The 60948-nt window shown below is 43.8% G+C and overlaps 2 protein-coding genes and 2 long non-coding RNA genes across 7 annotated transcripts; 3 read left to right on the forward strand and 1 right to left on the reverse strand.

Moving 5' to 3' along the window:
• Positions 1 to 20406: 20406 nt before the first annotated feature.
• Positions 20407 to 39640, forward strand: LOC127925938 (uncharacterized). Its single transcript, XM_052511240.1, has 3 exons — positions 20407 to 21129; positions 30140 to 30282; positions 38691 to 39640. The coding sequence occupies exons 1-2, from the start codon at positions 20739 to 20741 to the stop codon at positions 30160 to 30162; spliced, it is 414 nt and encodes a 137-aa protein (XP_052367200.1). The 5' UTR covers positions 20407 to 20738; the 3' UTR covers positions 30163 to 30282; positions 38691 to 39640.
• Positions 39641 to 44564: 4924 nt separating this feature from the next.
• Positions 44565 to 45894, reverse strand: LOC127925942 (uncharacterized). 2 transcript variants are annotated; one of them, XR_008122958.1, is made up of 4 exons: positions 45673 to 45894; positions 45392 to 45529; positions 45111 to 45156; positions 44565 to 44671 (listed from the first exon to the last, which is right to left on the reverse strand). It is a non-coding gene; the product is annotated as an uncharacterized LOC127925942 (long non-coding RNA). The 2 variants fall into 2 exon arrangements; XR_008122957.1 differs by lacking the exon at positions 44565 to 44671 and having other exon boundaries at positions 45037 to 45156.
• Positions 45895 to 51200: 5306 nt separating this feature from the next.
• Positions 51201 to 59791, forward strand: LOC118382284 (gastrula zinc finger protein XlCGF57.1-like). 2 transcript variants are annotated; one of them, XM_052511234.1, is made up of 2 exons: positions 51201 to 51921; positions 57919 to 59791. In XM_052511234.1, the coding sequence occupies exons 1-2, from the start codon at positions 51477 to 51479 to the stop codon at positions 59244 to 59246; spliced, it is 1773 nt and encodes a 590-aa protein (XP_052367194.1). In that variant the 5' UTR covers positions 51201 to 51476; the 3' UTR covers positions 59247 to 59791. The 2 variants fall into 2 exon arrangements, with proteins under 2 accessions (XP_052367194.1, XP_052367195.1); XM_052511235.1 differs by lacking the exon at positions 57919 to 59791 and adding an exon at positions 54712 to 55428.
• On the forward strand, positions 52686 to 54151 carry LOC127925943 (uncharacterized). 2 transcript variants are annotated; one of them, XR_008122960.1, is made up of 4 exons: positions 52686 to 52714; positions 53173 to 53224; positions 53453 to 53556; positions 53916 to 54151. It is a non-coding gene; the product is annotated as an uncharacterized LOC127925943 (long non-coding RNA). The 2 variants fall into 2 exon arrangements; XR_008122959.1 differs by lacking the exon at positions 52686 to 52714 and having other exon boundaries at positions 52984 to 53224; positions 53453 to 53504; positions 53864 to 54151.
• Positions 59792 to 60948: the final 1157 nt, after the last annotated feature.

The raw sequence follows: 60948 nt of genomic DNA on the forward strand, positions 1-60948 counted from the left end.
CGGCACACATTTCAGCAAATTAACGCCTGTTTCAAATTAACGCCTGTTTCAAATTAACGCCAAGTCTAAATGATGTGTTTGGGGTTACCATCAATTACCATGACTACCTTGATTAGTAGACTTGTTTACGAGATGTAATGTTTGATTTGTTACATTGACATAATGAATGAATAACTCTGGGGAAACATGATGGAAGTCATCCCTAGTTACCACAGTCAGAAAGCCCGCCTCCTCCACCAATCAGATGAGGGAGTGTGATGACTCGTAATGCCGACCTGTTTGCACGGGCCAGATGAGAAACATGCATTTATTGAGTCATTAATGATTTGGTTGTTTATTAAATGTAGGATAACCAGCCGTTTTAAAATGCTACGTGTTAATCGGATGTCTTATTCAAACTCAGTTTACAGGCTTATATCATGATGTTTGCCCTTTTACTCATAGTTACTGCGTTGTTTTGAGAATGGCCTGTAGACTAACAAATTAACACACCTTGATTTTAGATTAAAATGTATTATTATAAAACAGCTAAACAGAAATGTTCACTGAATTTTTTTGTTGTTGAAATTGTCCGAATTTATTATTATTATTATTATTTTGTGTGTCTGATTTCAGATGAACTTCAGCCCTGTTACGTTCTAATTTATTTAATTTAACATGGCCTTGCAGTCCAATTTTTTGGGGGGATTTTGTACCTGTTTCTGTCTCTGTACAAAGGCATCGTCTTCAAGCTATGGAAGAGGACAAAATATTTAATAATAATTGACTTACATGGCACTTCTCTAGTCCCCCTTTACAGTGTAAAGGGGAAACTCCCCTCCCTAATTCCACTTACATACTCTTTATTTACATATATTTACATATATTTAATTGGCTCCACCCCCTCTTCTGAGGACAGAAGGAAGTTTTGTTTTGTTACAGATTTTGTTACATACATTATTCATGGGACTTAATTAATTATTCATACATGGTACTTTCATACACGGGATTACAGTGCCTTCGGAAAGTATTCACATCCCATTACTTTTTCCACATTTTGATGAGTCACAGCCTGAATTTAAAACTGATGAAATGATGATGAGTCACAGTCTGAATTTAAAACTGATGAAATGATGATGTGTCACAGCCTGAATTTAAAATAGATGAAATGATGATGTGTCACAGCCTGAATTTAAAATAGATGAAATGATGATGTGTCACAGCCTGAATTTAAAATAGATGAAATGATGATGTGTCAAAATTTAAAACAGATGAAATGATGATGTGTCACAGCCTGAATTTAAAATAGATGAAATGACGATGTGTCACAGCCTGAATTTAAAATAGATGAAATGATGATGAGTCAGTCTGAATTTAAAACTGATGAAATGATGATGAGTCACAGTCTGAATTTAAAACTGATGAAATGATGATGTGTCACAGCCTGAATTTAAAATAGATGAAATGATGATGTGTCACAGCCTGAATTTAAAATAGATGAAATGATGATGTGTCACAGCCTGAATTTAAAACTGATGAAATGATGATGTGTCACAGTCTGAAACGCAAATCATCAAGGAACCCACCAGGTACAACCCTAACTCTGTAAACAAGGGCACCCTCATAGACGTCATCCTGACCAACTGGCCCTCCAAATATACCTCCGCTGTCTTCAACCAGGATCTCAGCGATCACTGCCTCATCGCCTGTATCCGCCACGGAGCCGCAGTCAAACGACCACCCCTCATCACTGTCAAACGCTCCCCGAAACACTTCTGTGAGCAGGCCTTTCTAATCGACCTGGCCCGTGTATCCTGGAAGGACATTGACCTCATCCCGTCAGTTGAGGATGCCTGGTCATTCTTTAAAAGTAACTTCCTCACCATTTTGGATAAGCATGCTCCGTTCAAAAAATGCAGAACCAAGAACAGATACAGCCCTTGGTTCACTCCAGACCTGACTGCCCTCGACCAGCACAAAAACATCCTGTGGCGGACTGCAATAGCATCGAATAGCCCCCGTGATATGCAACTGTTCAGGGAAGTCAGGAACCAATACACGCAGTCAGTCAGGAAAGCTAAGGCCAGCTTCTTCAGGCAGAAGTTTGCATCCTGTAGCTCCAACTCCAAAAAGTTCTGGGACACTGTGAAGTCCATGGAGAACAAGAGCACCTCCTCCCAGCTGCCCACTGCACTGAGGCTAGGAAACACGGTCTCCACCGATAAATCCATGATTATCGAAAACTTCAATAAGCACTTCTCAACGGCTGGCCATGCCTTCCGCCTGGCTACTCCAACCTCGGCCAACAGCTCCGCCCCCCGTAGTTCCTCACCCAAGCCTCTCCAGGTTCTCCTTTACCCAAATCCAGATAGCAGATGTTCTGAAAGAGCTGCAAAACCTGGACCCGTACAAATCAGCTGGGCTTGACAATCTGGACCCGCTATTTCTGAAACTATCTGCCGCCATTGTCGCAACCCCTATTACCAGCCTGTTCAACCTCTTTTTCATATCGTCTGAGATCCCCAAGGATTGAAAGCTGCCGCAGTCATCCCCCTATTCAAAGGGGAGACACCCTGGACCCAAACTGCTATAGGCAGGGCAGGATGGATATAGGTCTATCTAAGGTCTTCGAAAGCCAAGTCAACAAACAGGTCACTGACCATCTCGAATCCCACCGTACCTTCTCCGCTGTGCAATCTGGTTTCCGAGCCGGTCACGGGTGCACCTCAGCCACACTCAAGGTACTAAATGATATCATAACCGCCATCGATAAAAGACAGTACTGTGCAGCCGTCTTCATCGACCTCGCCAAGGCTTTCGACTCTGTCAATCACCAAATTCTTATCGGCAGACTCAACAGCCTCGGTTTTTCGGATGACTGCCTTGCCTGGTTCACCAATTACTTTGCAGACAGAGTTCAGTGTGTCAAATCAGAGGGCATGCTGTCCGGTCCTCTGGCAGTCTCTATGGGGGTGCCACAGGGTTCAATTCTCGGGCCGACTCTTTTCTCTGTATATATCAATGATGTTGCTCTTGCTGCGGGCGATTCCCTGATCCACCTCTACGCAGACGACACCATTCTATATACTTTCGGCCCGTCATTGGACACTGTGCTATCAAACCTCCAAACGAGCTTCAATGCCATACAGCACTCCTTCCGTGGCCTCCAACTGCTCTTAAACGCGAGTAAAACCAAATGCATGCTTTTCAACCGATCGCTGCCTGCACCCGCATGCCCGACTAGCATCACCACCCTGGATGGTTCCAACCTTGAATATGTGGACATCTATAAGTACCTAGGTGTCTGGCTAGACTGCAAACTCTCCTTCCAGACTCACATCAAACATCTCCAATCAAAAATCAAATCCAGAGTCGGCTTTCTATTCCGCAACAAAGCCTCCTTCACTCACGCTGCCAAGCTTACCCTAGTAAAACTGACTATCCTACCGATCCTCGACTTCGGCGATGTCATCTACAAAATGGCTTCCAACACTCTACTCAGCAAACTGGATGCAGTCTATCACAGTGCCATCCGTTTTGTCACTAAAGCACCTTATACCACCCACCACTGCGACTTGTATGCTCTAGTCGGCTGGCCCTCACTACATATTCGTCGCCAGACCCACTGGCTCCAGGTCATCTACAAGTCCATGCTAGGTAAAGCTCCGCCTTATCTCAGTTCACTGGTCACGATGGCAACACCCATCCGTAGCACGCGCTCCAGCAGGTGTATCTCACTGATCATCCCTAAAGCCAACACCTCATTTGGCCGCCTTTCGTTCCAGTACTCTGCTGCCTGTGACTGGAACGAATTGCAAAAATCGCTGAAGTTGGAGACTTTTATCTCCCTCACCAACTTCAAACACCAGCTATCCGAGCAGCTAACCGATCGCTGCAGCTGTACATAGTCTATAGGTAAATAGCTCACCCTTTTCACCTACCTCATTCCCATACTGTTTTTATACTGTTTTTATTTATTTACTTTTCTGCTCTTTTGCACACCAATATCTCTACCTGTACATGCCCATCTGATCATTTATCACTCCAGTGTTAATCTGCAAAATTGTATTATTCGCCTACCTCCTCATGCCTTTTGCACACATTGTATATAGACTGCCCATTTTTTTCTACTGTGTTATTGACTTGCTAATTGTTTACTCCATGTGTAACTCTGTGTTGTCTGTTCACACTGCTATGCTTTATCTTGGCCAGGTCGCAGTTGCAAATGAGAACTTGTTCTCAACTAGCCTATCTGGTTAAATAAAGGTGAAATAAAAAAATAAAATAAAAAATAAATAAATTTAAAATAGATGAAATGATGATGAGTCACAGTCTGAATTTAAAATAGATGAAATGTATAAAAGACATTCCCACTGGCCTACCAACAATACCCCATAATGTCAAAGTGGTATTGTGTTTATCAACAATAATAATAATAATAATATATAATATATGCCATTTAGCAGACGCTTTTATCCAAAGCGACTTACAGTCATGTGTGCATACATTCTACGTATCAACACTTCTCTAGGATAGAGGGGGCAGCATTCGGGAATTTTGGATGAAAAGCGTGCCCCAAATTAAACCGCCTGCTACTCATGACCAGAAGCTAAGATATGCATATTATTAGTAGATTTGGATAGAAAACACTCTGAAGTTTCTAAAACTGTTTGAATCATGTCTGTGACTATAACAGAACTTATTTGGCAGGTGAAAACCAGAGGACAAACCATTCAGATTATAATTTTTTATTTTTTTAAGATCACTGTCTTTTCAATGGTTTTTCATTGGGAATCCAGATTTCTTGTAGTTCCTATCACTTCCACTGGATGTCAACAGTCTTTAGAAATTGGTTGAGGTTTTTCCTTTGAGAAATGAAGAAGTAACACTGTTCAGAATGAGGCTTGAGGGATGTGTACTCTTTTGTTAGAGGCGCGTGACCTGAAAGCTCACGACACTTTGTTTTCCTCCGGTATTGAACACAGATCATCCCGTCTTCAATTTGATCGATTATTGACGTTAAAAAATACCTAAAGTAGTTTGAAATGTTTGGACAAAGCTTACAGATAACTCTTATAGTCATGCTGCACGAGTTGGAACCTGTGTCTTTCTGGATCAAACACGCCAAATAAATGGACATTTTGGATATATATCGACGGAATTAACGGAACAAAAGGACCATTTGTGATGTTTATGGGACATATTGGAGTGCCAACAGAAGAAGCTCGTCAAAAGTAAGGCATGAATTATCTTTATTTCTGCGTTTTGTGTCGTGCCTGGAGGGTTGAAATATGATGGTCTGTGTTTGTTTGCTTGGTGTGCTATCCTCAGATAATAGCATCGTTTGCTTTCGCCATAAAGCATTTTTGAAATCTGACACATTGGCTGGATTCCCAACAAGTGTAGCTTTAATTTGGTATACTGAATGTGTGATTTCATGGAAGTTAAATTTTGATAGTAATTGATTTGAATTTGGCGCTCTGCATTTTCACTGGATGTCGGCCAGCTGGGACGCTACCGTCCCACATATCCCAGAGAGGGTTTAACAAATGAATGAAAAGCGGAACTGTGTTCAGTTTAAGTATTCAACCCCTTTGTAATGGCAAGCCTAACTAAGTTCAGGATTAAAAATGTGCTTAACATAAGTTGCATGGATTCACTCTGTGTGCAGTAAGAGTGTTTGACATGAGTTTTGAATGACTACCTCATCTCTGTACCCCACACATACAATTATCTGTAAGGTCCCTCATCTCTGTACCCCACACATACAATTATCTGTAAGGTCCCTCATCTCTGTACACATACAATTATCTGTAAGGTCCCTCATCTCTGTACCCCACACATACAATTATCTGTAAGGTCCCTCATCTCTGTACCCCACACATACAATTATCTGTAAGGTCCCTCAGTCGAGCAGTGAATTTCAAGCAGACTCAAGCACAGAGACCAGGGAGGTTTTCCAATGCCTCACAAATAAGGGAACCTATTGGTATATGGGGACATCTAAACACATTGACGATCCCTTTGAACATGGTGAGGTTATTAATTACACTTTGGATGATATAGCAATACACCCAACCACTACAAAAGTACAGGCGTCCTTCCTAACTTAGTTGCCGGAGAGGAAGGAAACCGCACAGTTTTTTTCACCATGAGACCAATGGTGACTTTAAAACAGAGTTTAATGGCTGTGATAGAAGAAAAGTGAGGATGGATCAACAACATTGTAGTTACTCCACAATACTAACGTAATTGACAGTGTGAAAAGAAAGAAGCCTGTACAGAAAAAAATGTGTGTATATATATATATATATCCAAGCTGTAGTCGCTGCCTGTGGATTCTAACATGTATTGATGTGTATATTCATGTCAATGGGATCTGAATGGGTCTGAAAAAAAATCTATCTAATCCGTTTTGATTTCAGTCTGAATGTGGATTAAGTGAAGGGGAATGAATACTTTCTGAAGGCACTGATTGGAATACAGTTTGATATACAGTCAGACCAATCAGATGACCGGCTTCATCAGTGCCATGGGATCTTTAGAGACCACAGAGTCAGAAGGCCCGCCTCCTCAACCAATCAGATGACCAGCTTCATCAGTGCCACGGGATCTTTAGAGACCACAGAGTCAGAAGGCCCGCCTCCTCGACCAATCAGATGACCAGCTTCATCAGTGCCATGGGATCTTTAGAGACCACAGAGTCAGAAGGCCCGCCTCCTCAACCAATCAGATGACCAGCTTCATCAGTGCCACGGGATCTTTAGAGACCACAGAGTCAGAAGGCCCGCCTCCTCAACCAATCAGATGACCAGCTTCATCAGTGCCACGGGATCTTTAGAGACCACAGAGTCAGAAGGCCCGCCTCCTCGACCAATCAGATGACCGGCTCCTCTAATATATATATAAATATATGCCATTTAGCAGACGCTTTTATCCAAAGCGACTTACAGTCATGTGTGCATACATTCTACGTATGGGTGGTCCCGGGAATCGAACCCACTACCCTGGCGTTACAAGCGCCATGCTCTACCAACTGAGCTACAGAAGGACCACCATCCTCTGTTCTCGGAACGGAAACCCTTATACTAGATGAGAGTAGCAACAGTTAGCTACTTGGCATCTAAAAGAGAGTCCACAACTTTACCCATTTGCCGAAAATGTTTGACCTTTCTCGATGTTGTGAATTTTTAGTGACGTTGCCAACTCTTGTTCCTGAATGTATTTAGTTATTTGGTCCACAAACTTGAAAATAGAGGCATGCAATTTTGGATAATGAGGTGTTTCTCCTACGAACCAGAATACTCGCCATCCCATTCCTCATCTGATTGGTTGAGTAGGCCGGTCTTCTGACTTTGTGGCTGTGGTAACTAGTGACCACAATTTTTATAGCCAGTAAGAAACGGCTAGCCATTGACTGCTAACAGCTGAGAACTGCTAGCTAACTGGCAACACAAAACCATTCAACTTCGGGAGAAATCGGTTGATCGCCCTCTTGTGGGGAAAAGTAAGAACTGCCTGAACATGCACAGTCAGAGTATACTAAGACAAAATAAATAAAATTAAGAAATGCATTAAAATGCTGAAATTAAACAATTTACTATGCAAATTAGCAAAAGTTGTGTGCATTAAGGAAATGGATACCTGGCTCAAATAGAAGCCTGTCTCCTATAAGAGCCTGTCTCCTATAAGAGCCTGTCTCCTATAAGAGCCTGTCTCCTATAAGAGCCTGTCTCCTATAAGAGCCTGTCTCCTATAAGAGCCTGTCTCCTATAAGAGCCTGTCTCCTATAAGAGCCTGTCTCCTATAAGAGCCTGTCTCCTATAAGAGCCTGTCTCCAATAAGAGCCTGTCTCCTATAAGAGCCTGTCTCCTATAAGAGCCTGTCTCCTATAAGAGCCTGTCTCCTATAAGAGCCTGTCTCCAATAAGAGCCCGTCTCCTATAAGAGCCCGTCTCCTATAAGAGCCCGTCTCCTATAAGAGCCCGTCTCCTATAAGAGCCTTTATTAGTCTACAAAGCACTACAGCCACTTTGATTACACACTATTTTATTGAGGGAACTAGTCTAGATTAAACCTTGTAGGAATCCAGTCTGGAGTAAACCTCCTAGGAAGACAGTCCCATGGCACTTATCGCAAGATCGCAGGTTGTTAATGCTGGTGTCCTGGCAAAATGTCCATTCATCCCCTCCTCCTTTAACTATTCCCCAGGTTGTTTCTGTAAATGAGAATATGTTCTCAGTCAACTTACCTGGTAAAATAAATCGTTTTTTAAAATTCAGATTTCTCTGTTTAACCAATAGTGTTTTTGTTTATCTTTGACAGGAGAGAAACCAGACTCTCACTCTGACAGCGGGAAGAGTCCTTCAGAGGATCCAGATCCAGAGACGTCCAAACCAGCAAGACGACACCACTACTGCCATTGTGGAAAGAGTTTTTGGTGGTTAGGGCACTTTAGAGACCATAAGAGAATGCACATAGGGGAGAAGCCTTACCAATGCTCCCAGTGTGAAAAAAGTTTTTGCCACTTATGGAGCCTGAAATTGCATAATAGAATACACACAGGAGAGAAGCCTTTCCACTGCTCCCTGTGTGGAAACAGTTTTACCCACTTAAGGGCCCTGAAAAGACATGAAAGGACACACACAGAAGATAAGGCTCATCACTGCTCCCAGTGCGGAAAGAGTTTTACCCTGTTAGGGAGCCTGAAAAGACACGAGAGAATACACTCTGGAGAAAAGCCTCACCACTGCTCTCAGTGTGGAAAGAGTTTCAGCTGGTTAACAAGCCTGAAAATACATGAGAGAACACATACAGGGGAGAAGCCTTTCCACTGCTCTCAGTGTGGGAAAAGATTTTCCCAGTTAGGGGATCTAAAAGAACATAAGAGAACGCACACTGGAGAAAAGCCTTATCACTGTTCCCAGTGTGGGAAGGGATTCACCCGGTCAGGAAACCTGAAAAATCATGAGCTAACACACTCTGTATATAAGCCTTATCACTGTTCCCAGTGTGAAAAAACATTTTTTTCATCAAATGCCCTGAAACAACACGAGTTAACACATGCTGAAGAGAAACCTTTCCACTGTTCCCAGTGTGGAAAGAGATTTTTCTTATCAGGGCACCTGAAAAGACATGAGCTAATACACTCTGCGGAGAAGCCTTTCCACTGTTCTTATTGTGAAAAGGGTTTTAAGAGTTTATGGAACATGAAAGTGCATCAAAAAACACACAGAAAGGAGAAGCCTTCCACTGCTCCCACTGTGGGATGAAATGTACACGGTTTCAACAATTCAAAGAGCATGAAAGAATCAACAGCGGAGAGAAGTTATTAGTGGTCCCAGACTGGGAAGGGATCTAGAACAGAGTATGTGTTAAAAAGATGAACACATTTTTAAAAGGGAACAAGTCTTCATTTTAACTGTGAATATTCAGTCTACAATATTTTAGAAATAATAATATACAACTTTAGAATATTACAACACATGGGATTAGAGCCATTTGTGAAAGATAATCTATTGAAGATAGTTTGGTTTATTTATTGTGTATAAAAATGTTGTGAAAGATATTATTCACGTGGAATATCCCTTTACCATGTTCCTAGAATCGTATTTAATTAAAATGTTGTGAAAGATATTGTTCACGTGGAATATCCCTTTACCATGTTCCTAGAAAGGTATTATTCACGTGGAATTAGAATGTTGTGAAAGATATTATTCACGTGGAATATCCCTTTACCATGTTCCTAGAATCGTAGTTAAAGGGTTACATCTAAGATGACGTGACATTTATTTGAACAGTTTTTTGGGGGGAAATCTGTACTTTACTTTCTTTTAATTGACTACATTCCTAAAGAAAATAATGTACTTTTTAAATAGGATTCTAGGAACATGGTAAAGGGATATTCCACATGAATAATACGCTTCACAACATTCTAGGAACATGGTAAAGGGATATTCCACGTTAATAATATCTATCTAAGATGACATGAGGGAACATTTATTTGAACAGTTTTTTTTGGGGGTATCTGTACTTTACTTTTTTTTGACTACATTCCTAAAGAAAGTAATGTACTTTTTTTACTCCGTACATTTTCCCTGACACCCAAGAGTACTCATTACATCTTGAATGCTTAACAGGACAGGAAAATGGTCCAATTCACACACGTATCAAGAGAACATCCCTACTGCGTCTGATCTGGCGGACTCACTAAACACAAACGCTTCATTCGTAACTGAGTCAGGGGCTCCAACCCTCAGACATATCTGTGAATTTAAAAAAGAAAAAGAACATTGTGCTGTCTGGTTTGCCTCGTATAAGGAATTTGAAATGATTTATACTTTATACTTTTAAATCAAATGCTTTTAGACTTTTACTCTAGTATTTTACTGGGTGACTTTCACTTTTAGTTTAGTCATTTTCTGTTAAGGCATCTTTACTTTTACTACAGTATGATAGTGTATGTATGATTTATCAAGTATGATGTATGTATGATTTATCAAGTATGATGTATGTATGATTTATCAAGTATGATGTATGTATGATTTATCAAGTATGATGTATGTATGATTTATCAAGTATGTATGTATGATTGATCAAGTATGATGTTGTATGTATGATTTATCAAGTATGTATGTATGATTTATCAAGTATGTATGTATGTATGTATGATTTATCAAGTGTGATGTATGTATGATTTATCAAGTATGTATGTATGTATGATTTATCAAGTATGATGTATGTATGATTTATCAAGTATGTATGTATGATTTATCAAGTATGATTGGGTTCTTTCCCCACCGCTGTTCATCAACAAACTGTTTGACAAACCTGAACTTTCTTTTTGTGAGCCTACAATAAATATGATTTTTTAGGACAATGTTGGGCCATTGCACATGTCCACTAGGGTACACATGTCCACTAGGGTACACATGTCCACTAGGGTACACATGTCCACTAGGGTACACATGTCCACTAGGGTACACATGTCCACTAGGGGACACATGTCCACTAGGGCACACATGTCCACTAGGGGACACATGTCCACTAGGGTACACATGTCCACATGTCCACTAGGGTACACATGTCCACTAGGGTACACATGTCCACTAGGGCACACATGTCCACTAGGGTACACATGTCCACTAGGGTACACATGTCCACTAGGGCACACATGTCCACTAGGGTACACATGTCCACTAGGGCACACATGTCCACTAGGGGACACATGTCCACTAGGGCACACATGTCCACTAGGGCACACATGACCACTAGGGCACACATGACCACTAGGGCACACATGACCACTAGGGCACACATGACCACTAGGGGACACATGACCACTAGGGCACACATGTCCACTGGGGCACACATGACCACTGGGGCACACATGTCCACTGGGGCACACATGACCACTGGGGCACACATGACCACTGGGGCACACATGTCCACTGGGGACACATGTCCACTAGGGCACACATGTCCACTAGGGGACACATGTCCACTAGGGTACACATGTCCACTAGGGCACACATGTCCACTAGGGTACACATGTCCACTAGGGTACACATGTCCACTAGGGCACACATGTCCACTAGGGTACACATGTCCACTAGGGCACACATGTCCACTAGGGCACACATGTCCACTAGGGCACACATGTCCACTAGGGTACACATGTCCACTAGGGTACACATGTCCACTAGGGCACACATGTCCACTAGGGCACACATGTCCACTAGGGCACACATGTCCACTAGGGCACACATGTCCACTAGGGCACACATGTCCACTAGGGTACACATGTCCACTAGGGTACACATGTCCACTAGGGTACACATGTCCACTAGGGCACACATGTCCACTAGGGCACACATGTCCACTAGGGGACACATGTCCACTAGGGTACACAAGTCCACAAGGGCACACATGTCCACTAGGGTACACATGTCCACTAGGGTACACACGACCACTAGGGCACACACGTCCACTAGGGCACACACGACCACTAGGGCACACACGTCCACTAGGGGACACACGTCCACTAGGGCACACATGTCCACTAGGGCACACATGTCCACTAGGGGACACATGTCCACTAGGGCACACATGTCCACTAGGGTACACATGTCCACTAGGGTACACATGTCCACTAGGGCACACATGTCCACTAGGGCACACATGTCCACTAGGGCACACATGTCCACTAGGGGACACATGTCCACTAGGGCACACATGACCACATGTCCACTAGGGTACACATGTCCACTAGGGTACACATGTCCACTAGGGGACACATGTCCACTAGGGCACACATGACCACTAGGGCACACATGTCCACTAGGGTACACATGGACTTAAAGTTCATGCAGTTCAAGAACACACACACACAGTGCTCCCATTGTCTGATATTTTTGACTGAGAACATGTTTTTGTTTTTGAGGTTCCTGACTGGATAGACTGCATGCACAGAGACTGTTCTGACTAGATAGACTGCATGCACAGAGACTGTCCTGACTAGATAGACTGCATGCACAGAGACTGTTCTGACTAGATAGACTGCATGCACAGAGACTGTCCTGACTAGATAGACTGCATGCACAGAGACTGTCCTGACTAGATAGACTGCATGCACAGAGACTGTCCTGACTAGATAGACTGCATGCACAGAGACTGTCCTGACTAGATAGACTGCATGCACAGAGACTGTCCTGACTCGATAGACTGCATGCACAGAGACTGTCCTGACTAGATAGACTGCATGCACAGAGACTGTCCTGACTGGATAGACTGCATGCACAGAGACTGTTCTGACTAGATAGACTGCATGCACAGAGACTGTCCTGACTAGATAGACTGCATGCACAGAGACTGTCCTGACTAGATAGACTGCATGCACAGAGACTGTCCTGACTAGATAGACTGCATGCACAGAGACTGTCCTGACTAGATAGACTGCATGCACAGAGACTGTCCTGACTCGATAGACTGCATGCACAGAGACTGTCCTGACTAGATAGACTGCATGCACAGAGACTGTCCTGACTAGATAGACTGCATGCACAGAGACTGTCCTGACTCGATAGACTGCATGCACAGAGACTGTCCTGACTGGATAGACTCCATGCACAGAGACTGTCCTGACTCGATAGACTGCATGCACAGAGACTGTCCTGACTAGATAGACTGCATGCACAGAGACTGTCCTGACTAGATAGACTGCATGCACAGAGACTGTCCTGACTCGATAGACTGCATGCACAGAGACTGTCCTGACTAGATAGACTGCATGCACAGAGACTGTCCTGACTAGATAGACTCCATGCACAGAGACTGTCCTGACTCGATAGACTGCATGCACAGAGACTGTCCTGACTCGATAGACTGCATGCACAGAGACTGTCCTGACTAGATAGACTGCATGCACAGAGACTGTCCTGACTAGATAGACTGCATGCACAGAGACTGTCCTGACTAGATAGACTGCATGCACAGAGACTGTCCTGACTAGATAGACTGCATGCACAGAGACTGTCCTGACTAGATAGACTGCATGCACAGAGACTGTCCTGACTAGATAGACTGCATGCACAGAGACTGTCCTGACTAGATAGACTGCATGCACAGAGACTGTCCTGACTCGATAGACTGCATGCACAGAGACTGTCCTGACTAGATAGACTGCATGCACAGAGACTGTCCTGACTCGATAGACTGCATGCACAGAGACTGTCCTGACTGGATAGACTCCATGCACAGAGACTGTCCTGACTAGATAGACTGCATGCACAGAGACTGTCCTGACTAGATAGACTGCATGCACAGAGACTGTCCTGACTAGATAGACTCCATGCACAGAGACTGTCCTGACTCGATAGACTGCATGCACAGAGACTGTCCTGACTAGATAGACTGCATGCACAGAGACTGTCCTGACTAGATAGACTGCATGCACAGAGACTGTCCTGACTAGATAGACTGCATGCACAGAGACTGTCCTGACTCTATAGACTGCATGCACAGAGACTGTCCTGACTAGATAGACTGCATGCACAGAGACTGTCCTGACTAGATAGACTGCATGCACAGAGACTGTCCTGACTAGATAGACTGCATGCACAGAGACTGTCCTGACTAGATAGACTGCATGCACAGAGACTGTCCTGACTAGATAGACTGCATGCACAGAGACTGTCCTGACTAGATAGACTGCATGCACAGAGACTGTCCTGACTCTATAGACTGCATGCACAGAGACTGTCCTGACTAGATAGACTGCATGCACAGAGACTGTCCTGACTAGATAGACTGCATGCACAGAGACTGTCCTGACTAGATAGACTGCATGCACAGAGACTGTCCTGACTAGATAGACTGCATGCACAGAGACTGTCCTGACTAGATAGACTGCATGCACAGAGACTGTCCTGACTAGATAGACTGCATGCACAGAGACTGTCCTGACTCTATAGACTGCATGCACAGAGACTGTCCTGACTAGATAGACTGCATGCACAGAGACTGTCCTGACTAGATAGACTGCATGCACAGAGACTGTCCTGACTAGATAGACTGCATGCACAGAGACTGTCCTGACTAGATAGACTGCATGCACAGAGACTGTCCTGACTAGATAGACTGCATGCACAGAGACTGTCCTGACTAGATAGACTGCATGCACAGAGACTGTCCTGACTAGATAGACTGCATGCACAGAGACTGTCCTGACTAGATAGACTGCATGCACAGAGACTGTCCTGACTAGATAGACTGCATGCACAGAGACTGTCCTGACTAGATAGACTGCATGCACAGAGACTGTCCTGACTAGATAGACTGCATGCACAGAGACTGTCCTGACTCGATAGACTGCATGCACCTTGTTGTTGTTGAAATACGGCCTTAAAGACATTAGCGAGATGTACAATTGCGCAACTAAAATCTTCTCTGCAAAAACATCTAAATTATTATTATTAAATTATTTACAGATTTATTGATTTAACTAATTAATTGATTAATTCGGATTATTTTGGAAGTGTAGTTGTCCTTTTATATGGTTACATCTAAGATTGTGTGAAGGAACTTTGATTTCAACAGGTGTACAGTGCATGCTAAAAGACTGAGACCATGAGAAACAAGATTCAACTGGAACCATCCATACCAACTGGAACCATCCATACCAACTGGAACCATCCATACCAACTGGAACCTGTCTTTACCATCCATATCAACTGGAACCTGTCTTTACCATCCATACCAACTGGAACCATCCATACCAACTGGAACCATCCATATCAACTGGAACCTGTCTTTACCATCCATACCAACTGGAACCTGTCTTTACCATCCATACCAACTGGAACCATCCATACCAACTGGAACCTGTCTTTACCATCCATACCAACTGGAACCTGTCTTTACCATCCATACCAACTGGAACCATCCATACCAACTGGAACCTGTCTTTACCATCCATACCAACTGGAACCTGTCTTTACCATCCATACCAACTGGAACCATCCATACCAACTGGAACCTGTCTTTACTATCCATACCAACTGGAACCATCCATACCAACTGGAACCATCCATACCAACTGGAACCTCCATCAACTTGGAACCACATTGACCATGGTCTTTACCATCCATATCAACTGGAACCTGTCTTTACCATCCATACCAACTGGAACCATCCATACCAACTGGAACCTGTCTTTACCATCCATACCAACTGGAACCTGTATTTACCATCCATACCAACTGGAACCTGTCTTTACCATCCATACCAACTGGAACCTGTCTTTACCATCCATACCAACTGGAACCTGTCTTTACCATCCATACCAACTGGAACCATCCATACCAACTGGAACCATCCATACCAACTGGAACCTGTCTTTACCATCCATACCAACTGGGTCTTTACCATCCATACCAACTGGAACCATCCATATCAACTGGAACCTGTCTTTACCATCCATACCAACCTGGAACCATCCATACCAACTGGAACCATCCATATCAACTGGAACCATCCATACCACCACTGAACCTGTGGGGAACCATCCATACCAACTGGAACCATCCATTCAACTGGGAGAAAACAGCCCCATCCATACCATGGAACCATCCATACCAACTGGAACCTGTCTTTACCATCCATACCAACTGGAACCTGTCTTTACCATCCATACCAACTGGAACCATCCATACCAACTGGAACCTGTCTTTACCATCCATATCAACTGGAACCATCCATACCAACTGGAACCTGTCTTTACTATCCATACCAACTGGAACCATCCATACCAACTGGAACCATCCATACCAACTGGAACCTGTCTTTACCATCCATACCAACTGGAACCTGTCTTTACCATCCATACCAACTGGAACCTGTCTTTACCATCCATATCAACTGGAACCATCCATACCAACTGGAACCTGTCTTTACCATCCATACCAACTGGAACCTGTCTTTACCATCCATATCCAACTGGAACCATCCATACCAACTGGAACCATCCATACCAACTGGAACCATCCATACCAACTGGAACCATCCATACCAACTGGAACCTGTCTTTACCATCCATGGAACCCACCACCAGAACCTGAACCTGTCTTTACCATCCATTACCACTCCAAACCACAAACCAACTGGAACCTGTCTTTACCATCCAAACCAACTGGAACCTGTCTTCCAAACCAACTGGAACCCATCCATACCAACTGGAACCTGTCTTTACCATCCAAATCAACTGGAACCTGTATTTACCATCCATATCAACTGGAACCTGTCTTTACCATCCATACCAACTGGAACCATCCATACCAACTGGAACCATCCATACCAACTGGAACCTGTCTTTACCATCCATATCAACTGGAACCTGTCTTTACCATCCATACCAACTAGAACCTGTCTGTACCATCCATATCAACTGGAACCATCCATACCAACTGGAACCATCCATACCAACTGGAACCATCCATATCAACTGGAACCATCCATACCAACTGGAACCTGTCTTTACCATCCATATCAACTGGAACGGGGTCTTTACCATCCAAACCAACTCTTGGTATTACCATCCAAACCAACTGGAACCTGTCTTTACCATCCAGTGTACCAACAGCGAACCAGTCTTTACCATCCATACCAACTGGAACCTGTCTTTACCATCCATACCAACTGGAACCTGTCTTTACCATCCATACCAACTGGAACCTGTCTTTACCATCCAAACCAACTGGAACCTGTCTTTACCATCCATACCAACTGGTGGTCACCATCCATACCAACTGAACCTGTCTTTACCATCCAAACCAACTGGAACCTGTTTTTACCATCTATATCAACTGGAACCTGTCTTTACCATCCAAACCAACTGGAACCTGTCTTTACCATCCATATCAACTGGAACCTGTCTTTACCATCCATACCAACTTGAACCTGTCTTTACCATCCATACCAACTGGAACCTGTCTTTACCATCCATACCAACTGGAACCTGTCTTTACCATCCATACCAACTGGAACCTGTCTTTCCATCCATACCAACTGGAACCTGTCTTTACCATCCATACCAACTGGAACCTGTCTTTACCATCCATACCAACTGGAACCTGTCTTTACCACCCCATACCACGATTAGATAGTACCAAAACCTGTCTTTACCATCTATACCAACTGGAACCTGTCTTTACCATCCATACCAACTGGAACCTGTCTTTACCATCCATACCAACTGGAACCTGTCTTTACCATCCATACCAACTGGAACCTGTCTTTACCATCCATACCAACTGGAATACCATCCATACCAACTGGAACATGTCAACAAATCACAGAAATATGATGCCAAGTTTTGAAGCTATATAAAGTGATCTGTGCATTTGAACAACAGCATAAATACACCTATTTCACAATGTTCATGCCAACAACCGAATGAGAACTGCTGCACATGTAACAGTATAACTTTAAACGGTACCCTCGCCCGGGCGCGAACCAGGGACCCTCTGCACACATCAACAACAGACACCCACAAAGCGTCGTTTACCCATCGCTCCACAAAAGCCGCGGCCCTTGCAGAGCAAAGGGAAAACAATACCTCAAGGTCTCAGAGCAAGTGACGTGACCCATTGAAACGCTATTTAGCGCAAACTAAGCTAGCCGTTTCACATCCGTCACACACATGCTGCCACTGTTTTGAACAAAATAGATAATACTATTCAGAACGAACAGCCAGGTCGCGAATGAACGAGTGTCACCAGGCAGAACACAACAGACAATACACGTGAAAACACATGATCTAACTGGGGCTAGCTAGCTAACATAATGTCACAAAGCATGATGCGCTAACCGGGTAATGTTCATTCTGAAATAACGTCATATTTCCCGAGTTAGCTATGAGTTTAGAAACACTTGATATTGGCACGGTGGATAATTTGATTAAAAAATTATCGACCAAACTATTTCTCGATGTTTCTCAAAATTACTGTAGCTGGGTAATTAATTTGATTATGCTTTGTCATAGACCCGGTTTTATGCTGTTTTTGTCCACAAAATATGTTGCCCTGTCAACATCCTGGGCTGAACCACAACCGGCGGTGATCGGGGGTCCCATTGGGCGGGGCACAATTCCCCAGCGTCGTCCGGGTTAGGGGAGGGTTTGGCTGGGGTAGGCCGTCATTGTAAATAATAATTTGTTCTTAACTGACTAAAAAATAAAAACACGTCGCCCTGTCACCTACAGATGAACCTGACAAACAACGCCAGGGGGTAACAAAATTGGCCATGCTTTTTTTGTCCTACCAGATCCCTGATGAGGTGGCTCTTACTATTGTAACCATCTGTCCTTTTTTGGATGTAGTTGTCAGGTTTCTCAGGTCCCAGGCTCCCAATAATAATGAGGTACTAGATTTTAAAAACCAGACATTCGCCATTAGCCTATTTAAAGGTTGTCAACAATGTACATTCCTCTCTGATTACTACGAAGGATCGTTCACGAGCAAATGTTTTTGGTAGGGACCGGACATATGAAGTCAAGTGTTGATTTGATAGAAATAAACGAATCATAAACAAACATAAACAATTGCATTTAAATCTCTTGTTCGCTATAACTATTGCATTGAAGTGAAAATTGCAAAAAAACAACAACAACAACATCTGTCCTACTTTTACAACTTTTGATTTGCATAAAACAACAAGTGTTAATTTGATTGAAATAATCAAATCATATAAAAATGCATTTCAATCTGTTGTTCGCAGTAACTTTTTAAATTTGTTGTCATAGAAACATCAAAACAAGTGCAAAATATTCTAAAAACATCTGGGAAAGATACTCAAAGAAGAAACATCTACTTTAGTTGGAACAGAACGGAAACAGGAAGGAAGAAAACAGGGCGGCTTGACATCAAGAAGAGGACAACAGGATGCAGACAATATTTCAACATTTCATGATTAATCCTGTCGTCAAGGCTTCACCCTTTATTATATAGAACCCCCCTGTCTCCTTCCTAGAAAACGTCAACCTTCTAAACTGTAAACCATTTGTCAACAGTATCTATTGACTCTCAATTGCTCAAACAGTATGCCGCATTAGGCTATAAATTCCACAGCACATTTCCAAAGCTTTGTGTAAAAAGGAATTAACGCCCCAGTGTGACGTTTGCCAATGCGCGTCACAGTTCACCACATTAATGAATGTTTAATGTCAACACTTTATTTTATAATCCACTGACAGGGCAGTTTCTGAAACATTTCAACATTTATTTTTCAATAAACTACTAACCTAACTAGCCCATATGCCACTGGGTGAGGTAAGTTGTCATTGTTTTTAGGCAGAACTATATGAAGTTTTACTATGTGTTGTTGCCGGTGCGTCTTGGTCAATGTATTAGTCGATGTATGTATTAGTCAATGTATTAGTCTATTAGCAGACGCTCTTATTCAGAGCGACTCATAGGAGCAATTAGGGTTAAGTACCTTGCTCAAGGGCACATCGGTAGATGTGTCACCTAGCCGGCTCTGGCATTCGAACCACCAACACTCTTAACCACTAGGTCTCCTGCCACCTGATTTATTTTCAGAAAAATGTCGCCCTCATCAATCTGTCACGTAATCCTGCCTAAATGGGCAGGTCAGCCCTGGAGGAAAGTATTGGCTGTAAAGAAGTAAGAGAACATAACATCTGGTTGTTTTAAATGACTTCTTATAACATTGCATGAATAAACAATGTAATTAACATTTTTTTCAATCTGCGTTACCCACTCCGGTCAGCAGATGGCGATATGATTCTTTCAGAGGCGGCAGGGTTGCAATTTCAAACCCCCGAGCTGACAAGGTACAAATCTGTCGTTCTGCTCCTGAACAGGCAGTTAACCCACTATTCCTAGGCCGTCATTGAAAATAAGAATTTGTTCTTAACTGACTTGCCTAGTTAAATAAAGGTAAAATATATATTTAAAAAAAAAAAAGGTGATGCTTCTTCCGTGACGTATAATCTAGTGGACGGAACTGGAAGCTTCATCTGCGACAACAGGAATGGATTCAACCACCTTGGTAGCAAACATAAAACCGAAACATTGGAGCGATTTAGACCAATCTTGTGTATATTAATCTGTGTTTTTAACACTCTGTTTACGTATTTACTAGTTAACAAACGCAATTTGCTTGTTATATGACATTTGTTAATTTGTTAAATTGATACCGAGTCTTATCACTTTTCAAGTCGCTAACTAGCTAACATCCCTGACCATGAGCTCACTAAATTACTCGCCCCTTGCTAAAGAAGAGGAGGTCTGCTGGACGGATAAAGAATCTCTGGGGCTGAACATTATCGTGAAAGAAGAAGACGATGATATTCCAGTGGATGGAGAAGAAGAACCTTTTGGAGTGAAAGAGGAAGAGGGGGAGGTTGAACCGTTTAGAAATGTTAAGGAGGAAGATGAAGCTATTGCATTGGATGAAAAGGAGGATGATATAGTGAAAGAGGAGGAAGAACCTTTTGGAGTGAAAGAGGAAGAGGAGGCTATCGCAATAAAAGAGGAGGAAGACGTTTTGGGAGTGAAAGAGGAGGAAACTGAAGATGAGGAGACAGACGATGAGGAGACTGAATATGAGAAGACTGAAGATCTGAATAACACCAGTGAGTATTATCTTTAAGAAATACAGGGGCATAGACTCTGGACTTGTTGAACTAATGTGTTTTTACGGGGTTTTCTACTGTAGTTCTACACAGGAATATGTTCAGTACTGTAGGAATTGTTGAATAAGTAATCTGGGATTGGTATATGCAGGGTGGGTATAATCTGTGGAATGTTCCAACAGGAATCTGTTCCAAAAACGTCATGCACAAGGATGCCAACAAACAATGCATACAAAGTAGCATGATCAAACCACCTGGCTAACTAGCTGCTGAATAGGCATCAACTCACCACGTAGCTTATTCTTAATGTTTGTCCTTATTCTTAATGTTTGTCCACCAGAGTGGATAAACGTGGTGAGTGAAAAAACGTAATAACCCACTCTCTACCCGGTATCTTATTCTGCCTCTATACAACTTTGTTTGCGCTGTTTGTTACAGATTCCTGTTGGAACGTTCCACAAATTATACCCACCTGTATATGCATTTAAAACAAAAAATATATAAATTAGTGATATATAGGCCTGGCTTAGCCCGTTCATAGACGCTAACTAGACTACATTTGGTCCCCTCGGCAAAACAGTATCTTGTTTACAGAGGGAGTTTTGTTACGAGCAACTATGCTCGGGCTGAACGTTAACACCGATCGCTTGCTGTACGGTCCAAGAAACATAAGAAGCGTATCTTTTACACCAGCAATAATTACTTTTCAAAGAAAACAAAATAAGTGTTCTCAAGAGTTTAACCTAACCTTAGACCCCTTTTCTTGAATTACTTCATTTATTAATATGACGGGTCTAATGACATTCTACAACGATTCGCATTCGAAATCTAAAATCTGTATCTGTGTAGCCTTGTCCCACTTTAGAATTAGTATCCATCGTCAGTTCGGTTCTACTTAAAAGGTTGTTACTTACGTCACTGAGCGCTGCCCAGGAAATAATTCAATCCTATTGTTAGATTTGCAAGGTATCTTATTGATGTGGCACTGACTCGCCCATGGATTAAACACATAAAAATACATGTTTGGGTGGGGCAGGTCAGCTTTAATATTCTAGATTGTGGCTTCTATCAATGTAATCGTCTGCTTCATTTCCAATCCCCCATCTATTTTCTTGTAAATTTATATAATACACACACACACACACACACACACACCCAGTACCAGTCAAAAGTTTGGACACACCTACTCATTCAAGGGTTTTTATTTTTACTATTTTCTACATTGTAGAATAATAGTGAGGACATCAAAACAATCAAATAACACATATGGAATCATGTAGTAACCCAAAAAAGTGTTAAACAAATCAAAAATATATTTTAGCCACATGATGACTGCTTTGCACACTCTTGGCATTCTCTCAACCAGCTTCACCTGCAATACTTTTTCAACAGTCTTGAAGGAGTTCCCACATATGCTGAGCACTTGTTGGCTGCTTTTCCTTCACTCTGTGGTCCAATTCATCCCAAATCATGTTAATTACGTTGAGGTCGGGTGATTGTGGAGGCCAGGTTATCTGATGCAGCACTCCACCACTCTCCTTCTTGGTAAAATAGCCCTTACACAGCCTGGAGGTGTGTTGGGCTGTTGTCCTGTTGAAAACTAATTGATAGTCCCACTAAGTGCAAACCAGATGGGATGGTGTATCACTGCAGAATGCTGTGGTAGCCATGCTGGTTAAGCGTGCCTTGAATTCTAAATAAATCACTTACAGTGTCACCAGAAAAGCACCATCACACCTCCTCCTCCATGCTTCACGGTGGGAACCACACATGCAGAGATAATCCGTTCACCTACTCTGCGTCTCACAAAGACACGGCCATTGGAACCAAAAATCATAAATCAGACCAAAGTACAGATTTCCACCAGTCTAATGTCCATGGCTCATGTTTCCTGGCCCAAGCAAGTTTATTCTTCTCATTGGTGTCCTTTAGAAGTGGTTTCTTTGCAGAAATTCGACCACCAAGGCCTGATTCATGCAGTCTCCTCTGGGTCTTCCTTTCCTGTGGCGGTCCTCATGAGAGCCAGTTTAATCATAACTCTTGATGTTTTTTTGCGACTGTACTTGAAGAAACGTTTGAAAGTTCTTTAAATTTTCCCGGATTGACTGACCTTCATGTCTTAAAGTAATGATGGACTGTTGTATTGACTGACCTTCATGTCTTAAAGTAATGATGGACTGTTGTATTGACTGACCTTCATGTCTTAAAGTAATGATGGACTGTTGTATTGACTGACCTTCATGTCTTAAAGTAATGATGGACTGTTGTATTGACTGACCTTCATGTCTTAAAGTAATGATGGACTGTTGTATTGACTGACCTTCATGTCTTAAAGTAATGATGGACTGACCTTCATGTCTTAAAGTAATGATGGACTGTTGTATTGACTGACCTTCATGTCTTAAAGTAATGATGTACTGTCATATTGACTGACCCTCATGTCTTAAAGTAATGATGGACTGACCTTCATGTCTTAAAGTAATGATGGACTGTCGTATTGACTGACCTTCATGTCTTAAAGTAATGATGTACTGTTTTATTGACTGACCTTCATGTCTTAAAGTAATGATGGACTGTCATATTGACTGACCTTCATGTCTTAAAGTAATGATGGACTGTCGTATTGACTGACCTTCATGTCTTAAAGTAATGATGTACTGTTGTATTGACTGACCTTCATGTCTTAAAGTAATGATGGACTGTCATATTGACTGACCTTCATGTCTTAAAGTAATGATGGACTGTCGTATTGACTGACCCTCATGTCTTAAAGTAATGATGGACTGTCATATTGACTGACCTTCATGTCTTAAAGTAATGATGGACTGTCGTATTGACTGACCTTCATGTCTTAAAGTAATGATGGACTGTCGTATTGACTGACCTTCATGTCTTAAAGTAATGATGGACTGTTGTATTGACTGACCTTCATGTCTTAAAGTAATGATGGACTGTTGTATTGACTGACCTTCATGTCTTAAAGTAATGATGGACTGTTGTATTGACTGACCTTCATGTCTTAAAGTAATGATGGACTGTCGTATTGACTGACCTTCATGTCCTAAAGTAATGATGTACTGTCATATTGACTGACCTTCATGTCCTAAAGTAATGATGTACTGTCGTATTGACTGACCTTCATGTCCTAAAGTAATGATGTACTGTCGTTTCTCTTTGCTTATTTGAGCTGGTCTTGCCACAATATGGACTTGGTCTTTTACCGAATAGGGCTGTCTTCTGTATACCCACCGGAATCCCCTCCGGCTAGATACGAGGTCGTCAAGGTTCTCTTTAACAGCTTTGAGAAAATCCTTGTAGATTATGCTCTCCCATCCGGGGGGGCTTCGAATTTTATAGGACCAACCCTGCCAGGAAGGCACAGGCTATTGAGTGGTGCTGCTTCAGTGGGTCACTGACAGCGTTCACCTTTTTTGTCTTGGCTGCGTAGACTACTTGCATTAGGCCTGTAAAGCGGATAAGGACTTCTCCTTGGTGGGTGGGTCGCTCAGGTGGGTGTCTAGGATATAGGGTTGGCAGCGTTCCTTCATAACAGGACAAAAAAATAAACATTATATTTGTATGTCGCATCTCTGTGCGAAAGTGAAGACTCTCGCTCTGTCATTACTTCTGCTCACAGACACACATGGGCTCTGGCAATTGCAGACATTTTCCTTACTCACTCATCACACTTTTCCAATCACGCAAACACACGGACGCCTCATCTTCCAACACACCCGCACTCGCCACACACAGTGTTTTCTGAAATAATTCAAACCCCTTGACTTTTTACACATTTTGTTATGTTACAGCCTTATTCTAAGATGGATTAAATAGTTTTTCCCCTCAATCTAAACACAATAGCCCATAATGACATCACAATAGCCCATAATGACATCACAATAGCCCATAATGACATCACAATAGCCCATAATGACATCACAATAGCCCATAATGACATCACAATAGCCCATAATGACATCACAATAGCCCATAATGACATCACAATAGCCCATAATGACATCACAATAGCCCATAATGACATCACAATAACCCATAATGACATCACAATAGCCCATAATGACATCACAATAGCCCATAATGACATCACAATAGCCCATAATGACATCACAATAGCCCATAATGACATCACAATAGCCCATAATGACATCACAATAGCCCATAATGACATCACAATAGCCCATAATGACATCACAATATCCCATAATGGGAAAAAAAACTGAAATATATCGTTTACATTAGTATTCAGACCCTTTACTCAGTACTTTGTTGAAGCACCTTTGGCAGCGATTACAGCATCGAGTCTTCTTGGGTATGACGATACAAGCTAAGGCTAGGCAATATGCCAAAAGTCAGCCTCGAAACCTTAATGATTTGGAGAAGATCCGCAAAGAGGAGTGGGACAAAATCCCTCCTGAGATGTGTGCAAACCTGGTGGCCAACTACAAATACAAACTACAAATTTCCCTCATTAAAATGCAAATCAATTTCTAACATTTTTGTGTTTTTCTGGATTTTTTAGTTGTTATTCTGTCTCTCACTGTTCAAATAAACCTTCCATTAAAATTATAGACTGATAATGTTTTTGTCAGTGGGCAAACATACAAAATCAGCAGGTGATCAAATACTTTTTTCCATCACTGTAAATATATATATATATCTTTTTTATTCAATAATTATCCCGATATTAATCAAATAATCAAAGGTGCATATCTGCTTCACACTCAAGAATGCCTGAACAAACCGAAGGCTTTAATGTTTCTCATTTATTGTCAGAAGTAGAACTCGCCAATAAAATTTTAACTCCACTTTTTTATTTTAAACCTGTAAACCCTTACAAATCACGAGCACTATTTTATTTATTAATTTCTTGCAAGTCAATATGCATTATAACCGTTAGCCAAGTGGTACATCACAGTTGGGTTAGTTGTTTATAACTGTTAACCTAATGGTACATCACAGTTGAAGTTGGGGTAGTTGTTTATAACTATTAGCCTAATGGTACATCACAGTTGGGGGTAGTTGTTTATAACTGTTAGCCTAATGGTACGTCACAGTTGAAGTTGGGGTAGTTGTTTATAACTATTAGCCTAATGGTACATCACAGTTGGGGTAGTTGTTTATAACTGTTAGCCTAATGGTACATCACAGTAGGGGTAGTTGTTTATAACTGTTAACCTAATGGTACATCACAGTTGGGTTAGTTGTTTATAACTGTTAACCTAATGGTACATCACAGTTGGGGGTAGTTGTTTATAACTGTTAGCCTAATGGTACATCACAGTCGGGGTAGTTGTTTATTTATGGTACATCACAGTTGGGTTAGTTGTTAACCTAATGGTACATCACAGTTGGGGGTAGTTGTTTATAACTGTTAGCCTAATGGTACATCACAGTTGGGGTAGTTGTTTATAACTGTTAGCCTAACTGTTAGCCTAGTGGTACATCACAGTCGGGGTAGTTGTTTATAACTGTTAGCCTAATGGTACATCACAGTTGGGGTAGTTGTTTATAACTGTTAGCCTAATGGTACATCACAGTCGGGGTAGTTGTTTATAACTGTTAGCCTAATGGTACATCACAGTCGGGGTAGTTGTTTATAACTGTTAGCCTAATGGTACGTCACAGTCGGGGTAGTTGTTTATAACTGTTAGCCTAATGGTACATCACAGTTGGGGTAGTTGTTTATAACTGTTAGCCTAACTGTTAGACTAGTGGTACATCACAGTCGGGGTAGTTGTTTATAACTGTTAGCCTAATGGTACATCACAGTTGGGGTAGTTGTTTATAACCTAATGGTACATCACAGTCGGGGTAGTTGTTTATAACTATTAGCCTAATGGTACATCACAGTTGGGGTAGTTGTTTATAACTGTTAGCCTAATGGTACATCACAGTTGGGGTAGTTGTTTATAACTATTAGCCTAATGGTACATCACAGTTGGGGTAGTTGTTTATAACTATTAGCCTAATGGTACATCACAGTCGGTGTAGTTGTTTATAACTGTTAGCCTAATGGTACATCACAGTTGGGTTAGTTGTTTATAACAGTTAGCCTAATGGTACATCACAGTTGGGGTAGTTGTTTATAACTGTTAGCCTAATGGTACATCACAGTTGGGGTAGTTGTTTATAACTGTTAGCCTAATGGTACATCACAGTCGGTGTAGTTGTTTATAACTGTTAGCCTAATGGTACATCACAGTTGGGTTAGTTGTTTATAACAGTTAGCCTAATGGTACATCACAGTTGGGGTAGTTGTTTATAACCTAATGGTACATCACAGTTGGGGTAGTTGTTTATAACTGTTAGCCTAATGGTACATCACAGTCGGTGTAGTTGTTTATAACTGTTAGCCTAATGGTACATCACAGTTGGGTTAGTTGTTTATAACAGTTAGCCTAATGGTACATCACAGTTGGGGTAGTTGTTTATAACCTAATGGTACATCACAGTCAGGGTAGTTGTTTATAACTGTTAGCCTAATGGTACATCACAGTTGGGGTAGTTGTTTATAACTATTAGCCTAATGGTACATCACAGTCGGTGTAGTTGTTTATAACTGTTAGCCTAATGGTACATCACAGTTGGGTTAGTTGTTTATAACAGTTAGCCTAATGGTACATCACAGTTGGGGTAGTTGTTTATAACTATTAGCCTAATGGTACATCACAGTTGGGGTAGTTGTTTATAACTATTAGCCTAATGGTACATCACAGTTGAAGTTGGGGTAGTTGTTTATAACTATTAGCCTAATGGTACATCACAGTTGAAGTTGGGGTAGTTGTTTATAACTATTAGCCTAATGGTACATCACAGTTGGGGTAGTTGTTTATAACTATTAGCCTAATGGTACATCACAGTCGGTGTAGTTGTTTATAACTGTTAGCCTAATGGTACATCACAGTTGAAGTTGGGGTAGTTGTTTATAACTATTAGCCTAATGGTACATCACAGTTGGGGTAGTTGTTTATAACTGTTAGCCTAATGGTACACCACAGTCGGTGTAGTTGTTTATAACTGTTAGCCTAATGGTACATCACAGTTGAAGTTGGGGTAGTTGTTTATAACTATTAGCCTAATGGTACATCACAGTTGAAGTTGGGGTAGTTGTTTATAACTGTTAGCCTAATGGTACATCACAGTTGAAGTTGGGGTAGTTGTTTATAACTGTTAGGCTAATGGTACATCACAGTTGGGGTAGTTGTTTATAACTGTTAGCCTAATGGTACATCACAGTCGGGGTAGTTGTTTATAACTGTTAGCCTAATGGTACATCACAGTTGAAGTTGGGGTAGTTGTTTATAACTATTAGCCTAATGGTACATCACAGTTGGGGTAGTTGTTTATAACTGTTAGCCTAATGGTACATCACAGTTGGGGTAGTTGTTTATAACTGTTAGCCTAATGGTACATCGCAGTCGGGGTAGTTGTTTATAACAGTTAGCCTAATGGTTCACGTTGGGGTAGTTGTTTATAACTGTTAGCCTAATGGTACATCACAGTCGGTAGTTGTTTATAACAGTTAGCCTAATGGTACGTTGGGGTAGTTGTTTATAACTATTAGCCTAATGGTACATCACAGTCGGGGTAGTTGTTTATAACTATTAGCCTAATGGTACATCACAGTCGGTAGTTGTTTATAACAGCTAGCCTAATGGTACGTTGGGGTAGTTGTTTATAACTGTTAGCCTAATGGTACATCACAGTCGGGGTAGTTGTTTATAACCGTACCTTGTCAACTCAGGGGTTTGAACGTGCAACCTTCCGTTTACTAGTCCAACGCTCTAACCACCAGGCTACGCTGACACTTTCTTACACACTTCAACTGCATCGATCCATCCGTTTGGTCTCTACCCCTTTCTATCTCGCTAAGAGAAAACAAGAGATTGTAATAAACAGTTCATCACAATTCCGCTCTTTGTCAGTATAGTGGGTAGATTCCAGTCTTTGTCAGTATAGTGGGTAGATTCCGCTCTTTGTCAGTATAGTGGGTAGATTCCAGTCTTTGTCAGTATAGTGGGTAGATTCCAGTCTTTGTCAGTATAGTGGGTAGATTCCGCTTTTTGTCAGTATAGTGGGTAGATTCCAGTCTTTGTCAGTATAGTGGGTAGATTCCGCTCTTTGTCAGTATAGTGGGTAGATTCCAGTCTTTGTCAGTATAGTGGGTAGATTCCAGTCTTTGTCAGTATAGTGGGTAGATTCCGCTCTTTGTCAGTATAGTGGGTAGATTCCAGTCTTTGTCAGTATAGTGGGTAGATTCCGCTCTTTGTCAGTATAGTGGGTAGATTCCAGTCTTTGTCAGTATAGTGGGTAGATTCCGCTCTTTGTCAGTATAGTGGGTAGATTCCAGTCTTTGTCAGTATAGTGGGTAGATTCCGCTCTTTGTCAGTATAGTGGGTAGATTCCAGTCTTTGTCAGTATAGTGGGTAGATTCCGCTCTTTGTCAGTATAGTGGGTAGATTCCAGTCTTTGTCAGTATAGTGGGTAGATTCCGCTCTTTGTCAGTATAGTGGGTAGATTCCAGTCTTTGTCAGTATAGTGGGTAGATTCCAGTCTTTGTCAGTATAGTGGGTAGTGAGGCTAATACAAGACTCTGGCGTGCAACTAGACCACAGATCGGTTTTAGTAACAAAAATATGTCAAATCTGTCTTGAGCAGTTCCTCAACATTTTCCCTCGGCGTAGAGTTTACGCAGTGCGGTGTGAGAGAAATGTTTGCAGCCAGGGGAGCACGTACCTGGGGAGCACGTACCTGGGGAGCACGTACCTGGGGAGCACGTACCTGGGGAGCACGTACCTGGGGAGCACGTACCTGGGGAGCACGTACCTGGGGAGCACGTACCTGGGGAGCACGTACCTGGGGTCAATTCAATTGGTAAGCGTCTTGAAACCTCCCTTTTCGACTGTGCTAATTGGTAGCATGTCTTTAGCAATGTAATGCACAATAGCATGTGTGATGTCTTTTGTGTCTTTTTTATGTTTGCTCGCAGGGCATAAACGCTGTCAGTGTTGACTGCTTCGGGCGAACGTCTCTAGATTGTCTGGTGCTTGAGGGGCGTTTATCAACACCGTGGAACAAACTCAAACTCCCTGCATGTTCCAAAGAGTGATTTTGTTTCAGATGGTGAAAAAGGTTTGTCGTACTACCAGACTTCGTAGCCACCTTTCTACGGCACAATGCTCTGCTCTTTGTCGGACTTCAAAAAGCCAAACCACGTCCAAATAATTGAAACAGTTTAACCGTTTTTTTTTTAAATCAATCATTTCTTAGTTGGAAACTGCTCCTTCTCCACTGCCACCGTTTTCACCTACATCACAAATTATTTGTGGTTAATAGTGGCTCCTCCTCCACTCGGTGCTAAGTGTTTTTTTTAGTGGGCGTAAACTTCTCCATGGCTCCTCCTCCACTCGGTGCTATAAGTGTTTTTTTTTTGTGGGCGTATACTTCTCCATGGCTCCTCCTCCACTCAGTGCTAAGTGGTGTTCATTCTCCATGTGCATATTGTCACTTCTCCGCACGTTTCTGCTGCGTCACAGAGGTGAAATGACCTGCTGTACCTACATGTTCCCATAATGTGGATCTAGAATAATTATCTAAATGTTTTTATATCGTTATTGAGGGAAGTAATGACATTTTATTGATATTGATTTATCGCCCAGCCCTGCTACAAGTTTATAACCTTAAGGAATAAGGTTTTGAAGTGTCCAAACTTTTGACTGGTATTATATATATATATATATATATATATATTTATACCTAAAGGGGTCCTAGAATTAAACATCAAACAGCTAAATAATCCACAGTCTGGCCATCTTAAAACAATTCCAACCAATAAAATACAGCTACATTTGGAGAGGACAGCATTCGGAAAATATTCAGACGCCCCAACTTTTTCCAAATTTTGTTACGTTACAGCCTTATTCTAAAATGGATTAAATTAGGTTTTCCATCACAATATCCCATAATGAAAAAATGACCAACAACATTCATCACCTCCAATACCTCCTGGACTGGACCAACAACATCCATCACCTCCAATACCTCCTGGACTGGACCAACAACATCCATCACCTCCAATACCTCCTGGACTGGACCAACAACATCCATCACCTCCAATACCTCCTGGACTGGACCAACAACATCCATCACCTCCAATACCTCCTGGACTGGACCAACAACATCCATCACCTCCAATACCTCCTGGACTGGACCAACAACATCCATCACCTCCAATACCTCCTGGACTGGACCAACAACATCCATCACCTCCATCACCTCCTGGACTGGACCAACAACATCCATCACCTCCAATACCTCCTGGACTGGACCAACAACATCCATCACCTCCAATACCTCCTGGACTGGACCAACAACATCCATCACCTCCAATACCTCCTGGACTGGACCAACAACATCCATCACCTCCAATACCTCCTGGACTGGACCAACAACATCCATCACCTCCAATACCTCCTGGACTGGACCAACAACATCCATCACCTCCAATACCTCCTGGACTGGACCAACAACATCCATCACCTCCAATACCTCCTGGACTGGACCAACAACATCCATCACCTCCATCACCTCCTGGACTGGACCAACAACATCCATCACCTCCAATACCTCCTGGACTGGACCAACAACATCCATCACCTCCATCACCTCCTGGACTGGACCAACAACATCCATCACCTCCAATACCTCCTGGACTGGACCAACAACATCCATCACCTCCAATACCTCCTGGACTGGACCAACAACATCCATCACCTCCAATACCTCCTGGACTGGACCAACAACATCCATCACCTCCAATACCTCCTGGACTGGACCAACAACATCCATCACCTCCAATACCTCCTGGACTGGACCAACAACATCCATCACCTCCAATACCTCCTGGACTGGACCAACAACATCCATCACCTCCAATACCTCCTGGACTGGACCAACAACATCCATCACCTCCAATACCTCCTGGACTGGACCAACAACATCCATCACCTCCAATACCTCCTGGACTGGACCAACAACATCCATCACCTCCAATACCTCCTGGACTGGACCAACAACATCCATCACCTCCAATACCTCCTGGACTGGACCAACAACATCCATCACCTCCAATACCTCCTGGACTGGACCAACAACATCCATCACCTCCAATACCTCCTGGACTGGACCAACAACATCCATCACCTCCAATACCTCCTGGACTGGACCAACAACATCCATCACCTCCAATACCTCCTGGACTGGACCAACAACATCCATCACCTCCAATACCTCCTGGACTGGACCAACAACATCCATCACCTCCAATACCTCCTGGACTGGACCAACAACATCCATCACCTCCAATACCTCCTGGACTGGACCAACAACATCCATCACCTCCAATACCTCCTGGACTGGACCAACAACATCCATCACCTCCAATACCTCCTGGACTGGACCAACAACATCCATCACCTCCAATACCTCCTGGACTGGACCGACAACATCCATCACCTCCAATACCTCCTGGACTGGACCGACAACATCCATCACCTCCAATACCTCCTGGACTGGACCAACAACATCCATCACCTCCAATACCTCCTGGACTGGACCAACAACATCCATCACCTCCAATACCTCCTGGACTGGACCAACAACATCCATCACCTCCAATACCTCCTGGACTGGACCAACAACATCCATCACCTCCAATACCTCCTGGACTGGACCAACAACATCCATCACCTCCAATACCTCCTGGACTGGACCAACAACATCCATCACCTCCAATACCTCCTGGACTGGACCAACAACATCCATCACCTCCAATACCTCCTGGACTGGACCAACAACATCCATCACCTCCTGGACTGGACCAACAACATCCATCACCTCCAATACCTCCTGGACTGGACCAACAACATCCATCACCTCCAATACCTCCTGGACTGGACCAACAACATCCATCACCTCCAATACCTCCTGGACTGGACCAACAACATTCATCACCTCCTGGACTGGACCAACAACATCCATCACCTCCAATACCTCCTGGACTGGACCAACAACATCCATCACCTCCAATACCTCCTGGACTGGACCAACAACATCCATCACCTCCAATACCTCCTGGACTGGACCAACAACATCCATCACCTCCAATACCTCCTGGACTGGACCAACAACATCCATCACCTCCAATACCTCCTGGACTGGACCAACAACATCCATCACCTCCAATACCTCCTGGACTGGACCAACAACATCCATCACCTCCAATACCTCCTGGACTGGACCAACAACATCCATCACCTCCAATACCTCCTGGACTGGACCAACAACATCCATCACCCAATACCTCACCTCCAATACCTCCTGGACTGGACCAACAACATCCATCACCTCCAATACCTCCTGGACTGGACCAACAACATCCATCACCTCCAATACCTCCTGGACTGGACCAACAACATCCATCACCTCCAATACCTCCTGGACTGGACCAACAACATCCATCACCTCCAATACCTCCTGGACTGGACCAACAACATCCATCACCTCCAATACCTCCTGGACTGGACCAACAACATCCATCACCTCCAATACCTCCTGGACTGGACCAACAACATCCATCACCTCCAATACCTCCTGGACTGGACCAACAACATCCATCACCTCCAATACCTCCTGGACTGGACCAACAACATCCATCACCTCCAATACCTCCTGGACTGGACCAACAACATCCATCACCTCCAATACCTCCTGGACTGGACCAACAACATCCATCACCTCCAATACCTCCTGGACTGGACCAACAACATCCATCACCTCCAATACCTCCTGGACTGGACCAACAACATCCATCACCTCCAATACCTCCTGGACTGGACCAACAACATCCATCACCTCCAATACCTCCTGGACTGGACCAACAACATCCATCACCTCCAATACCTCCTGGACTGGACCAACAACATCCATCACCTCCAATACCTCCTGGACTGGACCAACAACATCCATCACCTCCAATACCTCCTGGACTGGACCAACAACATCCATCACCTCCAATACCTCCTGGACTGGACCAACAACATCCATCACCTCCAATACCTCCTGGACTGGACCAACAACATCCATCACCTCCAATACCTCCTGGACTGGACCAACAACATCCATCACCTCCAATACCTCCTGGACTGGACCAACAACATCCATCACCTCCAATACCTCCTGGACTGGACCAACAACATCCATCACCTCCAATACCTCCTGGACTGGACCAACAACATCCATCACCTCCAATACCTCCTGGACTGGACCAACAACATCCATCACCTCCAATACCTCCTGGACTGGACCAACAACATCCATCACCTCCAATACCTCCTGGACTGGACAAACAACATCCATCACCTCCAATACCTCCTGGACTGGACCAACAACATCCATCACCTCCAATACCTCCTGGACTGGACCAACAACATCCATCACCTCCAATACCTCCTGGACTGGACCAACAACATCCATCACCTCCAATACCTCCTGGACTGGACCAACAACATCCATCACCTCCAATACCTCCTGGACTGGACCAACAACATCCATCACCTCCAATACCTCCTGGACTGGACCAACAACATCATCATCACCTCCAATACCTCCTGGACTGGACCAACAACATCCATCACCTCCAATACCTCCTGGACTGGACCAACAACATCCATCACCTCCAATACCTCCTGGACTGGACCAACAACATCCATCACCTCCAATACCTCCTGGACTGGACCAACAACATCCATCACCTCCAATACCTCCTGGACTGGACCAACAACATCCATCACCTCCAATACCTCCTGGACTGGACCAACAACATCCATCACCTCCAATACCTCCTGGACTGGACCAACAACATCCATCACCTCCAATACCTCCTGGACTGGACCAACAACATCCATCACCTCCAATACCTCCTGGACTGGACCAACAACATCCATCACCTCCAATACCTCCTGGACTGGATCCAACAACAACCATCACCTCCAATACCTCCTGGACTGGACCAACAACATCCATCACCTCCAATACCTCCTGGACTGGACCAACAACATCCATCACCTCCAATACCTCCTGGACTGGACCAACAACATCCATCACCTCCAATACCTCCTGGACTGGACCGACAACATCCATCACCTCCAACACCTCCTGGACTGGACCAACAACATCCATCACCTCCAATACCTCCTGGACTGGACCGACAACATCCATCACCTCCAATACCTCCTGGACTGGACCAACAACATCCATCACCTCCAATACCTCCTGGACTGGACCAACAACATCCATCACCTCCAATACCTCCTGGACTGGACCAACAACATCCATCACCTCCTGGACTGGACCAACAACATCCATCACCTCCAATACCTCCTGGACTGGACCAACAACATCCATCACCTCCAATACCTCCTGGACTGGACCAACAACATCCATCACCTCCAATACCTCCTGGACTGGACCAACAACATCCATCACCTCCAATACCTCCTGGACTGGACCAACAACATCCATCACCTCCAATACCTCCTGGACATCACCAACAACATTCATCACCTCCTGGACTGGACCAACAACATCCATCACCTCCAATACCTCCTGGACTGGACCAACAACATCCATCACCTCCAATACCTCCTGGACTGGACCAACAACATCCAATACCTCCTGGACTGGACCAACAACATCCATCACCTCCAATACCTCCTGGACTGGACCAACAACATCCATCACCTCCAATACCTCCTGGACTGGACCAACAACATCCATCACCTCCAATACCTCCTGGACTGGACCAACAACATCCATCACCTCCAATACCTCCTGGACTGGACCAACAACATCCATCACCTCCAATACCTCCTGGACTGGACCAACAACATCCATCACCTCCAATACCTCCTGGACTGGACCAACAACATCCATCACCTCCACCTCCTGGACACAACAACATCCATCACCTCCAATACCTCCTGGACTGGACCAACAACATCCATCACCTCCAATACCTCCTGGACTGGACCAACAACATCCATCACCTCCAATACCTCCTGGACTGGACCAACAACATCCATCACCTCCAATACCTCCTGGACTGGACCAACAACATCCATCACCTCCAATACCTCCTGGACTGGACCAACAACATCCATCACCTCCAATACCTCCTGGACTGGACCAACAACATCCATCACCTCCAATACCTCCTGGACTGGACCAACAACATCCATCACCTCCAATACCTCCTGGACTGGACAAACAACATCCATCACCTCCAATACCTCCTGGACTGGACCAACAACATTCATCACCTCCAATACCTCCTGGACTGGACCGATATCACCAACAACATCCATCACCTCCAATACCTCCTGGACTGGACCAACAACATCCATCACCTCCAATACCTCCTGGACTGGACCAACAACCTCCATCACCTCCAATACCTCCTGGACTGGACCAACAACATCCATCACCTCCAAAACCTCCTGGACTGGACCAACAACATCCATCACCTCCAATACCTCCTGGACTGGACCAACAACATCCATCACCTCCAATACCTCCTGGACTGGACCAACAACATCCATCACCTCCAATACCTCCTGGACTGGACCAACAACATCCATCACCTCCAATACCTCCTGGACTGGACCAACAACATCCATCACCTCCAATACCTCCTGGACTGGACCAACAACATCCATCACCTCCTGGACTGGACCAACAACATCCATCACCTCCAATACCTCCTGGACTGGACCAACAACATCCATCACCTCCAATACCTCCTGGACTGGACCAACAACATCCATCACCTCCAATACCTCCTGGACTGGACCAACAACATCCATCACCTCCAATACCTCCTGGACTGGACCAACAACATCCATCACCTCCAATACCTCCTGGACTGGACCAACAACATTCATCACCTCCTGGACTGGACCAACAACATCCATCACCTCCAATACCTCCTGGACTGGACCAACAACATCCATCACCTCCAATACCTCCTGGACTGGACCAACAACATCCATCACCTCCAATACCTCCTGGACTGGACCAACAACATCCATCACCTCCAATACCTCCTGGACTGTACCAACAACATCCATCACCTCCAATACCTCCTGGACTGGACCAACACATCCATCACCTCCAATACCTCCTGGACTGGACCAACAACATCCATCACCTCCAATACCTCCTGGACTGGACCAACAACATCCATCACCTCCAATACCTCCTGGACTGGACCAACAACATCCATCATCACCTCCTGGACTGGACCAACAACATCCATCACCTCCAATACCTCCTGGACTGGACCAACAACATCCATCACCTCCAATACCTCCTGGACTGGACCAACAACATCCATCACCTCCAATACCTCCTGGACTGGACCAACAACATCCATCACCTCCAATACCTCCTGGACTGGACCAACAACATCCATCACCTCCAATACCTCCTGGACTGGATCAACAACATCCATCACCTCCAATACCTCCTGGACTGGATCAACAACATCCATCACCCAATACCTCCTGGACTGGACCAACAGACTAAAGGATCCATCACCTCCAATACCTCCTGGACTGGATCAACAACATCCATCACCTCCAGATACCTCCTGGACTGGACCAACAACATCCATCACCTCCAATACCTCCTGGACTGGACCAACAACATCCATCACCTCCAATACCTCCTGGACTGGACCAACAACATCCACGACATGGAAAAAATTAAGTATCAATTTGCCTGAAACTGGACCCTTTTGTAAATAGCTTGACAAAATGAACATCACATATTAACCAAAAGTCAATGGAACCTGTCCAAAACAGACCAGATTACAGACCAATGAAACACACTTAATAAAGGATGCACATGAAACAGACCAGATTACAGACCAATGAAACACACTTAAAGGATGCACATGAAACAGACCAGATTACAGACCAATGAAACACACTTAAAGGATGCACATGAAACAGACCAGATTACAGACCAATGAAACACACTTAAAGGATGCACATGAAACAGACCAGATTACAGACCAATGAAACACACTTAAAGGATGCACATGTGAAGAGGAATAACACACCAGGGTGAAGATGGAGGACCTCCCATCATCCTAGACAAATGTTTAAAAATAAATCATAATTGTATTTTATTAAATAATATAGGTCAAATGATTTTATCATACTATTGCCTAGAAAAAGATGGTGGTTATTATTTAATGCCCAATAGAAATGAAAAAGGTAAATCATGTATTTTGCTGGTGTGGAAGTTTCATTCAGGGTCATATTCGTTAGTCCACACAGTTGCAGAAGGTTTTGCAACAGAAGACAACAACCCTGCCCATTTTGTCCCTCCCAGTTTCGGTCCATTTGCTACAGTTTAATTTATATTGAACATGACCCTGCCTGATCTCTTTGTTATACTAAATAATCTGTTTTTGACAGGAGAGAGGCCAGACACAGAGGAACCAGAGCCAGAGACGTCCAAACCAGCAAGACCACACCACTGCTCCCTCTGTGGAAAGAGTTTTAGCCAGTTAATGAATCTGAAAAGACACGAGAGAACACACATAGGAGATAAGCCTCATCACTGCTCCCATTGTGGGAAGAGTTTTACCCGATTAGAACACCAGAAAAAACACGAGAGAACACACACAGGAGAGAAACCTTTCCACTGCTCCCAGTGCGGCAATAATTTTACCCGGTTAGGGAGCCTGAATGAGCATAAGAGAATTCACACAGGGGAGAAACCTTTCCATTGTTCCCTGTGTGGAAAGAATTTTACCTGGTTAGCAAGCCTGAATGAACATAAGAAAATTCACACAGGAGAGAAACCTTTCCACTGCTCCCAGTGTGGAAAGAATTTTGCCCGGTTGTGGAACCTAAAGGAGCATGAAAGAATACACACTGGAGAGAAGATATACAAATGTTCTCAATGTGGAAAGAGTTTTACCTGGTTAGGTGATCTGAAGAGACATAAGAAGACACACACATGAGAGAAGCCTTAGCAATGCTCCCACTGTGGAAAGAGATTCACCCGGGCATGAGGGAACACGCAGACAAGAAAGCCTTACCACTGTACCCCAGGTGGAGAGAGATTTACCCAGTTAGGGAAAGACCACGAGGGAACATGCAGACAAAAAGCCTTACCGCTGCTCCCAGGATGTAGAGCGATATCATATCACATGGACCTGAAGTTCACAAGAGCACACACACTGCTCTGACATTTGTATTCTATATATTAAATTAGTTTTTTATATATGCCACATTAACTCAATAATACAGAATGTAATAAAACATAGAAATGTTTTTTTTTTTTATATATACACATGAATTGAATACTTTGTCTGTTTTAAATGTAGAATAAACCGTCAGTTTGAATGAACACTCTCTCAGACTGTCTCTGTGTGTGTTTCATCTGCATGTGGTGCAGGAGTATTAACACCTGACTACTAGCTACAGTGGGGGTGGGGGGTGGAGGAGGAGTATTAACACCTGACTACTAGCTACAGTGGGGGGGTGGAGGAGGAGTATTAACACCTGACTACTAGGTACAGTGGGGGGGTGGAGGAGGAGTATTAACATCTGACTACTAGCTACAGTGGGGGGGGGGGAGTATTAACACCTGACTACTAGCTACAGTGGGGTATTAACACCTGGCTACAGTGGGGGGGGGGGGAGGAGTATTAACACCTGACTACTAGCTACATTAACACCTGACTACTAGCTACAGTGTGGAGGGGGTATTAACACCTGACTACTAGCTACAGTGGGGGGGGTATTAACACCTGACCACTAGCTACAGTGGGGGGGAGTATTAACACCTGACTACTAGCTACAGTGGGGGGGTATTAACAGTATTAACACCTGACTACTAGCTACAGTGGGGGGGGTATTAACACCTGACTACTAGCTACAGTGGGGGGGGTATTAACACCTGACTACTAGCTACAGTGGGAGGGGGAGTATTAACACCTGACCACCGCTACAGTGGGGGAGTATTAACACCTGACTACTAGCTACAGTGGGGGGGGTATTAACACCTGACTACTAGCTACAGTGGGGGGTATTAACACCTGACTACTAGCTACAGTGGGGGGGGGAGTATTAACACCTGACTACTAGCTACAGTGGGGGGGGCGGTGGAGGAGGAGTATCAACACAGTGGGGGGGATACACAGAGCTGATCCATAAGAAAGGACAGCAGAGGTTCTACTACTTTTTTTCCCCTCCAGAAAATAGTCTGATAGGATCATTCTGATCCCGATGCCACAATATCACAGAATCACAGAGGCTGTTACAGTGGTAGAGGAGGAGAAATAATCATTCAGAATGAAAAAAGGGAGGAAGAGGAGGCTGTTATAGTGAAAGAAGAACCTTTTAGAGAGGAAGAGGAGGCTGTCACATTGAAAGAAGAAGATGAGGATTTCATAGTGAAAGAAGAGGGAAGGTCCTTTTGGAGTGAAAGACGAAGAGGAGACTGGAGATCTGATTAACACCAGTGAGTACATCTCAAAAACAGGAGCACCAACTCTGCAGTTGTTCTACTAATGTATCATTTTTAATAAGAGTCATTCTACTGACGGTTTACACTTGAATATGTTATTCAGGGGTGCGTTCAGTACGAGAGAACAGTGTTCGGCGTTTAATTAAACTGTGTGATTGGTGTCCCAGAGATTGTGCTTTCAAATGTTCACATCCATTTTAAAGGAGAAATGTGCCTTTAAAGAAATGTATATATACAACAAAATGAAGAAGAAGAGTCCAGACACTTGTTTTTGCGATTTCACTTGTTCTTGATTAATTACCCCAACCATTGATTAATTACCCCAAACATTGATTAATTACCCCAACCATTGATTAATTACCCCAACCATTGATTAATTACCCCAAACATTGATTAATTACCCCAAACATTGATTAATTACCCCAACCATTGATTAATTACCCCAAACATTGATTAATTACCCCAAACATTGATTAATTACCCCAACCATTGATGAATTACCCCAACCATTGATGAATTACCCCAACCATTGATGAATTACCCCAACCATTGATTAATTACCCCAACCATTGATTAATTACCCCAACCATTGATGAATTACCCCAACCATTGATGAATTACCCCAACCATTGATTAATTACCCCAACCATTGATTAATTACCCCAACCATTGATGAATTACCCCAACCATTGATGAATTACCCCAACCATTGATGAATTACCCCAACCATTGATTAATTACCCCAACCATTGATGAATTACCCCAACCATTGATGAATTACCCCAACCATTGATGAATTACCCCAACCATTGATTAATTACCCCAACCATTGATTAATTGATTAGGGATGGACACAGTTAGTTGAATATTCTTTACATGAAATAACCTTAAATCCTCTGTGGCATTTCTCCATGCAAGGATACAAGGATAGACCACGACAGTTTCATGACCCTGTGAAATATACATACCGGCAGCCGACACACTTTTCATACGTGTAGCTTCTTCTTGTCAGCCAATCAAAGCAGCTCTACAGTCAGAGACTCCATGTGAATTACAGTTACGGAATGAAGTTGGTTAAATGACAAAGAGTTGGGCTACAATTATCAACCAACAGGTAGGCTGCTGTTTAATCTGAATGGAGTTGGTTAAATGACAAAGAGTCGGGCTACAATTATCAACCAACAGGTAGGCTGCTGTTTAATCTGAATGGAGTTGTTGGAGACATGGACAGGTAAGGCAGCAAAATAGCCCCATTTAGCCTCGCTAGCTTCTTCACACTGCAGCTTTAAAGTGAGGCTCCATGTGAAAGAAATCTGGATATTAGTCCAATAGTGAAATAATTTCAAATGCCCTCCTCTACCATCCATTCATTTCCTCCTCCTTGTTGTGCAGTAGGGGGGTTCTGAACTAACATGGACAACGGCTCCAAAAACACCCAAATACGTCTTTTTAGGAACAAATTACGACTAAATAACAACTAGATGATGTCTGTATCATGTAGGGTTCAGAGGTCATGGGGTCATACAGTATAATGACTAGATGATGTCTGTATCATGTAGGGGTCAAAGGTCATGGGGTCTGACAGGAGGCAGGTAGAGGTCTGAAAAGGGCCTAAAATGGCCACTTTCATCCTGAGTGTCTCAGAAAGAGAATACGAGATAACAAAAATATTATCTTGGGGTGGAATCTACCTCTTATCGTGTGGAAGTTTCTGTAGCAAAAGGTGTTGCAAACAGAAGACAAAAACCCTCCCTGTTTCGTCGCTCCCCATTTCAGACCACTTGCTTCTGTTTCATTTCTATTGAACAGACCCTGATCTCACTGTTAAACTAAATAATCTGTCTTTGGCAGGAGAGAGACCCAACTCAGAGGAACCAGAGCCAGAGACGTCCAAACCTACAAGACGACTCCACTGCTCTCTGTGTGGAAATAGTTTCACCCGGTTAGACAGCCTGAAACGACATGAAAAAACACACACAGGAGAGAAGCCTCATCACTGCTCCCACTGTGGAAAGCAATTTAACCAGTTAGTGAACCTGAAAGAACATAACAAATTGCACACAGAGGAGAAGCCTTACAATTGCTCCCTGTGCGAACAGAGTTTTAAACGGTTAGGGCACCTGAAAAGACATGAGATGACACACATAGGAGATAAACCTCATCGCTGCTCCCAGTGTGGGAAGACTTTTACTCGATTAGAACACCAGAAAGAACATGAGAGAACACACACAGAAGAGAAACCTTTTCAATGCTCCCAATGTGGAAAGAATTTCACCCGTTCAGAACACAAGACAGAACATGAGAGAACACACACAGGAGAGAAACCTTTCCACTGCTCACAGTGTGGGAAGAATTTTACCCGTTTAGGGAGCCTGAATGAACATAAAAAAATTCACACAGGAGACAAACCTTTCCACTGCTCTCAGTGTGGAAAGAATTTTACCCGGTTATGGAACCTGAAAACGCATAAGAGAATGCACACAGGGGAGAAGGCTTACCACTGCACCCAGTGTGGAAAGAGTTTTAGGTGGTTATGGAACCTAAAGGAGCATGAAAGAATACACACCGGAGAGAAGATTTACCAATGTTCTCAATGTGGGAAGAGTTTTACCTGGTTAGGTGACCTGAAAAGACATGAGAGGACACACACAGGAGATAAGCCTCATCAATGCTTCCATTGTGGAAAGAGTTTTACAGAGTTAGGTAGCCTGGAAAAACACAGGGGACTGCACACCGGAGAGAAGCCCTACCACTGCTCCCAGTGTGAAAGTGTTTTTACCCAGGTAAGACATCTGAAAAGACATGAGAGGACACACACAGGAGAGAGGCCTTTCCACTGCTCTCTGTGCAGAAAGAGTTTTTCAGAGTTAGGGAATCTGAAAAGACACGAGAGGACACACACAGCAGAGAAGCCTTAGCAATGCTTTCAATGTGGAAAGAGATTTATCCTGGTTGGGAGCATGCAAATACATAAGAAACTCAATTCTGGAGAGAAGCCTCATCAATGCTCTTTGTGTGGAAAGATATTTACCTGGTTAAGGCGACTGAGAGAACATGAAATCATCCAAACCTGATAAAATGTTCTCAATGCTCCCAGTGTGGAAAGATATTTACCCAGTTAGGGAAAGACCATGAGACAACATGCAGACAATAAGCCTTACCACTGTACCCCAGGTGGAAAGAGATTTCAAATCACATTGACCTAAAGTTCAGCACACACACTGCTCCGACATTTGACTTCTATTTTTTTTTATTTTTATGTGTGTGTTTTTTTATGCCACAAGAACAAAATGATTTTAAAACCATGAATTTAATATTTAGTATGTTTGTTTAAAATGTAGAGTACGTCAGTCTGAATGAACACACTCTCAAACTCTGTCTCTGTGTGTTTTCTCTGTGTGTTTCATCTGCATGTCTTTCCTCCAGCACTACAGATAATCAAGTGATATTTGGATGTGATGCATTAGTTCCATTGTTTACATTTGTATCCTACAGAGCCTGTTCACATTTAGACAAGATATACAGGTAGTGGTGGAGTATTGATACCTGGGTGTTGTTCAGAGACATAGAGGTAGTAGAGGAGTATTAATACCTGGGTGTTGTTCAGAGACATAGAGGTAGTGGTGGAGTATTAATACCTGGGTGTTGTTCAGAGACATAGAGGTAGTAGAGGAGTATTAATACCTGGGTGTTGTTCAGGGACATAGAGGTAGTGGTGGAGTATTAATACCTGGGTGTTGTTCAGAGACATAGAGGTAGTAGAGGAGTATTAATACCTGGGTGTTGTTCAGAGACATAGAGGTAGTGGTGGAGTATTAATACCTGGGTGTTGTTCAGGGACATACAAGTAGTGGTGGAGTATTAATACCTGGGTGTTGTTCAGAGACAAGACATACAGGTAGTGGTGGAGTATTAATACCTGGGTGTTGTTCAGGGACAAGACATACAGGTAGTGGTGGAGTATTAATACCTGGGTGTTGTTCAGGGACATAGAAGTAGTAGAGGAGTATTAATACCTGGGTGTTGTTCAGGGACATACAAGTAGTGGTGGAGTATTAATACCTGGGTGTTGTTCAGGGACATAGAGGTAGTGGTGGAGTATTAATACCTGGGTGTTGTTCAGGGACATAGAGGTAGTGGTGGAGTATTAATACCTGGGTGTTGTTCAGGGACCTGGGTGTTGTTCAGGGACATAGAGGTAGTAGGTGGAGTATTAATACCTGGGTGTTGTTCAGGGACATAGAGGTAGTGGTGGAGTATTAATACCTGGGTGTTGTTCAGGGACATAGAGGTAGTGGTGGAGTATTAATACCTGGGTGTTGTTCAGGGACATAGAGGTAGTAGAGGAGTATTAATACCTGGGTGTTGTTCAGGGACATAGAGGTAGTAGAGGAGTATTAATACCTGGGTGTTGTTCAGGGACATAGAGGTAGTGGTGGAGTATTAATACCTGGGTGTTGTTCAGGGACATACAGGTAGTGGTGGAGTATTAATACCTGGGTGTTGTTCAGGGACATAGAGGTAGTAGAGGAGTATTAATACCTGGGTGTTGTTCAGGGACATACAAGTAGTGGTGGAGTATTAATACCTGGGTGTTGTTCAGAGACAAGACATACAGGTAGTGGTGGAGTATTAATACCTGGGTGTTGTTCAGGGACATAGAGGTAGTAGAGGAGTATTAATACCTGGGTGTTGTTCAGGGACATAGAGGTAGTAGAGGAGTATTAATACCTGGGTGTTGTTCAGGGACATAGAGGTAGTAGAGGAGTATTAATACCTGGGTGTTGTTCAGGGACATAGAGGTAGTGGTGGAGTATTAATACCTGGGTGTTGTTCAGGGACATACAAGTAGTGGTGGAGTATTAATACCTGGGTGTTGTTCAGAGACAAGACATACAGGTAGTGGTGGAGTATTAATACCTGGGTGTTGTTCAGGGACATAGAGGTAGTAGAGGAGTATTAATACCTGGGTGTTGTTCAGGGACATAGAGGTAGTAGAGGAGTATTAATACCTGGGTGTTGTTCAGGGACATAGAGGTAGTAGAGGAGTATTAATACCTGGGTGTTGTTCAGGGACATAGAGGTAGTAGAGGAGTATTAATACCTGGGTGTTGTTCAGGGACATAGAGGTAGTAGAGGAGTATTAATACCTGGTTGTTGTTCAGGGACATAGAGGTAGTGGTGGAGTATTAATACCTGGGTGTTGTTCAGGGACATATATCTATATCTATATATATCTGACCATATATCTATATCTATACATACCTGACCATATATCTAAACATACTGGAGTCAAATTAACACAATGAACCTTTGGTTTTCAGATTTAAGAATGTTTTCTAAACCTCACCTTAGCTCCATAGAAATATATTGGTATCTGACCGTCCGACTGGACCCATCTGGTTGGCTGGCCGACTGGACCCATCTGGTTGGCTGTCCGACTGGACCCATCTGGTTGGCTGTCCGACTGGACCCATCGGGTTGGCCGTCCGACTGGACCCATCGGGATGGCTGTCCGACTGGACCCATCTGGTTGGCTGTCCGACTGGACCCATCGGGTTGGCTGTCCGACTGGACCCATCTGGTTGGCTGTCCGACTGGACCCATCTGGTTGGCTGTCCGACTGGACCCATCTGGTTGGCTGGCCGACTGGACCCATCCGGTTGGCTGGCCGACTGGACCCATCCGGTTGGCTGTCCGACTGGACCCATCGGGTTGGCTGTCCGACTGGACCCATCGGGTTGGCTGTCCGACTGGACCCATCTGGTTGGCTGTCCGACTGGACCCATCGGGTTGGCTGGCCGACTGGACCCATCTGGTTGGCTGGCCGACTGGACCCATCTGGTTGGCTGGCCGACTGGACCCATCTGACCGGCCGACTGGACCCATCTGGTTGGCTGTCCGACTGGACCCATCTGGTTGGCTGGCCGACTGGACCCATCTGGTTGGCTGGCCGACTGGACCCATCTGACCCGCCGACTGGACCCATCTGGTTGGCTGGCCGACTGGACCCATCTGGTTGGCTGGCCGACTGGACCCATCTGGTTGGCTGGCCGACTGGACCCATCTGACCGGCCAACTGGACCCATCTGGTTGGCTGGCCGACTGGACCCATCTGGTTGGCTGGCCGACTGGACCCATCTGACCGGCCGACTGGACCCATCTGGTTGGCTGGCCGACTGGACCCATCTGGTTGACTGGCCGACTGGACCCATCTGGTTGGCTGGCCGACTGGACCCATCTGACCGGCCGACTGGACCCATCTGGTTGGCTGGCCGACTGGACCCATCTGACCGGCCGACTGGACCCATCTGACCGGCCGACTGGACCCATCTGACCGGCCGACTGGACCCATCTGGTTGGCTGGCCGACTGGACCCATCTGACCGGCTCACTGGACCCATCTGGTTGGCTGGCCGACTGGACCCATCTGGTTGGCTGGCCGACTGGACCCATCTGGTTGGCTGGCCGACTGGACCCATCTGACCGGCCGACTGGACCCATCTGGTTGGCTGTCCGACTGGACCCATCTGGTTGGCTGGCCGACTGGACCCATCTGACCGGCCGACTGGACCCATCTGGTTGGCTGGCCGACTGGACCCATCTGGTTGGCTGGCCGACTGGACCCATCTGGTTGGCTGGCCGACTGGACCCATCTGGTTGGCTGGCCGACTGGACCCATCTGGTTGGCTGGCCGACTGGACCCATCTGACCGGCCGACTGGACCCATCTGGTTGGCTGGCCGACTGGACCCATCTGGTTGGCTGGCCGACTGGACCCATCTGACCGGCCGACTGGACCCATCTGGTTGGCTGGCCGACTGGACCCATCTGGTTGACTGGCCGACTGGACCCATCTGGTTGGCTGGCCGACTGGACCCATCTGACCGGCCGACTGGACCCATCTGGTTGGCTGGCCGACTGGACCCATCTGACCGGCCGACTGGACCCATCTGACCGGCCGACTGGACCCATCTGACCGGCCGACTGGACCCATCTGACCGGCCGACTAATCCTAATAAAGTGTCTTTGAGTTTTGTAAAACGCAAAAAAACACATTTAATCCTGATTAAAAGGTGAGATTGGATGATCAATTCCTTACCCCTCTACAGAGGATCAGAATCTCATGTTTCAGTTTTAAAACATTTAATCCGATAGGGGAAATCCTAGCAGATAACTTTAGAAAAATTGGGGAAGGATATAACTGGAACACAAACAAACAATCCCTTATCCCAGTGTCAATGAGACTGAATGATAATCACTAGTGAGTTCAGCAGCACAATGAGGCTGAATGATAATCACTAGTGAGTTCAGCAGCACAATAAGGCTGAATGATAATCACTAGTGAGTCCAGGGGTACAATAAGGCTGATTGATAATCACTAGTGAGTCCAGGGGCACAATAAGGCTGAATGATAATCACTAGTGAGTCAGCAGCACAAGGGAATGATAATCACACAATAAGGCTGAATGATAATCACTAGTGAGTCCAGGGGCACAATAAGGCTGAATGATAATCACTAGTGAGTCCAGGGCACAATGAGGCTGAATGATAATCACTAGTGAGTCCAGCAGCACAATGAGGCTGAATGATAATCACTAGTGAGTCCAGTGTCAATGAGGCTGAATGATAATCACTAGTGAGTCCAGTGTCAATGAGACTGAATGATAATCACTAGTGGGTCCAGTGTCAATGAGACTGAATGATAATCACTAGTGAGTTCAGCAGCACAATAAGGCTGAATGATAATCACTAGTGAGTTCAGCAGCACAATAAGGCTGAATGATAATCACTAGTGAGTCCAGGGGTACAATAAGGCTGATTGATAATCACTAGTGAGTCCAGGGGCACAATAAGGCTGAATGATAATCACTAGTGAGTCCAGGGGCACAATAAGGCTGAATGATAATCACTAGTGAGTCCAGGGGTACAATAAGGCTGAATGATAATCACTAGTGAGTCCAGTGTCAATGAGACTGAATGATAATCACTAGTGAGTCCAGTGTCAATGAGACTGAATGATAATCACTAGTGGGTCCAGTGTCAATGAGACTGAATGATAATCACTAGTGAGTCCAGTGTCAATGAGACTGAATGATAATCACTAGTGGGTCCAGTGTCAATGAGATTGAATGATAATCACTAGTGAGTTCAGCAGCACAATAAGGCTGAATGATAATCACAAGTGAGTTCAGCAGCACAATGAGGCTGAATGATAATCACAAGTGAGTTCAGCAGCACAATGAGGCTGAATGATAATCACAAGTGAGTTCAGCAGCACAATGAGGCTGAATGATAATCACTAGTGAGTCCAGGGGTACAATAAGGCTGATTGATAATCACTAGTGAGTCCAGGGGCACAATAAGGCTGAATGATAATCACTAGTGAGTCCAGGGGTACAATAAGGCTGAATGATAATCACTAGTGAGTCCAGCAGCACAATAAGGCTGAATGATAATCACTAGTGAGTCCAGAGGCACAATGAGGCTGAATGATAATCACTAGTGAGTCCAGGGGTACAATAAGGCTGATTGATAATCACTAGTGAGTCCAGGGGCACAATAAGGCTGAATGATAATCACTAGTGAGTCCAGGGGTACAATAAGGCTGAATGATAATCACTAGTGAGTCCAGCAGCACAATGAGGCTGAATGATAATCACTAGTGGGTCCAGTGTCAATAAGGCTGAATGATAATCACTAGTGAGTCCAGGGGCACAGTAAGGCTGAATGATAATCACTAGTGAGTCCAGGGGTACAATAAGGCTGAATGATAATCACTAGTGAGTCCAGGGGTACAATAAGGCTGAATGATAATCACTAGTGAGTCCAGGGGCACAATAAGGCTGAATGATAATCACTAGTGAGTCCAGCAGCACAATAAGGCTGAATGATAATCACTAGTGAGTCCAGAGGCACAATGAGGCTGAATGATAATCACTAGTGGGTCCAGTGTCAATAAGGCTGAATGATAATCACTAGTGAGTCCAGGGGCACAATAAGGCTGAATGATAATCACTAGTGAGTCCAGGGGTACAATAAGGCTGAATGATAATCACTAGTGAGTCCAGCAGCAAAATGAGGCTGAATGATAATCACTAGTGAGTCCAGGGGCACAATAAGGCTGAATGATAATCACTAGTGAGTCCAGCAGCAAAATGAGGCTGAATGATAATCACTAGTGAGTCCAGGGGCACAATAAGGCTGAATGATAATCACTAGTGAGTCCAGGGGTACAATAAGGCTGAATGATAATCACTAGTGAGTTCAGCAGCACAATGAGGCTGAATGATAATCACTAGTGGGTCCAGTGTCAATAAGGCTGAATGATAATCACTAGTGAGTCCAGGGGCACAATAAGGATGAATGATAATCACTAGTGAGTCCAGGGGTACAATAAGGCTGAATGATAATCACTAGTGAGTCCAGGGGCACAATAAGGCTGAATGATAATCACTAGTGGGTCCAGTGTCAATAAGGCTGAATGATAATCACTAGTGAGTCCAGGGGTACAATAAGGCTGAATGATAATCACTAGTGGGTCCAGAGGCACAATAAGGCTGAATGATAATCACTAGTGAGTCCAGCAGCACAATAAGGCTGAATGATAATCACTAGTGAGTCCAGCAGCACAATAAGGCTGAATGATAATCACTAGTGAGTTCAGCAGCACAATAAGGATGAATGATAATCACTAGTGAGTTCAGCAGCACAATAAGGCTGAATGATAATCACTAGTGGGTCCAGTGTCAATAAGGCTGAATGATAATCACTAGTGAGTCCAGTGTCAATATGGCTGAATGATAATCACTAGTGAGTCCAGGGGTACAATAAGGCTGAATGATAATCACTAGTGAGTCCAGCAGCACAATGAGGCTGAATTATAATCACTAGTGGGTCCAGTTGCACAATAAGGCTGAATGATAATCACTAGTGAGTCCAGCAGCACAATGAGGCTGAATTATAATCACTAGTGAGTCCAGCTGCACAATAAGGCTGAATGATAATCACTAGTGAGTCCAGCAGCACAATGAGGCTGAATGATAAGGCTACTGAGTCCAGCAGCACAATGAGGCTGAATGATAAGGCTCCAGCAGGCCTGTCTACACTGGACAATGTGGTTGACAATGTACTGATGTGTAAATATTCTCATTTTCATCGTCTGCAGTTGTATTGATGTCATTTATATGCTTGTTCTGCGTTTTATGTACATAGATCCGCGTACAGAATTTCCCAGTGAGATAAAGTCATGATCTTATCTTGTGTAGAGGAAAGTCTTGGCTGTAAGAGGTGAGAGAAAACGTATGTGTTCATTTTTTCAAATAATTTGTTATGGTTTTCTTTTTTTAGTGAATAACTGCTTTGCCAACTCCAGTCAGCAGATGGCGACTTAAGTCTTTCAGGTGATGCTCCTTGTGTGACGTATAATCTAGTGGACGGAACGCTTCTTCAACAACAACTCGGCTACTGATGCAGACAGTTACGTATCTTGCTCGTCAACATAAAACCCACAAATTCAAGCTTCTTTGTCCGTATTTGTGTATATTAATCTGTGTTTTTAACGCAATTTTGTTTGCATATCTCCTAGTTAAATTGTAAAATAGCTTGTTAGATTGACTAATTCGTTAAGATTGATGCTTAGCCTAGTACTAGGCTCGTCGCTAATTCCAGCTAGCTTTCATCCCCGACCTAGGAGTGAAGTTGAGTCCGCTATTCTCGCTCGACCATGAGCTCACTAAGCTACTCCCTCCCTGCTAAAGAAGAAGAGGTCGGATGGACGGAGAAAGAAGATCTGAACATTGTCGTGAAAGAAGACGAGGAAGTGAAAGACGAGAAAGAGCCTTTTGGAGTGAAAGATGAAGAGGGGATAGAGGCTGTCACAGTGGAAGAAGAGGAGGAGGTAGAAGCTTTCAGAATAAAAAAGGAGGAAGAGGAGGCTATCACATTGAAAGAAGAGGAGGATGTTACCGTGAAATACGAGAAAGAGTCTTTAGGAGTGAAACACGAAGAAGGAATAGAGGCTGTCACAGTGGAAGAGGAGGAGGTAGAAGCTTTCAGAATGAAAAAGGAGGAAATCACATTGAAAGAAGAAGAGTATTTTATAGTGAAAGAAGAGAAAGGACCTTTTGGAGTGAAAGACAAAGAGGAGACTGGAGATCTGATTAACACTAGTGAGTACTATCTTAAAAACAGGAGCACGAACTCTGCAGTTGTTCAACTAATGTATGATTTTTAATAAGAGTCATTCTACTGACGGTTTACACTTGAATATGTTATTCAGGGGTGAGAGAACAGTGTTCAGCGTTTAATTAAACTGTGTGATTGGTGTCCCGGAGATTGTGCTTTCAAATGGTCACATCCATATTAAAGGAGAAATGTGAAATACCTCAATTTGTGGGTCACGAAGCAAAACAAAAAAAAAGTTTATTTACGCATTAACCAACACACTCTGTGTGACAGACAGACACTTTGGCTGGATCAGAATACCCCAAAGGAAGGTTCCTTAGTGGCTGGATTATTAGAACCATAATCTACAGGTAAAGTAAGGAGAAATGCTGCATCTTCTTGACTATTCGGATTCAGCCACTCACCATAAAGCCCAGGAAGGGTAGCTTAGTGGTTAGAATGTTGGACTCGTAACCGGAAGGTTTCAAGTTCAAATCCCCGAGCTGACCAGGTACAAATCTGTCGTTCTGCCCCTGCTAACCCGCTGTTCCTAGGCCGTCATTGAAAATAAGAATTTGTTATTTAACTGACTTGCCTAGTTAAATAAAGGTAAAAAATAAAAAAAATCCCACAAGTTCATTGATGAATTCGCATGCAAAATTTGCATATATTCTCACTCCTAAAATCCCCCCCAGGTGGGCCATTCTATCAATCCTCATATATTCTCACTCCTAAAATCCCCCCAGGTGGGCCATTCTATCAATCCTCATATATTCTCAGTCCTAAAATCTCCCCCAGGTGGGCCATTCTATCAATCCTCATATATTCTCACTCCTAAAATCCCCCAGGTGGGCCATTCTATCAATCCTCATATATTCTCACTCCTAAAATCCCCCCAGGTGGGCCATTCTATCAATCCTCATATATTCTCACTCCTAAAATCCCCCCAGGTGGGCCATTCTATCAATCCTCATATATTCTCACTCCTAAAATCCCCCAGGTGGGCCATTCTATCAATCCTCATATATTCTCACTCCTAAAATCCCCCAGGTGGGCCATTCTATCAATCCTCATATATTCTCACTCCTAAAATCCCCCCCAGGTGGGCCATTCTATCAATCCTCATATATTCTCACTCCTAAAATCCCCCCCAGGTGGGCCATTCTATCAATCCTCATATATTCTCACTCCTAAAATCCCCCAGGTGGGCCATTCTATCAATCCTCATATATTCTCACTCCTAAAATCCCCCCCAGGTGGGCCATTCTATCAATCCTCATATATTCTCACTCCTAAAATCTCCCCCAGGTGGGCCATTCTATCAATCCTCATATATTCTCACTCCTAAAATCCCCCCCAGGTGGGCCATTCTATCAATCCTCATATATTCTCACTCCTAAAATCCCCCAGGTGGGCCATTCTATCAATTCCTCCCAGGTGGGCCATTCTATCAATCCTCATATATTCTCACTCCTAAAATCTCCCCAGGTGGGCCATTCTATCAATCCTCATATATTCTCAGTCCTAAATCCCCAGGTGGGCCATTCTATCAATCCTCATATATTCTCACTCCTAAAATCTCCCCCAGGTGGGCCATTCTATCAATCCTCATATATTCTCAGTCCTAAAATCCCCCCCAGGTGGGCCATTCTATCAATCCTCATATATTCTCACTCCTAAAATCTCCCCAGGTGGGCCATTCTATCAATCCTCATATATTCTCAGTCCTAAAATCCCCCCAGGTGGGCCATTCTATCAATCCTCATATATTCTCAGTCCTAAAATCCCCCCCAGGTGGGCCATTCTATCAATCCTCATATATTCTCACTCCTAAAATCTCCCCAGGTGGGCCATTCTATCAATCCTCATATATTCTCACTCCTAAAATCCCCCCAGGTGGGCCATTCTATCAATCCTCATATATTCTCACTCCTAAAATCCCCCCAGGTGGGCCATTCTATCAATCCTCATATATTCTCAGTCCTAAAATCTCCCCCAGGTGGGCCATTCTATCAATCCTCATATATTCTCACTCCTAAAATCTCCCCCAGGTGGGCCATTCTATCAATCCTCATATATTCTCAGTCCTAAAATCCCCCCCAGGTGGGCCATTCTATCAATCCTCATATATTCTCAGTCCTAAAATCCCCCCCAGGTGGGCCATTCTATCAATCCTCATATATTCTCACTCCTAAAATCCCCCCAGGTGGGCCATTCTATCAATCCTCATATATTCTCACTCCTAAAATCCCCAGGTGGGCCATTCTATCAATCCTCATATATTCTCACTCCTAAAATCCCTCCCAGGTGGGCCATTCTATCAATCCTCATATATTCTCACTCCTAAAATCCCCCAGGTGGGCCATTCTATCAAACCTCATTGTACATATGTGTTAATATGGTCCTCCTGACTACCAAATAAGATTGAGGTCAGAGAAGAGTTGATATCGCAAAAGTTTTTCAATCCAATGAAAGTTGATTTTCCCCAAATCAGTTTTTGAAATGTCGGTGTGCTTCACTAGGAATTTATACAACGGGGTCCGAAATGATTGACTCTTGATAAAGACAAGTAAAAAAAATATTGTAAAATAAATACAGATATTGAGCTATATTGTGTGCTAAAAAAAAGATTGTAAATGATATGTCTAATACAATTGTTTGGAGAAAAGATAAATGATTGAATCCCATGTTTTCAGTACCTTTCAATACCTTATGAGGAAAACAAACAGCGCTGAGACTTTTTTCTAAAATGTTTAATGTGATCGTCGAAAATCCTTTCCAAATGTGTTCAACAGTCTTTCCAGCTTCAGTGTGAAGGGATTGTGTTATCCGTGTTATCCGTGTTGGTCCTCCGAACAGTGTCCTGACGAGAGAGAGCACATTTTCTACGCCAGGCAAAATCACGCATCATTAGCTTATTGTTATGGATGTATCCAAATAAATGTCACAAGAAAACATCTTAAACAAACGCAAACGCAGCTACTTTGTTGTCATTCTGTTTGACGTGACCGTGTTAGCCGTAGTTGGCTCGCTCGCAAGGGATAAGAACGCTGCCAGCCGGCACATGAACGACCGCGTTGCATCCATAGATAGACAACTAAAAGAAAGACTCTCTTATCCAGGGAGACTTACAGTACTGAGTCATTTAGCAGATTCTCTTATCTAGAGAGACTTACAGTACTGAGTCATTTAGCAGATTCTCTTATCTAGAGAGACTTACAGTACTGAGTCATTTAGCAGATTCTCTTATCTAGAGAGACTTACAGTACTGAGTCATTTAGCAGATTCTCTTATCCAGAGAGACTTACAGTACTGAGTCATTTAGCAGATTCTCTTATCTAGAGAGACTTACAGTACTGAGTCATTTAGCAGATTCTCTTATCTAGAGAGACTTACAGTACTGAGTCATTTAGCAGATTCTCTTATCTAGAGAGACTTACAGTACTGAGTCATTTAGCAGATTCTCTTATCTAGAGAGACTTACAGTACTGAGTCATTTAGCAGATTCTCTTATCTAGAGAGACTTACAGTACTGAGTCATTTAGCAGATTCTCTCTTATCAGAGACTTACAGTACTGAGTCATTTAGCAGATTCTCTTATCTAGAGAGACTTACAGTACTGAGTCATTTAGCAGATTCTCTTATCTAGAGAGACTTACAGTACTGAGTCATTTAGCAGATTCTCTTATCTAGAGAGACTTACAGTACTGAGTCATTTAGCAGATTCTCTCAGAAGAGAGATTCTCTTATCTAGAGACTTACAGTACTGAGTCATTTAGCAGATTCTCTTATCCAGAGAGACTTACAGTACTGAGTCAGATTCTTTAGCAGATTCTCAGATTCTCTTATCTAGAGAGACTTACAGTACTGAGTCATTTAGCAGATTCTCTTATCTAGAGAGACTTACAGTACTGAGTCATTTAGCAGATTCTCTTATCTAGAGAGACTTACAGTACTGAGTCATTTAGCAGATTCTCTTATCTAGAGAGACTTACAGTACTGAGTCATTTAGCAGATTCTCTTATCTAGAGAGACTTACAGTACTGAGTCATTTAGCAGATTCAGAAGATGGGGAGGGACTCTGCTGTTCTGACATCAGGGGAAGCTTGCTCCACCAATGGGGTGCCAGGACAGAGAAGAGCTTTGATCGGCAGCTGACCTCCAGTAGGGGGGAGGGCCAAGAGACCAGAGGTGGCAGAACAGAGTTTTCTGGTTGGGTTGTTAAGAACACTATTCTGATGGTAATCCCCTATTGGAATCCCCTCTCTAAGGTCAGAGGTCACCATCAAGCAGGTCTTAGTGATTGGTACATCAACCCATTTCTGAAGTGATTCAAATGTAAAGTCTTTTCAACCCCCGAGTCAGCCTTGATTTAATGTTTTGACCCAGGGAAGGATGAAACAGACAACCCCCCGCCCCGAGTCAGCCTTGATTTAATGTTTTGACCCAGGGAAGGATGAAACAGACAACCCCCCCCCACATGCCCCGAGTCAGCCTTGATTTAATGTTTTAACCCAGGGAAGGATGAAACAGACAACCCCCCCACATGCCCCGAGTCAGCCTTGATTTAATGTTTTGACCCAGGGAAGGATGAAACAGACAACCCCCCAGTCAGCCTTGATTTAATGTTTTGACCCAGGGAAGGATGAAACAGACAACCCCCCACATGCCCCGAGTCAGCCTTGATTTAATGTTTTGACCCAGGGAAGGATGAAACAGACAACCCCCCAGTCAGCCTTGATTTAATGTTTTGACCCAGGGAAGGATGAAACAGACAACCCCCCCCCCCACATGCCCCGAGTCAGCCTTGATTTAATGTTTTGACCCAGGGAAGGATGAAACAGACAACCCCCCACATGCCCCGAGTCAGCCTTGATTTAATGTTTTGACCCGGGGAAGGATGAACACAGTCAGCCTTGTGTTTTGACCCTGCCATACAGGTCAGAGGCCTGGACTAATGGATATACAACTAAAAGACTTCAGAAGTGGGTCGCGTCTCCGGCAACTTAACTGATAGAATGAATGACCATCGGCTTGACCAGCAGCCAAAGATTTGTGTCGGGATTATATCTCATGGAAGGATTAAACAGACAACCCCCCACCCATGCCCCAAGTCAGCCTTGATTTAATGTTTTGACCCAGGGAAGGATGAAACAGACAACCCCCCCCCATGCCGCAAGGCAGCCTTTTAATGTTTTGACCCGGGGAAGGATGAAACAGACAACCCCCCCCCCAGCCCCAAGTCAGCCTTGATTTAATGTTTTGACCCAGGGAAGGATGAAACAGACAACCCCCATGCCCCAAGTCAGCCTTGATTTAATGTTTTGACCCAGGGAAGGATGAAACAGACAACCCCCCATGCCCCAAGTCAGCCTTGATTTAATGTTTTAACCCAGGGTAGGATGAAACAGACAACCCCCCCCAGCCCCAAGGCAGCCTTGATTTAATGTTTTGACCCAGGGAAGGATGAAACAGACAACCCCCCCATGCCCCAAGTCAGCCTTGATTTAATGTTTTGACCCAGGGAAGGATGAAACAGACAACCCCCCATGCCCCAAGTCAGCCTTGATTTAATGTTTTAACCCAGGGTAGGATGAAACAGACAACCCCCCCCAAGTCAGCCTTGATTTAATGTTTTGACCCAGGGAAGGATGAAACAAGGAACTGTTAAGGCCTGAGTATTTAGGTCTGCCCTCCCCTCAGGAGGGTGGCACAGTGTTAAAACCTTGGAAAATAGGCATTTCAGTCTCCCTGTGGATATATTAGTTTAATACAACTCTTAAATATAGAAGTTGTTCAGCTAATCTCTTGCATCCATCATAGCCTGAAGGAAGGGGGGAACAGTTCCTCCTGCTGTTCTGAAAACCAAGCACCAGGGTCTTGAAGATGATGCATTTTATTGAGGGATCTTGTCTAGATTAAACCTTGTAGAAAGCGTTTTATCATGTAGAAGTTTCATTCAGGTCTTTCTGTTTAAGCAAATAGTCTGTTTGTCTTTTTAGCAGGAGAGATACCAGACTCTCACCCTGACTGTGGGAAGAGTCCAGACCCAGAGACGACCAAACCAGCAAGACCATACCACTGTTCCCAATGTGGAAAGAGATTTATTCAGTCATCGCATTTGAAAGAACATGAGAGAATACACACAGGAGAACAGCCATTCCAATGTTCCCAGTGTGGAAAGAGTTTTACAAATGTGGGGAACCTGAAAACGCATGAGATGACACACACGGGAGAGAAGCCTTTCCACTGCTCCCAGTGTGGAAAAAGGTTTACCCAGTTAGGGAATTTGAAAACACATGAGATGACACACACAGGCGAGAAGCCTTATCACTGCTCCCATTGTGGAAAGAGTTTTAGACACTCAGGACATCTAAAAGTGCATGAAAGAACACACACTGGAGAGAAGCCATACCAATGCTCCCAGTGTGGAAAGGGTTTTGGACACTCATGGCATCTTAAAGTACACGAAAGAACACACACGGGAGAGAAGCCATATCACTGCTCCCAGTGTGGAAAGGTTTTTGGACACTCAGGGCATCTAAAACTGCATGAAAGAACACACACGGGAGAGAAGCCATATCAATGCTCTCACTGTGGAAAGAGATTTATCCAGTCATTGCACCTGAAAGAGCATAAGAGAAAACACACGGGAGAGAAGCCTTTCCAATGTTCTCAGTGTGGAAAGAGTTTTATCCAGTCATCACATCTGAAAGAGCATAAGAGGATACACACAGGAGAGAAGCCATTCCAATGCTCCCAGTGTGGAAAGACTTTTAGCCAGATAGGGCAGCTGAAATATCATGAAAGAAAACATACAGGGGAGAAGCCTCATCACTGTTCCCAGTGTGGAAAGGGTTTCAGATACTCAGGGCATCTAAAAGTGCATGAAAGAACACACACTGGAGAGAAGCCGTATCAATGCTCCCAGTGTGGAAAGGATTTTAGACACTCAGGGCATCTTAAAGATCATGAGAAAATACACACAGGAGAACAACCATTCCAATGCTCTCTGTGTGGAAAGAGTTTTACCCATTTAGGGAACCTGAAAATGCATGAGATGACACACACAGGAGAGAAGCCTTTTCACTGCTCCCACTGTGTAAAAAGTTTTACCCAGTTAGGGAACTTGAAAACGCATGAGATGACACACACAGGAGAGAAGCCTTTCCGCTGCTCCAAGTGTGAAAAGGGTTTTAGAACCTCTGGGAACCTGAAAACGCATGAAATGTCACACACAGGAGAGAAGCCTTTCCAATGCTCCCAATGTGGAAAGAGTTTTACCCAGTTAGCGAGCCTGAAAAGGCATGAAGGAACACACACGGAATAGAATCCTTTCCAGTGTTCTCAGTGTGGAAAGACATTTTCCTGGTCAGAAAGACCTGAAAGTCACATGAGAGAAGAGAGACACTGTTGTGGGTGACAGAATTTGGGGTGAGCTGTTGTAACTTCTCCAGGTTGATGCTCTGTTCTGTGATGAACTGCATTTCATAAACGACTACGCCTATTACCTGTCTGCACCCTAACACATTGTTGCCATTGTCGTCTGTAACTGTTGCATTAATTAAGTACTATTGTCACCTTCCTCTATATGAGGGGACATGCAACTATCTGCATTTTTTGGGGGAGTTCTTCCCTGACACACAGATCTCACTTGCTTGTATTTAAGATGTACTATTATCACACCTTAAATAGTCTCTGATCTTTGGGATTGAGTGTGTTCTGACTTTAAAAAGAAATTGCAATGGGTTTCTTTGGTTTATGGTCACATGAAATCAAATTGTATGAAAACTTACTCAAAAAACAGGCCTACTTTGTTAGCCGGACCTTTACGTCTCCAAGCAACAAAAAAATAAAAACAGAACATATTTAAAATGTATTTGACTTTGATTCATTTAGTCACTGTATCTTATTTAGTTAATTTGTGTAGAAGTTATCAAGCTAAACATGTATGAAAATGTGACAACGTTGTTATGACAACAGTTGTTGACTGGGAAACCCAGACGCGAGCTGCCCAGTGACGCGAGCTTACAAGACAGGCTAAATGCCTTTTTATGCTCGCTTCGAGGCAAGCAACACTGAAGCATGCACGAGAGCACCAGCTGTTCTGGATGACTGAGTGATAACCCTCTCGGTAGCCGATGTGAGCAAGACCTGTAAACAGGTCAACATTCACAAAGCCACGGGGCCAGTCGAATTACAAGGACGTGTACTCAAAGCATGTGCGGACCGACTTGCAAGTGTCTTCACTGACATTTTCAACCTCTTCCTGACCCAAGTCTGTAATACCTACATGTTTCAAGCAGACCACCATAGTCCCTGTGCCCAAGGAAGCGAAGGTAGTTCTTTCTTTTACCACTTACCAGGAATCTGTTATACCTCACCTGGATTACAGTTCTTTCTTTTACCACTTACCATCCAGGAATCTGTTATACCTCACCTGGATTACAGTTCTTTCTTTTACCACTTACCATCCAGGAATCTGATATACCTCACCTGGATTACAGTTCTTTCTTTTACCACTTACCATCCAGGAATCTGATATACCTCACCTGGATTACAGTTCTTTCTTTTACCACTTACCATCCAGGAATCTGTTATACCTCACCTGGATTACAGTTCTTTCTTTTACCACTTACCATCCAGGAATCTGATATACCTCACCTGGATTACAGTTCTTTCTTTTACCACTTACCATCCAGGAATCTGTTATACCTCACCTGGATTACAGTTCTTTCTTTTACCACTTACCATCCAGGAATCTGTTATACCTCACCTGGATTACAGTTCTTTCTTTTACCACTTACCATCCAGGAATCTGTTATACCTCACCTGGATTACAGTTCTTTATTTACCACTTACCATCCAGGAATCTGATATACCTCACCTGGATTACAGTTCTTTCTTTTACCACTTACCATCCAGGAATCTGATATACCTCACCTGGATTACAGTTCTTTCTTTTACCACTTACCATCCAGGAATCTGTTATACCTCACCTGGATTACAGTTCTTTCTTTTACCACTTACCA

Source organism: Oncorhynchus keta, unplaced genomic scaffold (genome assembly GCF_023373465.1).
Source record: "Oncorhynchus keta strain PuntledgeMale-10-30-2019 unplaced genomic scaffold, Oket_V2 Un_contig_6513_pilon_pilon, whole genome shotgun sequence".
NCBI lineage: Eukaryota > Metazoa > Chordata > Actinopteri > Salmoniformes > Salmonidae > Oncorhynchus > Oncorhynchus keta.

Bases quoted from the DNA above. Each gene is read 5' to 3' on its own strand.
- LOC127925938 (XM_052511240.1), top strand. From the start codon at position 20,739: ATGAGCTCACTAAATTACTCGCCCCTTGCTAAAGAAGAGGAGGTCTGC. The intron at 21,130-30,139 runs GTGAGTATTATC...GTTTGCTCGCAG, and splicing joins TGAAGATCTGAATAACACCA to GGCATAAACGCTGTCAGTGT.
- LOC118382284 (XM_052511234.1), top strand. From the start codon at position 51,477: ATGAGCTCACTAAGCTACTCCCTCCCTGCTAAAGAAGAAGAGGTCGGA. The intron at 51,922-57,918 runs GTGAGTACTATC...TTGTCTTTTTAG, and splicing joins TGGAGATCTGATTAACACTA to CAGGAGAGATACCAGACTCT.